At 42.0% G+C, this 72,089-nt stretch overlaps 3 protein-coding genes across 3 annotated transcripts in view; 1 reads left to right on the top strand and 2 right to left on the bottom strand.

Annotated features, from left to right (window-relative positions):
- MCM10 (minichromosome maintenance 10 replication initiation factor) overlaps window positions 1–7,826 on the top strand; it is a 32,299-nt gene extending 24,473 nt beyond the window's left edge. Inside the window, exons 16-20 of the mRNA XM_083183126.1 lie at window positions 2,903–3,021; window positions 4,106–4,219; window positions 4,872–5,017; window positions 5,146–5,188; window positions 7,104–7,826. Of these exons, the coding sequence (XP_083039252.1) occupies window positions 2,903–3,021; window positions 4,106–4,219; window positions 4,872–5,017; window positions 5,146–5,188; window positions 7,104–7,187 (506 nt within the window). The 3' untranslated portion in view covers window positions 7,188–7,826. The remainder of the gene's footprint in view (window positions 1–2,902; window positions 3,022–4,105; window positions 4,220–4,871; window positions 5,018–5,145; window positions 5,189–7,103) is intronic.
- Window positions 7,827–9,271: 1,445 nt separating this feature from the next.
- Window positions 9,272–25,001, bottom strand: UCMA (upper zone of growth plate and cartilage matrix associated). Its single transcript, XM_083179695.1, has 5 exons — window positions 24,715–25,001; window positions 24,139–24,204; window positions 23,730–23,822; window positions 19,971–20,069; window positions 9,272–9,749 (listed from the first exon to the last, which is right to left on the bottom strand). Exons 1-5 carry the CDS (start codon window positions 24,836–24,838, stop codon window positions 9,652–9,654), a joined length of 480 nt encoding a protein of 159 aa, XP_083035821.1. The 5' UTR covers window positions 24,839–25,001; the 3' UTR covers window positions 9,272–9,651.
- Window positions 25,002–43,262: 18,261 nt separating this feature from the next.
- On the bottom strand, window positions 43,263–71,716 carry PHYH (phytanoyl-CoA 2-hydroxylase). The gene is made up of 9 exons (XM_083183122.1): window positions 71,429–71,716; window positions 67,215–67,270; window positions 66,245–66,355; window positions 64,239–64,407; window positions 57,446–57,527; window positions 49,015–49,196; window positions 48,138–48,287; window positions 45,477–45,611; window positions 43,263–43,857 (listed from the first exon to the last, which is right to left on the bottom strand). The coding sequence occupies exons 1-9, from the start codon at window positions 71,699–71,701 to the stop codon at window positions 43,804–43,806; spliced, it is 1,212 nt and encodes a 403-aa protein (XP_083039248.1). The 5' UTR covers window positions 71,702–71,716; the 3' UTR covers window positions 43,263–43,803.
- Window positions 71,717–72,089: the final 373 nt, after the last annotated feature.

Below are 72,089 nucleotides of genomic sequence, written 5' to 3'. Positions count from 1 at the left end.
CCACTTGAAGATGGGTGCAGGCCATCACTTGGCCCTTTCTTCAGCTTTTGAGAATGAACTAGGCAGAAAAGGTTTTTAAAATAAACTAGTTTCATGTAACATGGTGGCTGATTTATACATTAAAATTCTTTGAAAGCTTTTCTTTTTGGTTAGGCACAGAAGACTTCTGTAGTAGCCATGTTTTCATTTATTTTATATATTTCATTTTTGGGTTTTGCTGGCTGGGCTGTGATTGTTGAAGGAGTTACCGAAAGTATTGTATTTTTTATTGTATAGCATTGGTAAATTGGACTTTCCACTCTAAACCTCAACTCTAGCTTTGTTCCCCAGAAAGGACGCAAGAGAAATAATGAATTAATCTAAAGCTGGCCTTGCATCAGAACGACCAGCATCCAATCTTGATCGTGTCAGAATTTCCCTGGGAGCTTCCCAGACACACGATAGATCTTGTGTGTTTTATCACGTAATATCTGCAACTTCCAACATACTAGTCATTGGCAGCATCTTCAGATCATGTGTGCAGCACACATCATCTGAGCATCAACCTCACGTCCTTTGGGACTGACACCTCATGGTGTGCACAAAAAAAAAACACAATGTGTCACACAACCCATCAAAATCGTGTGTTCTGGCCTGAAATCATCCTGATGTATGGCCAGCTTAAGGCAAAGTGGATTTAGTTTTCTAGCTGGAAAACTTTGATAACCTCTAGTTAAGGTAAAACAAATGATTGATGATCTAGGTAGATTAAAGGAATGATCAAGAACATGACAACTACAGTTTAATGCCAAAAAATGCAAAATCATGTACGTGGGTCTCAAAAATCCAAAGACTAAATATAGTATAAATGGCACTATAATGGAAACTACTGAGGAAGAGAGGGATCTAGGTGTCACTATTTCAGGGGATTTAAAGGCAGGTAGGCAATGTAACACAGCAATGAAGAAGGCAAGTCAAATGCTTGGTTGCATAGGGAGAGGTATCAGCAGTAGAAAGAATTAAGTAATAATGCCACTGTATAGGTCATTGGTACGACCTCACCTAGAGTATTGTGTTCAGTTCTGGAGGCCATATCTCCAGAAGGATATAAATAGATTAGAGACTGTACAAAGGAGGGGAACTAAAAAGGTACATGGCACTACATCTCAAACGTACCAGGAAAGACTAAAATATGTAAGTATGTATAGTTTACAGCAGGGAAGGGAAAGGGGGACATGATAGAAACTTTCAAATATGTCAAGGGTTTTAACAAGGTACAGGTGGGAGACATTCTTCACAGGAAGAGGAGCAACAGAACACGAGGACATGCACTGACACTAGAGGGAGGAAGATTCAGGGGAAATTTGAGGAAACATTACTTCATAGAAAGGGTAGTCGATAAGTGGAATGGCCTCCCATCAGAGGAGGTAGAGGCAAATACAGTAGTACAATTTGAATATGCTTAGGATAAGTATATTGATACCCTTACAAAGAAATGAGGATCAAATATGGTTTGAGGTAACATGTTTAAAAAAGGCACAGACTAGATGGATCAAGTGGTTCTTATCTGCTGCCAAATTCTGTTTCTATGTTTAAGAGTAAAATTTCTATCCCGGGTAAACCAGGCTGTATTATAAAGGAAAATGTTAGGATTCAAAAGCATGAAATTGTAATGAACAATTAGTTACTTTTTTTACATTTTTATTTAATTGTTGCATTCTGCTTTTGATTAATGGAAGGGAATATCAGTGTTACCCACAGTAGGGGACAGCAGCTGCGGTTTTGAAGAATAGTGTGAAGAATGAATCATAGGTGGTGATAAATATGAGATATACATGATAGGCACTTCTTGGCATGTGGGTGGTATATTCTTCTATTGCCATTGTAGTGACGTTCTCTTTGATTACTACTTTTAGATAGTAAAGGAAGATAAATGATTTGCATTTGTTTTATGCAAATATCCATATATTGTAGTGTTCACTTAAGGGGCAGTGTCTGGAGCACCAAGCTGGGCACCCTGCGTGCCCCTTCCCCCAGGGTGCTGACCACCGAGCAGGGCACATTCCCGTGACTGGGAGAGGCAGATGCTGGTAAATAATAGAATACACATATAGCCGCTCTCATCTTTGACGCGATACGGCCTTCCTTGACAGTTTGACGCAGAAAATGCGCACCCAAAATAGATGCACGAGCATGGCAAACGAGCAGCACCAATCGCCCTGGATCTTGCTCATGGCAATTGACGCGTCAATGATGAGTGCGGCTACATCTGTGTGACATCCAATAAGAACCAATTGGCCCATCTATACAGCTACACTGCACCCTCTAAAAAGAAATGTGTTCATTTTTTTTATTTGTAATCAGCGCTGCCTCAGCAGGTTCAGGGCCCTGCGGTGTACTTACATGGAGGGAGTCGGAACTTCAATCAGTGCTGCCCTGCCGTGTTCAGGGCCTGTGGTGCACTTATACAGAGAGAGGAAGGAGACAAAGCCACTTCTGAAGATTCCGACAGTGTAGCTGAGCCTGCAGTAGCAGCCCCGGTCGCGCAGATGATCGATGTGGCACTGTATAAGCAAAGTTTCAGCTCAGCGTGCATCAGTCGCACAGCTCCGGTACCACTATACTGTTGGCTCAGTTACACTGCCGGTATCTGCAGAAGCTTCACCTGTGTCATCCCTCCATGGAAGTAAGCTAGTACTGGGCCCTGAATCTGGCATTGCAGTGCTGAGTCCCGACACCTTCCATGTAAGTACAATGCTGGGACCTGAATCCAACATAGCAGTGCCGGGGGCACCTGGAAGAGATGAAAGCTGCTTTAACTTAAACAGCTGTCAGCTCTTCCTGGTGCCCCCACCGTGCTGACATCTTTTACAGCAGTAATCATTCTAGTTTATAATTATTTACATGCAATTGATCTCTACAGCTGCAGATGACTGTGAACCAGCAATGAAGAGACACCGAGAACAACTTGCCTACCTGCAGTCTGAAGAGTTCCAAAAAATTTTAAAGGCCAAATCTAAGCATACTGGTGTCCTCAAGGAGGTATTACTTTTTATCATTCCTTGTGTTAATGAAGTATACTTGCATTTAAAGTGCAAGCACAGGACTGGTATTCCTGAAAAAGTCTGATCCTGATATCCTTCTGTTCGTCAACTCAGGAGTTTCCTCACTTATTATGGTAGGTTTTCTACTGTTAAAAATGTTGGGCTACCAGATTTTTCATCCACATTTTAGATTTGATTCAGAGTTGTACATTTATACATTTTTGGGCTATTAGAGGGTCAGTTACGTGGTTCAGCAGGACCACAGAACGTTCATACTTTGTATGCTTCTATAGAAAGTACACAAAAATTTGTTCTGCCATTCATGTAGAGTGGTCCCGACGTGGCCATACCCCTTCCTTAGTAACTCTAGGACTTAACATATTGAACACCATTACCTAACCTACAATTCTCATCCCATTGAGTTTTTTACTTTTTTTTTTTCCGGTTATGGGCTGCATATAGTTGTACATCCTTATCTGGATAGATGAAAAGGATTTGAGAATTTATACATTTATAAATGATATTCCTTATGCTGTACATACACAAGATTCTGCCCATTCTTTCTAGTTCGAGCAAACATCTGCTAATGCTTGGGAGAAAATGACAAACAAATCAACCATTTGCTCCCAAAATTCAGAAAATAGTCAAAAATGCTTGTTGGGATAAATTAAGTAAATAATGTGAACCAATTTGACTTAAATAAATTTTTATCTGTTTTCCAGTGTTTGCGAACAAATTATCAATTACTATTTGCTTCCATACATAACCAGATTTAGTTTCAACCAGAAAGATTGAATAGATAATTTTATAGTATGTAACCACAGTTCTAATTGCTGACATCTGATAGTATCAGCCACAGCAGGAAAATACTTTAGCCTTCACACTGTTACTGGACTTCCTACTTGAGTGTTAATGTCCTCAACATGAATCCTTGCTGAGCTCGCCATGCTGTGTTTGTTTGTTTGTTGTTTGTTTTTGGAACCATTATCTGATTCCACTGTTTTCATCCTAAACAATGATTTGACAGTAGTGTTGTAACATGTCCTGTGTGTAACAGATTGGTTCATGTGATGTTCTCCTAGGCTGAGGCAGAGATTCAAGAACAATATTTTGAGCCCCTGGTGAAGAAAGAACAACTGGAAGAGAAGATGAGAAATATAAAGGAACAAAAATGTCGTGCAGTGACCTGTAGGACGGTGAGCGAAATGATGACCTATTCTGTTTTGTCTTAATTCTTTTTCGGCATTCAGTGTATCTCATTTACAATATGGTCTAGAGCAGGCATGTCCAACGTTGGCCCTCCAGATGCTGTGAAACTACACATCCCAGCATGCTTTGACACAGTTTTGCGATTAGAGAATGCTAAAACTATTGCAAAGCATGCTGGGATGTGTAGTTTCAAAACATCTGGAGGGCCAACGTTGGACATGCCTAGAGAACAATGACCTTTTTAAATGCACTGCAAATAGGACTTCCTTGTTTTGCTATCCAGAATGTTGGCACATGACAAGGTCAACGTTTTTTTTTTTTGTTTTGTTTTTTTACTTTTTCATACTCTAACATCTACGTGGCCCAAAGCATGTTGAGTGAAGCAGGCCATGCAAAGGGACGCAGTACACTAATTGGTGGTCCACTTACTGATGTCCACATTGACAAAAAATATAGAAAATTCATGTCATCCTCTTTTTTTTTTTTTTTTTTTTTTTTTTTTTTTTTTACACCAGTGTTGACCCTGTGCATGTTGAACAGACATTGTCAACCTAATATAACACATGCTCTTGGTGTTCACAAATGGCTTAGCATATGTGGTGTTCTAAATATAATTTTTTTTAATCCATTTCTCCATAGTGTAAATACACTCACTATAAGCTCCTGGAGACGTGTGTTAGTGGAAGCCATGACTTCCACTGGCATGATGCTGTGAAACGTTTCTTCAAATGTCCGTGTGGTGGCAGAACAGTCTCATTAGACCGACTCCCTAAGAGGCACTGCAGGTATATATCCGTCCCATTGTGTATATGGTTTTGTGTTTATATGTAGACTGCTTTTGTTTTAAACTTTTTTGGCTGACAACAATGAATAAAATATATATTAAAGCCATTTATCCTTAATTTTTTTTTAGCACATGTGGGCTGTTCAAATGGGAAAGAGATGGCATGCTTAAGGTAAGTGTACATGAGGATGGATGACATTGGTTAACAATAGTAATGTTTCATGGTGAGCTACATGTTTTGCTTTGTGTCAGGTTATCATGGGCAAGCAGAGCTAGAGTAGTTATATGGACCAGCAGAATATGAAATGGGTTATTCTAGAATACATCTTCAGGCATAAAGGAGTTCTGCAGTTGTTAAAATTCTATTTGTGCCCATGTGTAGGCATGTTTGAAGTTGGACGGGATCGGGCATGTAGTCCACTTAAGAATAAGTGTGTGTAACTCTGGTCACTGGTACAATGTCTGAAGCATGTTTAATAAGATTTATATAAGCACTTTATACCAATAGCGTCTAACTTAAACTGGCACCTTTTTAAGTGTTATTGGAATATGGACATTTTGAGATGATGATTATTGGGAATTGTGCTCATTTTGTAACTACATATGACATGCTATTATAGGTTGTGTCCCATATACCACATTCTCCAAATCCATATAATGGGGTAGTTTTTGTTTTCAGCAATTGGATTCCACATTTACAAGTTGCAAAGAGATCATTTATCTATTTAGTAAATAGGATTCTGCATTCTATTTCTTGGAGCATCTATTAAGGGACTCTGTGAACACCATTGACTTGTAAGTCCTATCTATCTTGGAGGTCAGGTCAACCACTTCTGCCAAAAGTAGAGTTAGGGATGCCAATCCCGGGGCATTTTTTAAATCCCGTGATTGGGGATTTAAATATGCTCAATCCTGGGACTGGCTTCCCTGATTTAAAAAAAAAAAAAAAAGGTACTTGTTTCCTAGCATGGCGCCCACGATTTTTATCTTATGGCATAGTATGGATCTTATGGATGCGTAAGATCCATAAGATGAGATCCATAAGATGCATCTTATTGCTCTCGTCGTATTTTGGTTGTTTTTATTGTATATGATTCATATAAGAATATGTATATATTCATGGGTACTTAAAAAGTAAAATGAGCCCCCAATAACCATCGTTAACGCCACCGGCACTATCAATGGCAACCCGAAGCGTGGTGAGCGCTGCGAGCCCGCGAGGGGCGGCGGTACGCGACCTCCGACCTTTACATACCCCCACTATCCACGTCGGCGTGGAGTGTGGTGAGCAGACGCGGAATACATGTGAAGTAGTCCGCGTCCTCTCGCGGGGCTCGCTGCGCTTGCCATGCTTCGGGCTCGCTGCACTCGCCACACTATATAAAATCAACTCCACGCCGACGTGGATAGTGGGGGTATGAAACACCGGTTGGTGTTGATAGTGCCGGTGGCGTTAACAATGGCTATTGGGGGCTCACGATTTTTATCTTATGGCATCTTATGGATGCATAAGATCCATAAGATGAGATCCATAAGATGCGATATTGTACATACAATTAAAAAAATTTTCAATTGTATGTGATCACATAAGATTGTATGCCTTAATTAAGGCATACAATCTTATGCGTTGGGCGCCGTGCTAGGAAACAAATACCAAAAAAAAAAAAAAAAAACTGTTATATTGAAAATATCACCACATTTCGCCCAGAAATACCCCAGAAATGTTTGAACCCCCAATAGCACCTTGTATCACAAATTGATATAGATGGGTGTCCACCTTGGGTGAAAATTTTAAGCATTAGGTGCTCTGTGAACTGGCAAAGGTTGTTTGTGTGAGAGACCGGAGTGGGATGGGGCAATGTCTTACAAAAAAAATATATCACTGGTTAACAGGAGTTCAGAGACAGCCAATAGGTATTAACTGGGAGGAGTATGTGTGTATATATGTGTACATGCAAAAATGTCTTCATACTATCAGGTAAGCTTAACATGGCCAATAAAGTTGAAAGTTGATTAAGGTAAAGGAGAAAGTTCTACATCTTTGAGACTTCATATGAAATGGATTTGGATTTTTTTTTTTATTATAGGAAAAAAGTGGGCCAAAAATTGGAGGTGAAACACTGTTGCCAAGAGGCGAAGAACACGGAAAGTTTCTTAATAGCCTAAAATGATGACACCCCATATTGTATCCAGGTCTGGATTCTTTAAGCATGCCATAATGTATTAACTGTAACAGTTAGTATTCAATTAACCAATACTTTCTTTCACATTGACACAACTAGGAAAGACTAAACTGTATAGGACTTTTTAAAATGCAAAACCGGCAATTCTAACTTTTTTTTTTTATACAGATATTCTGTCTTTTTAAACTTTTCTTTTTTTTTTAATCAATTTGTCGAAAAATAAACCCTAGTGTTTTACTTTGGCACAATCACTTCTTTGAATTAAATAGTATGCTGAAGGAAATTTGAGCCCCCGTTTGTATAAGAAAAACCTTCGTATAAGAAAATGTTCTGTTGGCAGCATACCCTTGATATTAGCATTTATGATCTATTTTGGAATATGTATGTTTTTTCTCTTTATACGTGAAATTAAAAATACTTTGGATGCCCTGGTGCTAAACATGTATTTATGTAAAATGTTTTGTATGTAAATAAATTATTTAAAATAATATGTTGTCCCTACAATGATTTACTTGAATGATTATTATTTATGTAGGTATTGTGTTTAGGCTGAACTTGTAATCACATTTTACTTATCTTCTGATTGATTTTTGATTATTCTGTTTAGTCCATACCCCCACCATAAGTTAGATATTTAGGATTTAGTGTTTTTGTAACAATGAAATTGATAGAAGTGCAAATTGCGGTAGGTCACTTGTATTGCATATGTCTCGCTTTTTCTGTTCTAGCTTAAACTGCTACTTTTCCATTTTTTTGTTATTTATTTATTTTCTCGGTCACAAAGTTTTTGCAGAGCTAAATCTCAAAAGTCCAAGGCAGAATAAACGGGGCTAATTTGGTGCAGATTGACTAAAGGTGTATTTATAATTTTCAAAGTGCACTATAATTGAAACATAACTTTAGCTTTATCACGGGGTTTAACTGAAGTGAAACAGGACAAAAAAACAGCCACAACTCTGAAAACCAAAGGACTACTTTGAGTAAGTTCACTCTATCATCACAACAACAACTTGTAATTTGTACTGATAGTTTTGAAAATGCACAGCTACACCTCTAATGACTCCGCCTCTCTTGCACTTCTACTGACAGTAGGTGTCACCTGAGGTTCTGTTCTTGGTCCTCTCCTTTTCTCTCTATAGGTCCTCCCTGGATGAGCTCATCTGACTTCCAATTTCACATCTATGCTGATAATGCTCAAATCTACCGCTGATCTCTCTCCTTACTTATAGCTATCCTTGTCTTGTACTGTAATTCATTTTTTTTTTTTTTTTGCTCATTTATGTATTGTTAGTCGCTGCTGAGCCTTGGTGCCATAAAAATGTAGGCACATCTTTACACAAGCCGAACCAAAAGTGGTAAATGTATGTCTATAAAATGGTTATAGTGGTTTAGTATACTGTATGATGCATGTCTACTTTATCTTCCAGTCAGATTTGTTTGCCCAATGTCCTTGGACATAAGACTGAGTGAGCAGACTGGCTTGTTACATAACTATGGCAAGTTGCTTATTGATGTCTGTGCTGGCTGCCTACAATGGAATATATGGCACAGAAGTGACAAATTAAAAAAAAAGGTACATAATCTTAGATTACTATATTCTTGGTATCAGTAAGCCTCTTACCAGTGCTACAGATACATAATCTTAGATTACTATATTCTTGGTATCAGTAAGCCTCTTACCAGTGCTACAGATAGAGGCACAGGTGTGTTCTGGACATATGAATGAACCCTTAACATCAGGACTCTTAATATACATGTTTGTTTCCTCGATTTTGCCCACCCCAACCCAAAGTTTATGCAGATTTGCAAATTGAGCAATTTTAACATGCAGACTTTCACTGATCCCCCACGTACCTTCTATCATTGATGATCGGCATGTCTCTTTGCATAAACAGATACTTAGTAAATATTCCTGCCATAGTATACTTTGATGAATTGTCCATGTTTGCAGAGAAAATTAAGAATCCTATTTACCTCACATACTTACACATTATTTTAAGGCATTGGCATAAATAAAGTATTTCACAAATCTTACTACTGACATCTTACACTTTGTTTTATAACCATTTTATTTAGGCTTAAAATGAAATCATGTTTGAGGAAAATACCACTTCATACGTTTGTCTGGATTTGTCTTTTCTTAAGCTCCCATCCCCTAATAAAAAAAATGAAAAGAAACAAAAGACTCTAGTATGGAAGGATGGCTATATATTACACATGCAAGCTTGTACGATTTTCTATCAAACATTCTTCTGTAAGAATCGCAACAAATTTTACAACAAAAGAGAGTTTGCATATGAGCAACAATGAGCTACAAATAATACAAGAAACCTGCAGAGAGAATGCAATTCATGTTCCTTGGAAACTGGTTTTACTCTGAATTGTAGGTTTATGTTTTATTATATATTGACGTTGATTGAAAACTGAAGTATGTACACTAATGCTATTGTTCTTAAATGTTTTGACGCTGGTAAAGGTAGGAAGGTGACAGTCCATCATAATGCCACTGGCGCCACTGTTCTACTTGCTCACGGGTACGCTCTTCCTGCTCTGTTGAAAAAGGGGGAAAAAAAGATAAATTTACTGTTTATCCTTCTATCTGCTGAAACAAAACAAATCTATTCCCTGCTGGTCTGATGAATGAAGGTTTGATACATCTCTACATTTACATTACTCTTCAGCTTCGTATTTTGCACACCATAGTCAATGATCATACTGTCACTTGCCCTTTCTGTGATCATCTCATATGGAAATGTACACATTTGCCCATTTAAGTCTTTTGCTAATATTTTGTACATTTTAGTTACCACATTACATAGTATAGGATATACAGTGAATAGCACAAGTGTCGTCCGGTTACTCTGTTTATGTAGGTTGTTATAATCTGAGGTAGATGTGAGACATTGGAAACTGGTTTGTTTTTATTCCCAGGAGAAGTTCCGCTATGATTTCACAGTCTAGTTACATGGCAGTCTAAATCATTGCTATTTATGCCTTTTTTTACTTTTATATATACACCTTGAATAATATTGCCTAAATATTTCCATGGACCAGTGACCTATTCCCAAACTTATGTCAGATTTCTTTCTCCTAGCAAACAACTTTTTTTCTACAGCAGTTTTCTGCGCATATCCTTTGTGGGGTTCTCAAACTCAGAGCACCGCAGATCAATATTCTTCCCTGTGATCAGTACAAATACATGATGCAGCAAATGTTTGTTGCATGCTGTGAATACTGTTTGAGTGAAAATGTTGCATTCCAAGGATTTCAGAAAGTTGTGTTCCCAAACTCTCTGAATCATGGCACCCTACAGTATCAGAATTTTTTTCATGGCACCCCTAGGCCAAAAGTTTTTTTACTGAGAATTTCAGACAAAAATATTTGCGATTACATTTTATCCCAAGGTCCAGTTATATGGTGAGGAACAGGATTCACTTCTGTTTACCCAAATATTTAATTATTGGAAGCCGCAAGCACTGATTTTGCCTATTTTGTTGATCATAAATTTGAATTGGTTCTGGACCACCAACCTGAGGCACCCCTGCAAGTGCTCTGAGGCACCCCAGGGAGCCTAGGCGCACAGTTTGGGAACCACTGTAGTAGTAGTCCCCTTAAGGTGCAAATACAATCATGTTTAAGTAGTATGGTTAAAGTGACTTTCCATTTGGTGTTACTGTCCATTAACACAAAATGTGACCATGTTTTTTCCTTTTGTAAATACCTTTTCAATAAAATGCATTCAGTGTACATAATAGAAGTCTGATGCATTTGGCATCTTAACAATGGGCACTGTTGTCTGTTTTGTGCCGACCATGTTAAAATGTAGTGTATTTTAATGGTGTCTGTAGAATAACTGTAAAACATGTTGCTACACCTAAATCTTTGATATGGTGACATCAAAGCTTTTATAAAAACCAAAACATTTTGAGAGGTTGTCATACATCACAATGATGACCTGGAAGTATTACATTGGATAATGTAAACTAGCAAATACAATGACATACAAAAACCAGAAGGGAACTGCAAAATACAATTTCCAACAGTAAACACATGTACAATATGTAAACCTATGCTGACTGGTGAAGTGCCTAATGATCTTATTACAATGGCATTTGTCAAGCAGTAGGGCATAGTTGGCAGCAAGGGAACAGATTTCTTGAAGTTAAATGAAGAAAAATGGCTAATGGACCCAATACATCAGCAATCACAATTAATGGTTTTCCAGATCCAGGGATTTTTTTGGGCCAGATAAATGGTTTCTACAATCTATTTGACTTGCCCACACATTACAGATTTATTTCAGTGATCGGCAGATTTTTTCATCTAAAGATTGCATCTTCATATCTGGAAAGTGCCCATGCATCAGCTCAATCGATTGTCATTTCAGATGTTACTTCTTTTCATAATGTAAATAGATGAAGAAGACGAATTGGGAATGCCCACACATATAAAAAAAAAAGAATCGCAGATAATACCAGATTATTAAACATGCTTAAAAACCTGATTCAGCAATCGATGGGCCATCTCGATCAATTTTTGATCGGGATCGGTAAAAGGGGGGGCCCACACATTAAAGATTAATTGTGACAATCATCTCCAGATCTGAGGATTGTTACAATTAATTGCTGATGTATGGGGCCCATAAGTCTAAGTATCTTAGCGACAGTTGAGATACAATTTTTGCGGTTTAGATTACTTAGCTAAAGTATTTCCAAACTGGTGGGTCTTGTTGGGTATTCCAAGGAAGACAACCAGGGGCGGGCTGGGCCAGGGGGGGCAGGGTGCCATGTGCCCCCCGGGCCGCTTAGCCAGTCACTGGCTGCGGAAAGCACTGGATAACCATCCACCTCCTTCAGGCAGCCCTCCTGCACTGGCCGCGGCTTCCAGAACACGGCCGCGGCTACATGAAAATGGCTGCCACGCCCGCACTGTGGGGGCATATGTGTATCTGTCACTGTGCGGGAATATGTGTCTCTGGCACTGTGGGAGCATATCTGTCACTGTGGGGGCATATGTGTCTCTGGCACTGTGGGGGCATATGTGTCTCTGTCACTGTGCGGGAATATGTGTCTCTGGCACTGTGGGGGCATATCTGGCACTGTGGGGGCATATGTGTCTCTGGCACTGTGGGAGCATATCTGTCACTGTGGGGGCATATGTGTCTCTGGCACTGTGGGGGCATATGTGTCTCTGGCACTGTGGGGGCATATGTGTCTCTGTCACTGTGGACATCACATTGTGCGGTGTAATGGGCATCATGGTATGGGGCGTAATGAGCATTACGGTGTGGGGAGCATTGGGTAAGTACCATCACAGTATGGCAGACTTTCCCAACCACGGTCCTCATGGCACACCAACAGTGCAGGTTTTAGTGATAGCCAGGCTTCAGCACAGATGGATTAATCAGAATCACTCAGGTACTAATTAAGTCACCTGTGCTCAAGCCTGGATATCTGCAAAACCTGCACTGTTGGTTTGCCTTGAGGACCGTGGTTGTGAAAGCCTGCAGTATGGGGTGCAATGGGCATCAAGGTGTGCGGCATAATGTGTAATTAGCATCACAATGTGCAATGTGCAGGTACTCAATACAATCAAGTTACAGGCCACGTCCCCTTATGATAGGCCACACACCTAATTTTTCAACGCGCCTCTGGTGCGCACAAGCATTCGGTCTTCCAGAGAGATGGGGGTATGGGCCAGTGCTCTGGACTTGCCCCCTAGGCTAAAAGTTGCCAGCCAGCCCCTAAAGACAACTGATGACAGGGGTCATTGGAACCCAAGGCTTATTGAAGCGTTGAGGGAGCAATGGCTAGCCTGTCTTGTCTGATCCCACAGGAGAGCTACTAGTTTAGCACAAAATAGTTATAAAAGGTGTCTGACGAGTTTGCAATGACACAGCAGCTGTAATGCACTGTGTTCAGAGTTTCCAAGGTGATCCTCCTGTCCACTGAAGTAAGTGACTACAATAGACACATGAGTGTTGGCACTGGACCATGAAGCATTGGAAGATGATGGCCTGGTATGATCGAAAATTTAAGTTTACAAAGGGTAATACAGGTACACCACCGATTTTCCGGCAACCTTTTGTCCGGAACATCTTTTAATCCGGACAATTTTGATTTGTCCGGATTAAAAGGAGTTTAGGGACCTCCTTTAATCCGGACAAAGCAAAATTGTAAATTGTCTGGATTAAAAGAGGTTGATGAACTCTTTTAATCCAGGAACACTTTCTGCGCATGGGCGTAACACGCAATAGGCGCGAGTGTCAGTGAGTACAGCTGCTGACACTGCAGGTGACACAGGAAGCATCATGTTGTCTGAGGTCAAAGCAAGTACCACACAACAGTGGAACACACAGCATGAGTAAGTGCCACTGTGTACAGCTTCCAAGGATCCCGCAGGTGACACAGCAGGCAGCAGTGGGGCTGATATGGCGTCCAAGGTCCCAGCAAGACTTTCATTCATACTGCACTTACTGTTAATGTTTGCATACACTACTGTGTTAATTCATTCATTAATATTATGCTGTAGCATATATTTGACTATTTATTGCCTTAGAAATGTACTGAAGGTGCAAAATTAGTAAAAACTAGAAATCCTTCTGTAATCCGGCAAACTCAATAATCCAGCATGGCATTGGAACCAATCATGCCGGAAAAATCGGTGGTGTACCTGTAACCAAGTATTTACTAGACTGGGCTTTAATGAATAAGGACGTCTAGGAAGTCAGGGGGAAATAATTCCACAGGGAGTCATTAACTTGAAGTTTTTGTTTATACCGATATCTAAACATTCTTTATTCTCCAAGGTCCAAACCATAATACGTTCTAGGAAACAGCAAGGCAGAATCAAGAAAGCTAGGTTCTATTTGAGACTTACTAGTTTTCTTGATTTCTCTGCCAATTTGTTGAAGAGCTAATGTTTACCTGGGGAAGTTGACAGAAATGTTCCAGAAGGACCACTGCTTGAATATGGTGTAAGGTGTGAGTAATATAATGTTGCAGCTGAGCTTAGAAGGATTCTACCTTAGGCCAGGACCACAGACCATGTCAGCATGCACCCACAATATAGTGTAACAAGATATAATTGGCTCTGTGAAGCATCTGAATTACATCTCTGCACAATATACAGATACATAGTAAAGTATGATTGGATAGAAGTCTTCTTGAAAAAATTAGATTTCCATTTCTCCACTTAACTAGTAAAAGTAAACTGTAAGAGGATGAGAAAGTGAATAAATGTAAGCCATAGAAAAGTGTACAAAGACACAGCAGAGGACAGGGCTTGCATGCTGCACTGCAATAAGGGCATGTAATACCTTTAGCATATATCTTAGAGCCTATAAAAGTGGAAATGTGATATACATAAATTAGCATCTTATTTTGGAGTTTAGAATATCACCATGTCATGTTAATCAATAAATGAGCACAAAATGGCTACAGCAGTGATTGACAGCTGTGTCCCCTAAAATGTAGCCAATGAACTTAGAAAACATTTGGTAAGTATGAGTTTGATTTAGATCTGTGTATAGGAAAAGGAGGTTGTTTTATTCTTGAAGGAATCAGACTAAGGCCTTAAGGCAGACAACAAAACTCTTATTTATTTTTAGGAGTAGCATATTTTTACCCCCTGATCTAGCTTCACTGAACTCACTCCACTTCTAATCTTGGGCTTTGCTCCCAGCTTTCCCAGCAACTGCAATATGTCTACCATTCAGCTCAGACCGCATTGTGTTCCTCGATGCTTTTTAAAACCAGGTCCAGGGCAGGTTCCAAAAATGAATAGGGGTCCCCCATATTTTAAGAACCAGACCCAGGCCAAACCAGCCAGCAGGGTAATGTCACAGCCGGGGGACACTTATTATATAAGGTCCCGTGGCCAAAACATTGCCCTACTGACAAGTCAGCCTGGCCAGGGGCCCTGGAGGAGTGGGGACCCCCCCTCCAGGACTTACCTGACCAGGCTGAAGCCTGGTGCTGTCCCTGGTGACCCTGGGCTGTGGTCACCGGGCTGATTCTGTGTAAAAGATAAAAATAAACCATTGGGTTTATTTCCCGGCTCCTGATTGCCCGCTAGGCGGCCAATAGAATCATTCGGAGAAGAGGCGCTGAACATGAACCATCAGCGTCTCTCCTGTTTAGTTCGTGACAGGGGACTGCTGGGACTCTTGCGCTTTTTTGTTTTCCAAAGACCTGGACTACTTCAGGAGAGAAGAGGACCAGATCTTCGCCACAGGAGACATCTAAGTATAATTTGTCTTCACAGGTCCCCTATGGATTACTTCGGACCCCGGACGCCGCCGACATGGGCCCGGAGGCTGACATGGACGCCGACCAGGACACCGGACCAAGACCGAGGGCTACCTACGGGTTCAAGATAGGCAAGTATCAGTATGTATGGGCTCTGTGTATCTTACCATTTTATTTTTCTTATGTCAGTGTGTTTTTATTTAACTTGACTTGTGGTTCTCCAAGTCCCAGTATGCGTTCCAGGCTTGCTGGGACTCATAGTTTCACAGCAAAACCCAATGGTTTATTTCTATTATTTACACTGCAATCAGCTCTATGCCCACAGCCCAGGAGCATCAAGGACAGCACCAGGGGGGGTCCCCACTCCTGCAGGACCCCTGGCCAGGCTGACTGGTCGGTAGGGTTAATGCTTTGGCCGCGGGATCTTATATAATAAGTGTCTCCCATCTGTGGCATTACCCTGCTGGCTGGTTTGGCCTGGGGCTGGTTCTTAAAATACAGGGGACCCCTACTCATTTTGTGCCTCGTATTTTGGGACCGGCCCTGGAGCCTGGGGCTGACTTTAAAAAAATCGGGGGAACCGGGTTTCCTGATTTTTTTTTTTCAGCCTGGTGCTGGTTACGGCTGTGGGGGGGACCCCACGCCATTTTGTTTTTTTATTTATTTATTTTTTTTACCATATTTTTTTATACACAAATTCGTATTAGCGGCCGTATATACGGCCACTTATACGAATCATTACGCCATTGGAGGGTTACAAAGGAGTCGTATTTGACTGCTTTGTAAATTCCCCTCCAGAACATGACTTTGCATATGGCTGAAACAGCCGTATGTAGTCGTATTGATTCGTATTAAGAATACGAATACGATTTTTTGTATTCTTATTCTCAGTAAATTTCCCCTTTAATGTCTTGACTCCAGGGATTGCCCACTCTGAGGTTGAGATCACTTTATATACTCTTGTTTTACAAAAGACCACCACCATCTCTAAAAGGCACCTCTGTTTTCTAGTGTCTCTGCATTTAGCCTTGGTACTTTTATATTTTATCTGATTATTTGACAGTTTGTGTTTTTTGCCTTCCACCTATTTTTTTTCTTGTCTTTCTTTTTGAACTTCAGACTTGAATACAGAATATTTAATGTATCCTATTTTGTTTCTGCTTTAAGCCTTACAACCCATTTATTAAAGAAATTAACATGCTGTATAAGAACATAAAGGTCTGCTGGTAGGCTCACCCGGACTGCTATTGTGATGTTCCTTTTGTCCATTGCAAGTAGAGTGCAAAGAGATTGTGGGAGTCACCAGCTCCAAATTAGTTGTAGCAAAACAACTGTTTAAAATGGGTAGTGCCTAGAGCAGATGAATGTGTTTGGCTGCTGAGTGTTATTTGGTCAGCTAAATGTGGAGTCACTCTAGTAACATAGTAATTAAGGCTGAAAAAAAGACATTAAGTCAACCTATCTAACTTGTAACTACTGACTTGAATAAGTCATATCTATAGGATTTCTTTAGTGGACAAAAATGCATCAAGTTTTGATTTAAATTCATTAAAAGTAGTTGCTGTAACCACCCCCACCAGCATTGAGTTCCTGAATTTTATTGCTCTAATGGTGAAGAATCCTCTTCTTAAGTACGGAATTTATTTTCCTCGAGCCTCAGTACATGCCCGCGTGTCCGAATTATAGGGCTGTTAGTGAACAAATCATGTCCCAGTTCCATGTGATTCCCAATTCTGTATTTGAACATACTAATCATATCACCTCTCAACCTCCATTTCTCCAGTGAAAACATATTCAGCCTGGTTAACCTATCTTTGTATTCTAATGATTTGATATCTTTTACTAGCTTAGTAGCCCTTCTCTGTACCTGTTACAATTAATTTATGTCCTTTTTAAGGTTCGGTGCCCAGAACTGAACACAATATTCCAAGTGTGGTCTCACCAATGCCTTGTAAAGAGGCACTATCACATTGGCATCTCTTGAATCTATACCCCTTTTAATGCATGCCAGTGTCCAGTTTGCTTTTGCTGCTGCACTTGAGCAGTGTGCACCATTACCCAATTTTTCATCTGTATTGACCCCCAAGTCCTCCTCTACAGCAGAATTCCCTATACTCGCTTCTTTTAGTCTATATGTAGCTTGCTCATTTTTGTTTTCATAATGAATGACTGTACATTTTGCAACGTTAAACTGCATTTTCCACCTTTCCAGTTTAATTCGGTCACTTTGTAGTGTTTCCACACACTCTCCTGAGTTAATTTCCTTACTCAATTTTGTGTCGTCTGCAAATATTGCAATTTTACTCACTATGTCACTTCCAATATCATTAATGAAAATATTAAACAAGGTGGGTTCCAATATTGAACCTTGCGGGACTCCACTTTGGACCTTACCCCAGCTGGAATGTATGCCATTTACCACCAATCTCTGTCCCCGATTGTACAACCAGTTTTTAACCCAGTTACAAATTTTATCTTCTAACCCTAAATTACTCCCTTTCATTAATAACCTTTTATGAGTCACTGTCAAAAGCTTTAGTGAAATCAAGTCCAGCCCCCTACCGACTTCCTCATAGAAGCTAATTAAATTAGTCTGATATGATCTATTTTTGACTAACCTATGCTGAGCCTTACTTATCACCTTCTCCTGTTCTAAGAAATTTTGGATACTATCTTTTATTATTCCTTCTAATATTTTCCTGACAATGGATGTAAGGCTGACCGGTCTATAATTTTCAGGGTTAGTTTTGCTACTTTTCTTCCATATTGGTACTTCGTTAGCTATGCGACAGTCCCTGGGTACCTTCCCCGAGTTTATTGATTCCTCAAATATCACATATAATGATAGTGCTATGACAGAACTCAATTATTTTAGTATCCTAGGGTGTATTTCATCCGGGCCAGGAGTTTTGTTATTATTTAGGTTCTGTAATCTATTTTTGACTATTTCCTCACTCAAACATAGTTTGGGAGCAATCAAGAGCCGTCTGGTTGGACTTAGCACATGGCAAACAGATTTGGATTCTCCAAACTGGTCCATGGTCACCCATCCAAATGGAAGCTTTCGGGAAATTGTAAATTAGTGACTGGGAAAGGATGCTCAAAGGACAAAGAAGTGGTTGTGTGTGCCCTGTAGTGAACAACTTCTCAGTATTGTCATGCTTGCTGTATGATAATTTGTTTATAATAAAAAGTTTCAGCCACTAATTGTTTAGGTGACCTATTAAACCCACATTAAGATTCTGGGAACCCCATTTAAATAGACCTAAAAATGTGTGGGGTTATGTTCATGTAACATGTACTGTCAGACTGAGGATGTAAGTCTATGTAACGTGTCCTAAATTATACTGTTTACTACCAGTTATTTATATAGCACACACATGATCCGCAGCGCTGTACAGGGAATATTTGCCTATTCACATCAGTACCTGCCCCAATGGAGCTTACAGTCTATATTTCCTACCACATACAAATGCAGAAACATTCACTTTAGGGTTCATTTCTTTTGGACAAAGATATTGGGATAAGTCCACTTTCAGCGCCACTAATGAGGAAAGGTATTATAAAAGGAGGTATACATTCCTTATAGTTAAATACCGTTCCTCTTCTCCGTGTATGTCACTCAAGGATATAGTTGAAATGACAGGCAATTTTTCAAGGTGTCCTTTAGACTGTGTTCCTGTCTCCGGGGTATTTCGTTTTCACCTTGAAAAAGATCGCAGTTAGCGATCGAAACGCGTTGGTGTGCGGGGACTGTGGAGGCACTGAGAGGATCAGAGGCCACGATTACCAGCAGGAGGGACATTATACTGGACTGAATCCGGACAGGACAGAACGCTGTTCCTCCAATCCATGCTTCATTTGAGAATCTCCCCAAAAGGAATTCTCAATTTGATCTGGTAATCACAGACCACCTTTTTTTCTCACAGCTTACCCTCCACTACCCATTTGTATATTGTCCATGTATATGTTAGTTTGTGTTATATTCAAATAAAAAAAAGGGTCATTGCACTATATGCATTTCCTTTGCACATTCTTTTGCATATATATCGGACGAAATACCCCGGAGACAGGAACACAGTCTAAAGGACACCTTGAAAAATTGCCTGTCATTTCAACTATATCCTTGAGTGACATACACGGAGAAGAGGAACGGTATTTAACTATAAGGAATGTATACCTCCTTTTATAATACCTTTCCTCATTAGTGGCGCTGAAAGTGGACTTATCCCAATATCTTTGTCTGTTGTATTCTGTACAGGTGGGAGGGCACCTGAAGGGACAGACCACATTGGCAGCCTAGTGCGCACAAGTAGAGTCACATACACCAGTCTTTCTTCACTTCATTTCTTTTGGAGCCCATTAACCTACCAGTATATTTTCTGGATTGTGAAAGGAAATGCACGCAAGGAGGGGGAGTATATACAAACTCTACACATTTTACATTATTAAGTACAAATTTGTAGCTGATTTTAGAAGAGAGAGAGAGAGAGATGTAAAATGGAAACAATGGAGTTCTTACCATCCTGCTCCTCTTCTACATAGTTCTCAAACTCATTCCTCTGTTCCTCATAGTACTCTCTCCTGCGCTCATCTGCTGATAGTCTCTGTCTGTTCTCAGCTGGAAGATACAAATACAACTTACATTTCTATTTTCATTTTCCATCTATTGAAAAAAAAAAAAAAAAACTACATGTGCAATCAGATTTACTCATTAACTCGGTGTTGTATTATGTATGTTGTACCAGCTACATTTTTTTTCTTCTGGGTCTATGCTTTGCACGAATGTTGGCAATTCCGTCTGTGTATAATAATTGTTAATCCAACAATGCTCACCCTTAAAAAATGAATACATTATGTTTTCCACTTGGCTCTGGTAATAGACATATTAGGGCAGTGGTTCCCAAACTTTTTTGCATCACGGCACCCAAGATTATCAGAATATTAGTCACGGCACCCCTAGGTGCAAAGTTTGCTACCGAGAATTTCAGAAAACAATATTAAATTAAATAAGTTGTGCTTATATTTCATCCTTAGGTCCAGTTATGTGGTGAGGGACAGGATCCACATATTTTAAAACTGGAAGCCACAAGCTCTGGTTTTGCCTATTACATTGACCATAAATAATTCAAATCGGTTCTGGACCACCAAACCGAGGCACCCCTGCAAGTGTTCTGAGGCACCCCAGGAAGCCTAGACGCACAGTTTAGGAACCACTGTATTAGGGTATTCATTTTTCTGCCATAATTATAGGGTTACTGAAATTCACTATAATTTACCTTTTTTCATGGTGGTTTCTGGCATGTTTAGCCGCTTGTTTTTTTACTATTGAAGTATTGGTGACAGAAAAATGTAATGATTTACCCAAGTATCCAATTATGCTTATGAGAGCCTGTGACCATATTTTTGTAGTTACAGGCACACCACCGAACCCATGGTTCTGACACTGTGCCAAATTTTATGCGGTATTGCCCGAACACCCACCCCCGCAAGCAGCACAACTCCCTTCCCGCAGCCTCTAAACCCTCCCAGTCAGGAGCCGGTGATAAAGTACCAGGCACTTTATTACTTATCCTCCCTTAACACTGCTTCATACATCTACCCCTTAGAAATTACACTTATCTGGCCTGAGGCACTCAAACAATCCCCGATGGGGAACTGATCCCTAATCCCATGTGTTTTCTAGTGAACACAGGTCATTAATCACAATATCAGGCAATTTTTATCACATGCAAATGTATTGGGGCACATACTGCCCCAGTAAACTGTACATCTTAGTAAATATGACTTATTTTTATTCATGTATACATATTAAAATTGAGTGTCATCAAATGAGGGTTTATGCCCATTCTGTAAACATAATACAATTAGGCAATGGGGATGGCCATTACTGTTGTGCCTAGGGCCACCCTCTACCCCAATTCCACCTTTGGGTGAAACGCCTTATCATTAACTAGCTCAACACAGATACCAGAAATCATACAGAGGGAAGTGCAGGGACATGAACTGACCAGCACGAATACAGATTGTTCTATGTAAAAGAAGTACATGGGGGTGGAGTTAGGGCCTTCATGCTTCTGTGCAATAAATATGTTCCTGGCTAGACACAAGCTGTGCAGTTGAACACCTGTCCCACATGATGAAATCAATATAAACTGTTCTTATTTCCATGTCTGCAGCAACGGTTTATGTCAGCACTGAAGCATTTACTATGATGGAATAACATGACGTACAAGGTTATGGCTTTGTGCTGCTGTAGAAATGTGTAGCGCTCAGGTACATTGCGCCAATATAGACTAACTTTAGGTACTAGTCTTAGTATGACCTGCATGTATACAGGGCTGCTGAGACATGGTGGGCATGGGTGGCACAGGTGAGATGTTCAAGTCTTGGAGGTGTGGTCATGCCGGGTTGAAAAAAAAAAAAATACTGTGCTGCTGGGGGCTGTTTCTCTTCCTACACCAGTGATGGCTAACATTCATTCCACCTGTTGTTGAACTACAAATCCCAGCATGCCCTGCATCACTTTTAGAATGGCCAAATAGTAAAACTGTAGCAGGGCATGCTGGGATGTGTAGTTCAACAAACAGCTGGAGTGTCAAGGTTAGCCATCACTGTCCTACACTGTTCTGGGCCCAGGTTATTTTTACCTGCTTCCTTGCCATTTCTGCATTTTTTGTATAGGGTCTGGTAAATTCTACTTGTACGCAACCTATTTTAGAACACATCTCATTTGCACTTATACAATATATTGATTAATAAAGCTGCCATTGCAGGCATGGGCAAAGTTGCAACTATTGCAATATGGGTGCGGTCATAATAAGCAAACAATATGTATGCGGATCTGCAAATATGCCCTATAGCAGTGGTAGCCAACCCTAGCCCTCGAGAGCTACCAACAGATCACATTTTCCAGACAACCTAGCTGCTGCACAGCTGCACTCATTAATCACTGACACATTTTAAAAGATCCACAGATGGACCTAATTAGCTCACTTGTGATTCTGTGAGGAGACCTGCAAAACATGCACTGTTGGTAGCTCTCGAGGACTAGGGTTGGTTACCCCAGCCCTATAGCATCATGCCTTGCCACAGTTTTTCTGTTAGGGAATGTTAAAACTATGGCAAGGCATGCTGGGATGTGTAGTTTCACAACAGCTGGAGGGCTACAGTTTGGCCACGCCTGCCCTATAGTATAAGGCCTGCTGTTACAGTAGCAATCTGACCTAAGTTTCAGCAGAAAATAATTGTATCAGACTTGTGCATTGCAAACTCGCATAGGTCTCTGCATCAGTAGAAAAAAAATATATACACGATGGCTCCTTAACTAAAGTCAAGCTGGAATTAATCTACTCATTGCCTATTAAATGAAATCATAGGCTAGATCTGCACACAGACACCTTAGTATTTTCTCCATGCTACCCTGCACCTCCTGCAGACGCTTGGTGCTGTCCAGCACATACCAGACTGCTGCTCTGCCTAGTACACACACTGCATAAGTGAAACAACCCTTCATTGTACAGAGTAATGCAAACACCGCCAGAGGTGGAATACCTCAGATTTTAGGAACAGGGCTTCCGTGGTTATGTCAAAATAATCTGACTACTGTAGAGGTTTCATTATTTTGCTAGTTCTGACAACCGTCATTTCTGTAGACTATGCAAATCGGAATGATGTACTGTAAGGTTATGTCACATGAAACATGTACTTTATGTGTACATCGGAAAATGAAGGGCTCCTTTAGTGGGGTTTTGTGGTAAATGTCATGTTTCTCTGACAAGCATTTTTCACATTCTATAGCTAGGTTGTCAATGTGGAAATCATGTAAATGTAGGCTGGATGGGCTGGTCAAGAGATACTTTTGGTTTCCCACAAACATCTGATCATTATTATTAATCCTATTATAATACTTCATGAATCCCAAACCATTTTAACCAGAATAATTGAGGAACTGTAGAACAATATTGAATTGCACATGTTCTGGATTACTAAAAATCAATCAAGTACAGGGATGTTACATGTTTATGTATCTGCGAAAGGACATGCAAAGCAAAAGGAAACATTATTATTTGTGAACTATGGTATTTTGTATAGAATACATTTACTGGTCAGACTGTTCGGTTCCCATAATAAAATCTCTATTAGAAGCATCTTGGGATCCAAAAGCAACAAATAAATGCAGCCCAGTAATATAACCTTATAGCGACAGCAGGGATTCCAGACAATTTCAAGGAAACTGGGACAGAAAAGAAAACAAATTTCCACAAACCCCCCCCCTCACCATTTATTTCATCCTGGGATTTGGTTGATCTCTTGCCACGTTTCTTGAAAAAGTTTGAAGCCTCAGATTCCTGCATGAAAATCTTCTTCAAACCTGGGGTAAGTTTTTAATAGGTTTAAGAATTGATGTCAATATCTAGAATACAGTAACTTACAAAGTCTACCAATGCCTTGCTGGATTTGCACACTGACTGGGCACACAGAGACTTCAGAATATTATATATATGTGTATGTGTATATATATATATATATATATATATATATATATACACACACATACACACAGTATATATCACATTTGATTTAAATTGTCAACTTGTATTTTGTACATTGAGTTAATGTCTTCAATATCTGAGACTTACACTATTAAATTACAGCTACCATGAACTAATTCAAGATCATTTACTCACTTTGCTTATTCTTCGCAGCCCCGTCATCACTTTTTCTAACCGAAGCACTATCACCCACCTGGAAAACTAGAGAATAAGGAACAGAGAGATGGAAAACAATTGTGCTTGGATATTATTCATCTTTATTGCCACAATAAATGTTCTCATTGCATTTATCAATGAGTTGATGTGTACTTACCAGATGACATAACAGCTAAATATACAGTGCTAGTTTAAAACTATTGTAACAAACAGTTGTCAAATATATAAAGTATTATTCAATTAAAAAAATAAACTTAATTAGGAGTGTATTTACATAGATGGTACATAGATTTAATTGCATTACTACAGACTCATAACATATTAACGGTTTTGTTTTAACAGAATACAGTAACTGCTTCAATTAACTTATTAAATATTCAGTAGTGCATTTTATAATTTCATATATAAAGAGAGTGGGCACAACTGAATTCAAAAGCCAAATGAGCCCTACATTTCTGTATTGTGAATATACATAAGATGATAGCGAGTTCGTAATTTAAGACACGACACACACACAAGGATTCTGTCCCAAAATAAGAAGTAGATTGTTGTTACCTGCTAGGAGAACCACTGCAGCAGCAAGTGACAGAAACACAATTCTTTTCCAGCTCATCTTTGCAGAGATTCTTGTGCTGTGTATGGGCTGCAGGGGACTGAGGAAATTTAGCAAATTCCTCATGTGTCAGATAGGAAGGTGAGGCAGGAGCTGGGACCTATGGGAGAAGGAGGGGCATGACAGTTAATTGACCATGGACACTGTCCTAAGGAGCAAACATGCTATCTACAAATGGAATAGGTTGCTCAAGAAGGAATGCACAAGCTAGTAATAACAAAATTCAATGTTGTCCTTTATTAATACATTTTCAGGATAAAAAAAAATATTATTTAAATTAAATACTATGTTTTTGTATTTTTTCTTAAATATGTATTACAGGTATGTGGACCGTACCAGTTATTTAGGAAGCTGTGTTCATCCAAATCTTGCTTCAGCTGTCCTTGTCTTCTTGAATGGATCTCCCACCATTACCAGCAAGGTGAGCAGGCATATACAGTACTTGCGGTGTTAGCTTAGTTTATTGATCATTCTCATTATTTTATTTTGCACACCATACATACAGTTCTAGTGTTCATTTGTCTTCCCCTATTTCTTTTAACTACGTATAAAGATAACCTTTGTCTACACTATTTTAACTGGATGGCTGGCATGACAATGCTTTGGGGGGGGGGGGTTCACAATATTTCCCCATTGCACTTTCAAGACAGTGAGTTACCATCAACTGCTCCTACCATTAAGCCTAAATGCATACCTTTTTTTTCTGGTTCTCCATCTTCTTTCTTGGATACATTGATTATGGCCTGTTGATAAAATGCATCTTTTGTTTGTTCTGTTCTAATGTACATTACTGTGGTAAAAATTATTGTGAAAAAAAGATAACTATTGGGCTGATTGATTTGCGCGCTGCTGCAACTGCTGTATCGTCTTTTGCTATTGGAGTGTCTGATTTTACGCTCATTCTAGTATAAGGTGTTCCCTTGTACAAGTCACAATGCTATTTGCCAAATAGAGTATGGCCTCCAATGTGAATTTTTAAGGGGCAGATTTATTAAGCTTGGTGAAGTATCTGGTCTTTATCACCGGCCAATCAGCTCCTAACTGTGAAGTTACAGGCTTGGTTTGAAAAATGTCAGGTGGGAGCTGATTGGCCGGTGATAAAGACCACACACTTTATCACTTCACCAAGCTTAATAAATCTAACCCTGATTCGCAAACCAGTTATCCGATACGCCTGCGATTCCCATAGCATGCCCATTACACCATCTCTATGAGTCTTTTGTAGCCACCTCCCAGAAACTCAGATTACATTTCCAGAGTATTTCATAGAGCATCCGTCTCACTTGATACTATGACCCTATTTGTACAATGTGAAACAGGTGCGCTGTGTGACTTTTTAGATGCATACGCAGTTGACTCAGAATCAGGCCCTACAGTATGTGTGAAAGGTATTTAACCGGAAAAAAACAAAAACCAAGAGCACCCCCCCCCCCTCCATATACTAATCCTAAATATAGATTAATCACTGTAATACCTACAGTACTTATCTCTGAAATCGAGTTTACTAGAGACTTCAGTATCTCCTTCCACTCGTATACTTTAATTGTGTCTGTGGTTGAATTAGACAATTACTAATTACAGAAAACCATTTCAGAAATAATCAGTAGCCACATGATAAAACACTTTAGCAATCCCCACCTTTAGGATCTGTGGCCAACTGCAGCTCCCCAGTCCCACTTGGTACACAGTTGTCCATTCCACAGATCAGTCTCCGTGTGGCATGGGGATGGTGAAAGGGAATTTTACTTATTAATGGTTTACACAAAAACTGCATGGGGTCCTCCTTTTCCCAATCAATAATCAGCCCTTGATCTCTGAGCATGATCTGATATTGTTATATAGATGTAAATAAATTGCATAAAGTTCTGAACACTAAACCAGTTGAGGGTGGGTGTGCTAATACCATAGCAGGGGAACACACAGTGAGAGATCCCGCAGCCATCACATTAACCAGCCCCAAACTGGTCAGTCCAAGGATGAAATGCCTTATTAGCAGCAACTTTGGGGTTCATGTTATGTTAAAATTATTCTTTACAGGCAACCTAGATGTAGCCATTTTGAGCTGAGAGTTGAGTATGGTGTGAAGTTGGATGTTGGGATGGTGCTGATTTTGGCAAAACATTTTTTGACATTGTAACTGTAGTCACTTGCTCTGTAAGCTCCCATTATACTGTAAATGTTTAGAGGCCTACCGATAAATATTTTTCTCTATAGGTGCCCATACACAGTACAATTATTGTCTGCAATTTGGACTAGATTGCATCGCATATGTTTTGCAATGCAATGAGATGCAATGCAATCTAATACAAAAAGTATGTGCAGCACATACATTTTGTGCTGTGCGATGTGATGTGCGCAGGAGCGCGCATCGCACCAATTAAATTTTATGGGCACCTTTAGACAATTTAAAATAATAGCAATATAAAATCTATATTAAAGTTACCATTTCATGATTAATATTAATGGCGTGGGGCAAGTGCAGCATTTGGGCTTTAGATTTCCAGCTTAAAACAAAAAAAAAAGAATTGCATAATCTTAGTTTTTTTATGTATAATGCCATTTGGAGATAATGCCGCAGTTATATAATATTACATGATAATAGCCATCTTTGTGCAAATACATGGGGAAACAGAGCACTGTCCTGGTTATCACTAGCAATGATGGATCCCCATCAGTAACATCTCACCTGTATGGAACAAAGAGAGATTTAAAAAAAAAAAAAACATGGCAGATAAGAAAATAATTTCCCTACCTATAGGGCTTACTGCTTCAGTAACTATGTCCAAAGTGTTTAGGTACAGTGTATCTGATCCAGACAATATATTTCCCGAACATAAAGTATACTCACAGCTCACTAATCACTGATATCCTTGTTTTAATCTGTCTGTCATGAAATGTAGTTTATAAAGACTTAAGAATGCAAAGTTCTGCTCTGATGCAGAAAGTGAAGTAATTGAATATAAATGAGCGTATTTGTACAAATAGTCTTAATGCCTCATTTGTGTGTGCGCCTCTCCTCCCAGGCAGGGTTTCAGTGCAGTGAATGTATGGGCTCTGTGTTCCGAGTGTTGGCACAGTTACTGAGTGCAGAATATGAGACTGAGGAGTCACTGATCCATCTGAAAGCAGCCATATCCTCTTAGGACATATCATGTCTGTGTCAGGACCTTCCACTCATTACTGCTAAAAAACATACCATTCATTAGCATCTGACAGAAGCTCCACCAACAAACTTCTCATCAGAGCTTTCCCAATTGAAGAAAATAATGTATTATGTGTTTCAGTCCCCATGTTATTTATTCCGTGAATTATTTTACAATAAACAAATGGCTGCAGAACAAAAATACTTCTAATTCCAAATTGCCGACAGGTGATCAGACATCTTTTACTACAATCATACGTACTAAGCCCCATACACACTAGTTAAATATATCGCTCAGAAGGGCCCTTTGTTAATGGACCCACCCCCAAATACCTGCATGAGGTGTGGAGGTGGGTGACGTCACTGAACGATATCGTTGACAGATATAATTCAGTGTGTATGGGCTATAGTTTGACCAGTGTGCATGGGGCTTTAGTTGAACTTATAATTGTGCCAGATGAGTGGATACACATATGACTTGTCATATACAGTAGTATTCAGAAATAACATAAATCTGAGATCGTGTCCCACTATGCAGAAACAACCTCCGGCTTAATTTTGTCTCCTTTCATTACCTTACATGTCCGTTTTCTGTCAAGTTATGGTCTGGCACCTCTTTTAATCCAATGATTTCCCAGAGCTTCGCAGTTTACTGAGTCTTTCATGCCTAAAGTGGACAATGGGACAGTGGGTGTGGGTGCAGCTATGGCTACAGGTACCAAGGAGATCAATATTCTTTAAATACAGCCCAGGCTCCTCCTCCTCCACGCCCCTACTGGTTCCATTTTTTTTCTTAGTGCATCAAGGCACAGGTATCCAGGGACAGGGCTCCGTGTGCTGTTGCCTATTTTTTTTTTATTGTTTTCATTTTTATTATTTTTAGGAGACAGCCTGCTTCATGCAGTAGCTGCTCCTCTGTGGACTGGTACCAGCGCGCTGGTCAGATCCACTGCCCGCCTCCCCGCACACGGTTGATACTGCTCCCCAGCCACAGGTAAGGGATCCTCCCCTCAGACAGTGCCGTGTGCCTCACTTGGCATAGGTAGGGGGGGGGGGGTTGCCATTCACGGCACGGTTATTTCCGTGTGCCCGCTAGACCACCAGGGAGTTGTACTGTGGAGTGCCATTTTGCCTACAGCCACTACTTCTCTCCGCAATCTGCATCTTTTAGATAATATTGCAAATGGTCCAGCAGCTTGCGAAATTTCAGACTGTCATAGGGACACTTCTGGGACAGTTGGCTACTGTTTTGCCGGTACTTGTGTAATAGCACGGCACCCGGCTACGCTACGTTTTCAGCGTAGCCTAAGCTATGCTGTCAGCGTAGCCCAACGGCTGCACAGTGTAGTTAGCATAGTGACTCCCTGGCAGCCCAATGGCTGCCTAGCTTAGTTAGCGTAGGGACTCCGCGGCAGCCGGCGTAGAGGTGCTCCTGCGTCTCAGTAATTATTGCGGCAGGGTACGGCAACCCTGCCCGTGTCCACTTCAGGGAGACAGGGTTAGGAGGTTCGGTTGCACTTATGTCTCCTGCACAAAGGGGGTATGCGGGTGCAAGTGCGTCTTATGCACAATAAAGGAGGCATTTGCCAGTGCTCCATGTTAATTACTGACAAATGCCTCCTTTTCAAACCCCCACTATCCACGCCAGCCCGAAGCGCGGCAAACGGACGCGTTACGCGTCCTCCCGACTTGTTCATACCCCCACTATCCACGTTGGTGTGGAGTTGATTTTATTTTTTTTCCAAATGTTTTTATTGCGCCTCAATAAAACAAAATAATAATGCAATACATCCAACAATGGATGGTGACATAGGAGTAATGACAATGAGTTTCAAATACCATTTTCAACATTTTCCTTAATAAATTTACTAAATAGATAAGGGAGGGAACTATCTCCCAATACAGTCGAGAAAATATATATATATAGAATTCTATCAATGATTATCGATAAATGGGTATGAGATAATTTCCCTAAACATTAAGCTCAACCTGAATATATATTCAATACAATGATCTAAGTAAGCAGTATAAAATCATGAATCAAAGTACCTGTCCAACAGTCGAGCCGAACCGCCGACCCATCCACGGAGAGATCCAGTCAATATGCGAAGAATGAGGATAGAGAAGACAGATGGTATGGAATAGGAGGAGGGGTAGGGGGATGGAGTGAAAAATGAAGCCTGGATAAAATGATGTTTAGGAACTGAATTATAGAGTGATAGGCGTAGCATTCTGTAAGAGTTGGAGGGAATACCATGATGTATTTTGAAAACATCCTTGGATAGCCTGTTTGGTTCGAGAAGGTAGGGTCTGGATGAATTTATTCCAGCAGGCAAATAACTTAGGGGTTAGAAGTTCTTTATGGAGTGAGGTCTCTATCCAGTCCATTGTGAACAGGAAAAGGAGGCGTGAGGTTGCCATGTCTAATGAAGGGGATGAAGGCTGTATCCATTGCTGTAAAATGGCTGTTTTGCCTACTGCTGAGAGGAGTACAATCAATTTTTTATCATTTTTAGGGATATTAGATTGGTCGGCAATATTTCCAAATACGGTTCAGGAGTTAGTGCAGCTAAATGTCAGTTTAAGTGAGTTTGTAGCGTAGTTATGTAATATATGCCAGAAAGACTGTACCTGAGGGCATTGCCAGAGACAATTATATATATCAGCCTCTGGTGAATGGCATTTAAAGCAATCCGACCTTTCTGCTGTGCCCATCAGATAACAGCGTTTGGGTGAAAGATAATGTGAAAATTTTTATATAACATTTCTTGATATGAACTGGCCGGGATGAGTTTGAGATTTATTAAGAAAGTGTCCAAAATGGCTTCGGAGTCGAGAGAGGAGGACTGCGAAGCCCACTTAGTAAGTGCTGGGAGATCTGTGTCAGGGTCTAGTTCGGGTGTATACGACCATATATAGTGGAAATAGAGTGTGTTTGCGTGCGAATTACCGAGTCTAATGGATTCGTGATGTCCTGAGGTCTTAATTTGGTAAGGATCGATTGTAGGTAGTGGGTAGCTTGGATATAGGAGAATGCATGGCTAGGTAACAGTTTGAACCGTTGCATCGCCTCCTCGAATGTAAGTGGGGTGTTAGAGGTGTTAAGCAAATGTCTTAAACATGAAATTCCAGAGGACCGCCACATCGTGAAAGGTGATCTGGCTTCACCCCTCTGAAAATCCAGGTTTCTGATCAAAGGGAGGGACAGGGAATGAAAATGTTGGAGGCCTAAAGATTTTCTTGCACGTCTCCAAGCATAAATAGTAGAGGATAATAAGGGATTATCAAATTGAGGTGATTTTAATTGTGATGGGTTTGCATGCAGGAGGAAGCTAAGCGAAAGTGTACATCGCCTGAACTAACCCTCGGAAAGGTCCACCAAAGAGCTGCCGAAAGAGCACATTATGAAGATGTGACCAGGAGATTTTATCGAAAGCCTTCTCGGCATCTAAATTAATAAGTATGTTATTATGGAGGTTGTGAAGGCGGGTATGCGTTATTGCTGCAATGGCTGCGCGAACGCCCGTCACCGACTCTCTACCCTTCACAAAGCCTAACTGGGCAGGCGAAATCAGGCGAGGCAAACATTTTTGTAGACAGTAGACAGTTAATTTAGTTAATATTTTAAAGTCTTGGTTTAAGAGAGAGATTGGGCGGTAAGAACTCATTAAGGTAGGGTCTTTGCCTGGTTTCAATAGGACTATGATTCTAGCCTCATTAAATCTAAAGGGCATGTCTCCGGTTGTTATTAGATGATTATATAATAATGTCAGAGTGGGCGCAATGTCTCCTTTCAATAATTTATAAAATTCTGCCCCGAAGCCATCTGGTCCAGGACTTTTGCCGTTGGGCAGGGATTTAATTATGTCTAAGACCTCCTCCTCCTTGACCGGACCATCCAATAGCTCTATCTCCTCCTGAGTCAATGTGGGCAGCTCAGTTGCTGCGAGAAATGCCTCACTCTCACGCGAGTTAGAGGGTTCCAGAGAGTAGAGGGAGCTATAGAAATTAGAAAATTTGCTGCAGATGTCATTAGGATCGGTGAGAAGAGTGCCTGCATGATCAATGGCCTTGACCCATGTGCGGGAGCGAGGTCCCTTTATCAGGTTTGCTAAGAGTTTCCCTGACTTGCTGCCAAATCTATTTAATTTATTACGATAGTAATCATGAGAGGATTGGGCCTGTTCAGTAAGGAAGGTGTCGTTAGCTGTTTTGCAGACAGATATTCCTCTCTATGGGTAGGGGTATCGTTCCTCTTATAGGTGTTATAGGCCAGGGTCAGTGCAGTACTAAGGGTATTCAGCTTGGAGGTAAAAAAAATTCTGTTTGGAGTGGACGTATGACATAATGTGGCCCCTAAGGACCGCTTTTGAGGCATTCCAATATATGGAATGATTGTCAGCTTGAGCTGAATTATTATTGACAAAATTAGACCAAGCATGTTTGAGGTGTAAGAGAAAATCCTCCGAGTGGAATAGATATGCAGGGAATCGCCAGCATTTAGTAAATGTTTGAGGGAGATTTACTTGTGTGGTCAATAGTATAGGTGTGTGATCAGATATTATGATGTTATGTATGGACGTGTGTGTGACCTTGGGAAGGAGATGATCCAAGAGGAAAAGATAGTCGATTCTGGAGTGTGTTGACTGTTGGTGTTAATAAAACGAAAAGTGTTTCTGTAGAGGGTGAAATATGCGCCAGGGATCAGTAAGACCTAATTGAGAGCAGAAAGGGGAGAGGAGATTAGGAAAAGTTTGAGATCTACCAACACTCACCCCGGATCTGTCCATGGATGGGTCCACAACTGTGTTGAGGTCTCCACCTAAGATGAGATTAGTGTGTCCCCAAGACAGTATTTTCTGTAAAAGCATGGCGAAAAAAGAAGAGTCAGGATTAGTTGGAGCATATACATTGAACATGGTATACTTAACGTTATCTATGAGAATAAATCTACCCTCAGGGTCTAAAAACCATCTGGTGACTGAGTACTGGAGGTTTTTATTAAATAATATGGCGACCCCTTTAGTCTTATTAGTGAAGGAGGCCGAAATACAATCCCCCAGCCATGTGGCTTTAAGGGAGGGGTGAGAGCCCTTAACCCAGTGGGTTTCCTGTAGGAAAACAATATGGGGATTCATACGATTAAATTGGGATAGGACCTTTTTACGTTTAACAGAATGATTAAGGCCCTTGACGTTCTATGAGATGACATTAAAAGTCACAAGTGAGGTGTCTTCTCTTACTGATATAGAGGGGGTTAACTGACTGGACATATCAACCAATTCCCGCTGGGGGGATTATGGTATAGCAATATATAATCAAAGAGAGGGTCCCCTCTCTGTCCCAGCGAGCAGGGAGGGGTGAACTCATAGTGGTGGGGGGGGGGGGGAGGAGACCGGCAAGGAAACAGGCAGGTACATAGAGCAATACTGAAATTAACAAATAGAACAATGAAGCCATGAATCTAAGCCTATCAGATACTTAGCGGCTAAGACAATACAACTATTCAGCGAGAAAAACACATGTTGCAGCAAATATTCAGCAATAACCAAATACAAGAGCAAACATTAGCAGGCCTCCTAGCGTCCAGGGATGCCAGACACCACATTCAGGTTTCAGGAATAGAGAAACGAGCCCTGGCTTTTGCGGGGTCATCGAAAAAGAGTGTCTGGCCATCCCCGAACACACGAAGGCACGCTGGGTAAAGCAATGAGAACTCAATTTTAGAATCAATAAGATGCTTGCATATAGGAGCAAAGTCCCTGCGTTTAGAAGCCACCAGATTGGAAAAGTCTTGGAAGATGAGAAGACGGTCGCCCTTGTAAGTAATGCAGTCGGTTCTTCTGTAGTGTTCCAAGACCTTAACCTTGTCAGCGTAGTTGAGAATACGCATGATGACTGGGCGGGGTCTACCAGTAGGGTTAGGTCTGTTAGGGCCAATTCTGTGTGCCCTCTCAATCGCCAGTGGTGATCCTTTGGAGGTCCAACGCCAGCTGTTCTGGTAACCAGGAAGCCAGGAGATCCATGAGTTCATGACCTCGGATTGACTCCAGTATGCCCACCACCCGCAAATTATTACGATGATTACGATTTTCCAAATCGTTTAATTTCTCGGATAGGGCATGGATTTCCTTGGAATGTGATGCCACTGTGGTTTGTGCAGCTTTCAGGTCATCCTCGAGGGAGGAGATTCTCTGTTCTGCGGTGTCCAGGCGTTGGGAGTGCTGGGTGAGCTGGGCAAGGGTAGAATCTATAGAAGACTTGAGACCAGCTAGTTTCTCATCCAGCATTGGACCTATGACTGCGGCAATATCAGCTGGTTTCATTTTGGATGATCTGGGCGTATTTGCTGCCTTTCTTTTGATTTGTGAGGTCAGGCGGGTAACAGAACGATCAGAGTCAGAGGAATAACCACACTGGGAGTCAGTAGGTGGTGCCCGGAAAGGATCCTGTGGAGGACATTGAGTGTGGTACTAAATATTTTTCCATACATCCGTCCCGGCAGATAGAAATGAGAAATATAGGCGGCTGCAGGGATTAGCGGGTAGTAAGCTGCAAGTGTTAATAAGAATTGGTTATAGTTCACATTGCACTGGAAGAAACAATAAAGATGTGCAGCAGGGATCCGCAATAGCATCTGAGGCTAGTTGACCTACAGCCACATTTTACAGCAGTAAGCAATAAAAGTCAGCATTCAGGTGTGCAGTGAGAATATTCATGCTAGGCAGGACTTGTAAGCCCTTGGAAGGGCTTCCCGACTCCGCTGCCCTCCGCGGTTTGTTTCTTGGGGGGTGAGCAGCCCCGGGGGATCTGCTGGGTGTCCGGGATGAAGGCTGGGGTGTCTAGGGACTCGGTGGGAGCAGGTTTGTGCGGGAGCCCAGGGAAGGTGCGTCTGCTCCTGATGGCTGCCTGGCCACGCCCCCGGAGTTGATTCTATAAAGTGGCGAGCGGACGCGGAATACATGTGAAGAAATCCGTGTCCCCTCGCGGTGTTCGCTGCGCTCGCCACGCTTCGGGCTCGGGCACTTTATAAATTCAGATATTCACATAACGCCAACGTGAATAGTAAGGGTATTAACAAGTCAGGAGGACCACGCTTCGCTCACCACGCTTCGGCCTGGCATGGATAGTGGGGGTGTTTCAGGAACACATTCACACCTGCCATATCATACATCTGAGACATTGTTATACATTTTGGAACAACAGGATTGCACTATTGCGTTTTTCATTGAGCCCATCCAGGTCCTGAACAGCTGTTGTCATCATCAGAAACCTGTTACATGCGATTTAAAACATCCTCCATGTGAGTGGCCTGTGAAAATTAAAGCAATCAGCATTGTATTTACACTGTTGCACTATGGTCCTTTTTGTTTGTTCTGAGTCTTTCAGATACTAAGCTGTGACCATCTTGTCTCCAGGACAAGCAATATTTTATCTCGCCAGTGGGTATACCCTAATTGTGTCTTTTCTATGTATTCTAAAAGCTACCTTTGGTGAAAGCTTTTTTCTGGGCTTACCCTGGGCTGAGATTGCGCTGTGGATATCAGATTCTCTTTGTCTGTAACAGTAATGACGACATGTGTTATTTGTTAACTGGATTTTAGTTAATAACAAAGAATAAAAAAATCAACTTAAAGTATAATAATATCAAATCTTAAAGACCAAAGAAAATAATTAAACAGTTGTTCTTCTGATTCTGCATTCACAGAAACTGACAGGGACGCTGACTACACTGGCCGCAGGAACACTATGCCGAATCTGACAGATACACTGACTACACTGGGCATGCGAACACTACGCTGATGCTGACAGCGCCGCTACGCTAACTACGTAATGGGCGCCGTGAAAATACACAAGTACCGTTTTGCCTGCTCAAGATGATGCACAACCAGCTGCTGTAGAACAGTCATGGGGTCACTCTTTCTCACAATACAATTAACATTCTACATTCCTGATGTGGACTGCAGACCATTGCACCCCCTGTCCTAGATTGATTTGATATTGTCATAGTTAACCAACATTCTACATTCCTGATCTGGACTGCAGATCATTGCACCCCCTGTCCTAGATTGATTTGATATTGGAACTGATCATTCTGTACACTGCTTTAGATATCAGAAAAGTGTTTTTGACACATTTAATTTTGCAAGTTAACTATGAAATCTATCTTGCCTCTGTGAAGGGAGGAACTTCATATAATTCTTAATGATACATGTTATCTTGGAATGCCATGGTTGTTTATGTTAGCCACTTTTATTACTTCTCATTGTAGTAGGGATGGGGGTTGGGTGGTAGAATCCAATTAAGAGAGCACAAGCAATGTTCTCAGCATTTAAGGATCATTGCATAGGCTGTGGCCGGTTCAGGCTGTGTGCATGGTATATAGGCTTCATGTAAACATAACTGCAGCATTATACCAGTGTTCTACCGAAGTGAAACAGAAGAAGAAATAGCAACCACAACTCTGAAAACCAAAGGACTGATTTGAGTGAGTTCACTTTATCCTCACACCATACAACTCCTGCCTGCCTTTTCTGGATATTCTTCCATAATAACATCACCTTTTTGAAATCAGCAAAAACATTCACTGTAACCGTTAATGGGGCAGATGTATTAAGCCTTAACAAGAGATAAATGTAAGGGTGATGAGAGATAAACATCCAGCCAATCAGCTCCTTACTGACTTTTTTCAAACACAGGCTGTAACATGGCAGTTAGCAGGTGATTGGCTGGGTGTTTATCTCTCCTTATCACCCTTATGGAGCCCATACACGCACTGATCCCGACGGTGCGATGTGTGCTCCCGCGGCACCTCATCGCACAGTACAAAAAGTATGTGCTGCACATAGTTTTTGTACTTGCTTTTCATCACATTGCATGCAATGCGATGTGATGGATGTTATTTTAGCCCAGAACGCACGCCGGGATCGGAGCATGTATGGGCTCCTTTAGATTTATCTCTTGTTAAAGCCCCAATGCTTGTGTTTGCACTGTCAGTCTTGAAAATGCCCAGCTGTACCTTTAATGCCTCCACCGGTCCTGCACTTCCACTGTCATTAGGTGTCTCCCAAGGTTCTGTTCTTGGTCCTCTTCTTCTCTCTCTTTATATGCCCTCTCTGGGTGAGCTCACTTTTATGCTGAAAATTCTCCACTCTACCTCTCCTCCTCTTTCCTGATCTCTCTCCCTCTATCCTTACTCATTTCCAACTGTGTCTCTGCTATCTATTCTTGGATGATCCAGCGCTTTCTTAAGGTGTGTACACACAGCAGGATATGCCGTGTGATGCGAGTCCCAATACGATCAGATCATATCGGGACTCGCATCGCACGGCATGCATGCAGAGGGACAATTTAGACTATATAGTGCAGATCTGATTTTTTTGTGTACAGAAAGCGGGAATTTTACCAATCTGATTTACTTTTTGTTCTGTAGGATTACAACAAGGGGGATGGCCAGCCATTAAGCAGACCTTGACCAGTGGCTCTGACTATTTGACAGGCATACTCCTTAGCTAATCATACGACCATGACCACTTACATGCTAATTCCACTAGGGCTGGTTCCCTTGGGCTGCTCAGTGTTGCACCTGCACAGAGCAACTTTGTCCTCTGCTCATACGTTCATGACATTTTATGCCTTTTGACAATGTTGTCTACAGATGTGAGTTTTGGACGGAGGATTTTTAGCACAGCTCAGGAGCGCCACCTTCTGTATGGAGAATGCATGTGATGGTCTTCTATCTCCTTCCTATTGTTCTTTACTTTTGGCTTGTGGCATGAGGGGAGAGAGAACCTATGCTTCTGGGTAAAGAGATTAAATGGTTTGGTGCCCAGACTAGCCTCACCACCCATGCCCATCAACTCAGAGAAAATAATTTTACAGATAAGGACGAAAATCACCTTTTTTTTGTTAGTATATCCCGATATATGCAAGAGAAATCCAAAGGACTATAATCACAATGTGTGGTCAGCAAAAACTTTATATTTATATATATATATATATATATATATATATATATATATATTTATTATTTATTTGTAGATGAGATTGCACAACGCTATACACAGATAGCAAAAATTACCGTGCCAGGTCAGCAAACAATGTATCGGTAGATCCCAATGAATAGGGAGACCAGCACCAGTCCAATTTAATATTCAAATCAGTCTCATATTTATATCTAAAAAGAAAATAACTAATGAGACTGATTTAATTATTAAATTGGACTGGTGCTGGTCTCCCTATTCATTGGGATCTACTGATATAGATTTTTAATACTTTGAGAAATCTTTGTAGGCAATGACTGTCTGAAGTCCGGAACCCATGAATGTCGCCAAACGCTGGATTTCCTCCTTTGTTTTGCTTTGCCAGGCAGTTACTGCAGAGGGCTTCAGTTGTTTGTTCATAGGACTTTTAGCCTTTAATATTGTCTTCAGCAAGTAAAATCATTCGGTTAAGATAAAATGATCAGGCCATTGCAGAATATTCTGCTTATTTGCCTTACTGCTTTTGCAGTATGTTTTGGTCATTGTCCATCTATACTGTGAAGCACTGTACAATTAACTTAGCAGAATGCATCTGAATCTAAGCTGACAGTATTTTTATATGATAAGAGGAGGGGTGGGAAGACCCGCACCATAAAAGATTTGTGTTGTGATATATTATTGTTGTGGAAAAATGTGCTTATACTTGCTGGGAATTTTATACAAATACCTTTCCTGGCAGGTTAGGATGCTAATCCCCTGATTAAAAAAATGTACAGTAATTTACGAAGAAAGAAAGGTGAATCAGTTAAGGTGAATCAGTTAGAATGGGATGCACTCCTGTTCCACAATATAAAAAATAACGTAATACCGTAATAATATTTTTATATAACTCCTCCATCATTCTGGTACAGGTTGATTATGAATGGTTTGCACCTTGAGGAGAAACCTCTGCATTTGCTTTTGGGAAGTCTTCTCTTTATGGTAGACTTGGATAACATACCTACCTCCTGGAGAGTGTTCTTCAAATTACAGTAACAAGGATTTTGCTTTCAACCATCACAATTGTCTCCAGGCCTATTTTGTGCTGCCAAGCTCAACAGTACATTTATTTTTTGGGTACTCTTTACCTAGAAGGGCGCCAGCGATTGAAATCGCGGTGATCGGGGGTAAAAATCGCGGTGATCGCGGGCATCGCGGGTAAATCGGGATGGCCGCGATGCCCGCGATCACCGCGATTTTCCCATAGGGAACAATGTTAAAACGGCAGATTGACCGCGATTTTACTGTTAAATGCCTCAATGGACCCGATTTGGGGTCAAATAGCCCAAATTAACCCTTAAATGTCCCCCCACATTTTTAACGCCACCCCACGATCCACGCCAACCCGAAGCGTGGCGAGCGCAGCGAGCCCGCGAGGGGCGGCGGTACGCGTCCTCCGACCTTTTCATGCCCTACTATCCACTAGGGCGTGGTGTGAGAATATAATAGTGTGGCGAGCGCAGCGAGCCACCGAGCCCGAAGCGTGGCGAGCGCAGCGAGCCCCGCGAGGGGACGCGGATACCTTCACAGGTAGACGCGTCCCCTCGCGGGCTTCACAGGTGTCCGCGTCGCCACGGACACCTGTGAAGCCCGCGAGGGGACGCGCATAGCTGTGAAGGTATCCGCGTCCCCTCGCGGGGCTCGCTGCGCTCGCCACACTTCGGGCTCGGTGGCTCGCTGCGCTCGCCACACTATTATATTCTCACACCACGCCCTAGTGGATAGTAGGGCATGAAAAGGTCGGAGGACGCGTACCGCCGCCCCTCGCGGGCTCGCTGCGCTCGCCACGCTTCGGGTTGGCGTGGATCGTGGGGTGGCGTTAAAAATTTGGGGGCACATTTAAGGGTTAATGGGCTCTGTGGCCCATTTAACATTGATTCCTATGGCCAAATCGGGTGGATTGAGCCATTTAACAGTAAAATCGGGTCCATCGCGCCTTTTAACATTGATTCCTATGGGAAATCGTGAGCATCGCGTCGCGGGCATCGCGGGTACATTTATGGCCGGCCGCGACGCGACCGACACGATTTTCATGTTTAACATTGGTTTCAATGGGAAATCGCGGGCATCGCGTCGGTCGCGTCGCGGCCATACATAAATGTACCCGCGATGCCCGCGACGGGCGCCCTTCTAGGTAAAGAGTACCATTTTTTGCACTGTATGCACCAAACCGTTGTCTGTGCCATTCCTAAGGTTCCCACAAGCTCTCTGATGGATTTTTTTGTTTCTCTAGCCAAAAGATGGTCTTTTCCACTTTTATTGAGAACTCCCTTGACTGAATTGTGTGGTTTAAAAGCAACAGCTTCCAAATGCAAATGCCACACTTGGAGTCAACTCTAGTCCGGTTTAATTGATGAGGAATAAGCCAGACCTGTTAATGAAACAAATTTCGATTGAATTTCGATTCAATTCTCCAATTACTTTTGGCCAATTGTGGGGCTACATATTGAAAGATATGTAATTTCTAAGCCCATTTATCCAATTTGGATGTGAAAACCTCAAATTAAGGGATTTAATTATTCCCCAGTGGCACTTCCTAAAGACAGAAATATCCAGAGACGGATGTATAAAGTTTCCGATACATTCACTAATCCAGTTAAGGCCCATACACACTAGACGATTTTCAGCTGAAAATCGTTCATTTTGGCCGTTTTGAGCGATTTTCAGCTGAAAATCGCCCAGTGTGTATGGGCCACCGATGACAGACTAGCGATGATGCGCGCTCCCGCATCATCGCTGTCAAAGTCTCCCATCTGCTGGTTTTACCAGCATGCCAGAGATGATGGCTGGTTTATTCAGCCATCATCTCTGTGTGTGTACGGGCCGCCAGACTGAAAGATTAGCTACTTTCAGCAAGGCAGACCAGCCCACTGCCTCCCCCTGGAGTGTTGCTACCTCCCCCTGCTCAGTATAGCGCCGCACGGAGCAGGGAGGAAAAGCAGACACCATCCACCCGCCCCCCCATCCGCCGCACCTCCTACTCACCTTCACCTGCACGGAGCAGGGAGGAAAAGATGCCGTCGCCGTCCACCCGCCCCCTGTCTGCCGCACCTCCTGCTCACCCCCTGCTCCATAGCATAGAGCAGAAGCCGCCTGCCGTCCACGTCCACCGATCACAGCCGCTCCAGGGTCGGGGTTTGCACGGCAGCCCCCGCTCCCCTTCTCCCTCCCCCTGCTTTATATAATAAAGGTTCAGTTAAAGACATCCACTGCCCGCCCGCAGCAGCTCCAGCTCCCCCGCAGCAAACACAAACTGGCCACCAATGTCTATTCATATTAATATTAGCCAGTAATATATACATTGCTGGCACAAGCCAGCAATGTATATATTACTGGTCCCCCTGCCCACCAATGTATGTAGATTAGCCATTAATATATACATCGCTGGCAGATGCCAGCGATGTATATATTACTGGTCCCACTGCCCACCAATGTACGTAGATTAGCCATTAATATATACATCGCTGGCAGATGCCAGCGATGTATATATTACTGGTACCCCTGCCCACCAATGTATATTGATTAGCCGGTAATATATACATTGCTGGCACATGCCAGCAATGTATATATTACTGGTCCCCCCTGCCCACCAATGTTTATTGATTAGCCGGTAATATATACATTGCTAGCACACGCTAGCAATGTATATTGCTAGCGTGTATATGAGGCGGTAACGTATGGCTAGCACTGTATACGTTACCACCGCCACTGCCCGACAATGTAAATTATGTTATGGGTGTAATGTATACATTGCTGGTCTGCGCCAGCAATATATGCGTTAACGCCGCCACTGCCTAACGCCTGCGATCGCTGGCTATTTGCTGTCTAATCGACAGCAGGTGGATGTTTTGGGGAGTGCCACTCCCATTTTCTGGGAGGTCACCACAAAATGAAGGCATTCCCCAGCCAATTCAGAATTGATCGCTTGGCTGCGTGGTTTGGTTTGAATCCCAAGGGTGGGAGCAGCGGCTATTTTATTCAGTGCATGTCTGCCCTTGGGGCCTGATTCAGAATTGATCGCTACTACTACCCCCCAAGCCCCCCCCCCCCCCCCCCCCAAGGCCTTTGCTGTGCTGAGTAGTCCTGGCGGAGTTTACCTGATTGCTTGGCTCTGAATATATGCAGCCAAGCGATCAATTCTGAATCAGGCCCCAAGGGCAGACATGCACTGAATAAAATGGCCGCTGCTCCCACCCTTGGGATTCAAACCCCGCCCATTATGTAAATAGCCTTGTACATGAAAGATTTTCAGCAAAGTCTTTCGCCTCCTGAAAATCTCTTGCTCTTTGGGGAAAATAGCTCAGTGTGTACGCACTACTTTGGTGACAGATATATCTTTCAAAGATTTTGGCAAAGTCTTTTGAAATGAAAATCTCTAAGTGTGTATGGGCCTTTACATTTCACCCTCAACTGCACGTCTGTCGTCAGGATTCTGCTAGTCACAAAACAGACAGCGGGAGGTTGTAACCTTGAGATTAAAGGCCCCCATACACTAGCCGATTTTGGTCAGATTTCAGCCAGATCAGTCGGATCTGTCCGAAATCGGACCAAAATCGGCTAGTTTTGATGTCCCCTCAGATCCGATGCGCGGTCCCGTGCGCATCGGATCTGCGTCGGGTGGTCGGACCTGCTGCACGTCCGACCACCCGACTTGGGACCTAGTGGGGCGGCGCGGCGGTGGAGGGAGCAGGGGGGGCTGGGGACGCTCTTTGCCGCCTGTGTCCCCCGCAGCGTCCCCAGCCCCCCCTGCTCCCTCTACCGCCTCGCACAGACGCTGTCCCCCGCAGCGTCCCCAGCAGCGGGGGACACAGACGTGTCCCCCGCCCCCCTGCTCCCACCTCTGTAGCCCCCCCCCCCCCCTGCTCCCCGGGTTTTTTACATGTTATAAATCGAGACGATTTATCACATGTAAAAAATGGCACATCAAGTGCCAATCTAATCAAGCTCCCCCGGGGAGCAGCCGGGGAAGCTCAGGGGGAAGTCGGGGGCGACTTGTCCTAAGGACAAGTCGCCCTAGATGGGGGCCTTAAGGTTATGCTGCAGGAGTTGGGAAAGGGGGGGGGGGGGGTGTTAAGCTGAGTGTTTGTTAATGTTTTTGTGTGAATGGGGGAGCTTAGATTGTGGGAGGGGATGGGATGTTAATGTTAGGCATGGGGCAAAGATCTTTAACATGATCTGCAGGGATTTTGTACCCAATCCAATTGCTAATTTTTTTGCTCTTCTAACAGGTTGGAATAATTTTTCCCCACACTACAAAATATTGTTTTCAACAGAGCAGGTGCATAATATTACTAGACCAACACATTTTGATTCTGACAAAAAGGGCTCCATTTAAAAAGTGCTTTATTTGAAATTATGTTATCTTTGAAATCTTAAAATTTCATAATATTATGTACCAAAGAGAAAGGCTTTAAAACTACTCTCACTTTATGGAACATTTGCAAAAATCTGCCATATAAAAGAGTGGTTATGCAGCAAACAGATAAGTAGAGGTCTATGGGGACATTGGTATGCTAGATAAAGGGACAATACTGGAAATGTCCAGGACAGCATGTAGAGGTCATCTGATGTCCGAGCACAGACTGCATGGTCTGCACAGTCCTTCATATCGTCATAGGGAATTCTCCAAATCTCCATATTAATATAATCCAGGTTCAATTATGTAATGTTAATCTTTGATTGATATTCTGCCAGGCCCATGGCATATATTTTATGTCTTGGTTTCAATAGTGTTATTTGTCAGAACATAACTGGTCTCCTTAATTAAATAATGATTTCATACTTTGTCTGAATAGCAATCAGAATGCAGAGGAGATTACTTGTAGATCCTGTATTGTTATTTTTAAGTTCAACTGTAAGAACTGTAGTTAAAGATTTATTCTATCTCCTTGAATAGCACGTCCCTTTGCCATCCATGCGTCCTGTAAAAAAAAAAAAAAAATTGTTATATTGTTCTGCATCATGGTTTTTGCATCTAATTCTCCACATAATAATCTACATTTTTTATACTTAATCTTCACAACTACCAACACAGAGTGGGATGTGGGAAGGATCCCGGGAGTCAGGATCCCAACAGTCAGAAGACTGATGGATCCTATAGGTAAGTAATAGGGTTGAAGTTAGTTGGGGTTAAGTTACAGAAATGGACTGTTAGGGGTAGACTGTGCGGGAGGGGGAGGTTAGGTTTATTGTAAAAATACATACCACAATCCGTCAGGTTTCTGATCCTGTTGTTGGTATTTGGACTCGGGATTTCATACCCAACCCCATTAAGTAAGAGCAACAACCGTTGTGGCGGGGTTTATCAGTTCCCCTATGCATGAAATATATACCCACTTATTTCCTGGACCTGGTGCAAAGTACAAACGTGCATTACAGACTGCACATGGGCTCTACATCTTTGTCAGGAATTACAGCACTGCTCACAATGAGGGCAATAGTCTGTTTCAGACCTACAAATGATGCAGAACATGTCTGCCATCTTCTATTTACCGAAATAAAGGAAAGGTTAGCTGCTCTTTATCTCACATTGGGGCAGATGGATGAATCAGTGATCAGGGAGGATAAGTGAGCCAGAGGAGAAGTTGCCCATGGCAACCAATGAATATTGAAGTAACATCTATAATTTGCAGACTATGAAATTAAACAGAGCAGCTGATTGGTTGCCAAGGGGAACTATCCCTGCTTCATACATCTGCCCCATGGAGACAAGCAGCTTGTTTTTTAGCTACAGCTCTTATCGTGTGACATGAGAAAGGGACTGCAGACTGGGTATCTATTTGCCTTGACTGTAATTCTCAAATGATAAACACGTTATTTGCAAGATGGCAGACTATTCATTAATATGACTGCCAAAATACTACCTAAACAAATGTTTAACTGATCAAAACTTCTAGCATGAATCAATCACCTAACACACTTAAAATGTAACACACCAAAGTTAAAGTGAATCTAGGATTGTTTAGGGTATGTACACATTACTCGATATCACTAATGATTTTGCCCTAGGACTGCGGGAACGTTGGTACCCTCGCCGGTCACAACTGTGAGGACAGACATTCACTTTGGCATCATTTTGTCCACAGCAGTAGTACAGAATCACTACATTTTGGCTGCCTAACATGAAGATCTCAATAACTGGAAATGGTTTTCTAGCAATTACATGTAACTAGTGTTGTGGCTGAAATAGAAGCTTTCCCAGTTTAATGTGGCCTCTTCATAGCCACAGGAAGTGGTAGGCTGTGCCAGTGTACATCAGGACATCTGTAACTGCAGTGGGAAAGGTCAGGCAGCAGACACTTTACTGGGGTAAGTAGATAAATCTTAGTTTCTAATGTCCTGGCTGCATGTGCCCCAGGACAGGTCATTGGATGGCTAAATTTACTTTGTAAATGCCAAGAAAAAATGACATGTGTATGGCCAGATTTATTTATAACTACAGAAACATGTTAAAAAGACAAACTGCAAGATGGATAGATAAAGGTTTGGCTGTTTTAATAATGTACACGAAAATAGAGACATGCAGCAGACAATGCTTCACCTTAAGTGAGATCTCAGTCTCCACTCCATAGCGCTTCAGTGCAATTTCTGCAACCTCCTTCTCAATGTTCTCCTGAGATGTGCCCTTGACATCTATATAGTAGCAATCAGAGCTGGCATAATGGCAGGAAATTGCCTAGAATTGGGAAACTGCGATTTACTGAATTATTTTCCAAAGACAATGCAAATAATACAAACTTGACCATACAAAACAGATTTTAGTGCTAAGAAGAAAGAACATGATTTGTGCTCACTTATACAAAGCAAAATAAGTAACAAGTTACAAGATTGCGTAGACACGGACAAGACAAATTCTTTGAAGGGCATTCTTATTTAAATAATGTGATATTCAAAACATACAAAAGACTGTAAAGCAACATATATCTGCACACATAAATACTGTATTAATGTCAAAGTTAGTGACAGCCCAGTTAAATATTTATATGGCTGTATCTATCACAGGGTATGCAGCCTTAACAACCATACATATAGGCCCTTATTCTGGTTCACTCGCAAATACAAATTCCTTCTCAAATGGACAAAACCATGTGCACTGCAGTTGCGGCAGATGTAACTTCCGCAGAGAGAGTTAGATGGTGAGAAGGAATTTGCTTTTGCAAACCAGAATAATACACAAGAGGAAAAGGTTGTATTTGATAGACACACAAAGATATGTAGTTATCTTTAAAACATCACTTTTAATGCGTTCTATTAAAAAGCCTTTTTCCCTTTATTGTTGGGGGAAAAAAAAGGGGCAAAAAAAACAATGAAAGATAGGAGGTTAAAAAATTTGACACACACACACACACACACACATACACACACACACCAGGAGCAGGAAAGCAACTACTACATAGCATGTTTCTATTGTGCTATACTATAAATACTGTAACTTGTATTTGTTACTTTTTCTACCATCCTGCAGCAGTACATGTAGTAATGTATCAGAACAAGTAGCAATAGGCAGATACAGTGCTTTCCTATTTTACTATATCTGCTATATTTCCTTCCAGCTGTCCAAAAGTTACATTTGTCTTTAACGCCTTCTATTGTCCTGTAGTCATGAGTAAATAAGGCAACAAACATTCATAAAGGCAGACACAATGTTCCAAGTGTCTATTTATAGTGCACTATGTTCAGTGTTAAACTTGGGTATAGAGGGCTCACCGGGGGAATTAAGTGGTATGGGCCCTTGCTTAAGGGTGTGGCCAGCCACCACAGAAGTTTGGTTAACCATTACAGAGTGCATGGTCTGGGTCCCTTGATAAAGATATATACATAAATGTGATCTATATTAAACACTGCTAGTGTATGCATGAAAACATGCATTAATTACAACAATGCAGTGTAGAAAATATACCATAGTTACCTGCAGTATCATTTACCATATATATTGTTTAATTCCAGTGCACTGGTATAGAATGTGGAACCTGATCATGAAAAATGAAGGTGGGCCCGCAGTCAATGCAACCCCCTGGGGGTTTTCCCTATTCCCCTGTGGGCCAGTCCAGCCCTGATGGTGTTTCAATTAAGCATCTCTGATTCCTTAGCTGAATATAGACACAATAGTAAGCCCGCTCAAAGCAGATGCAATGCAACAGTAACAGGGTACTAGGTATTTCTAATTTGAAAGCAGAAGTGTACTATGGGGCTGATTCATCACCGATCGGAGGGGCCAGATTTGGCCCCGTTCCCATGGAAGGAGGTCTGCGCATGTGCAGACCATGGGAGTGAACGGCTTCAGCGAGTTTCACAAATCATTTTTATGGGTGGCGAACTATAGAATGATTTCTCTCCCCTTTTTGACGGATGCGAGGGGATGTGTTCCCGTACATCACCTCGCATGTTACCGAGGGGATTTGTTTGCCTGGGCGGAGTTTCAGGGCTCGCTGAGCAGCGAACAACTGCTACTTTGCGAGCCTTGCTGAATCTGGCTCTATATTCTTTCTGCCATTCGGTGGTGACTGTTGCTCTCTCATTGGGTGTCTTATGCGTTATGTAGGTTACAGCACAGGTCACACCGGAGGCTCTCTCTCACTACAATAGTACAGACTACACTGTTAATTATGCCTTTGTGGCATATGCACATATAAGTGTACAGTCCTGAATGCTTATGGTGTATGTGGGGTCGTACACCATGGTTTAAACTCATGTTGTGTAGACTACTTTCATAGGTTCTGTTACTTTTCAAAGGGTCAGATCCTCTGACATTATCTAAATAACTGTATAATCATTTTAAATACAGAGGGGTAAAATTCTGATTCTCTGATAGCTCACTGACATATACAACGATGAATATATAGATGAGTACAAGATCCAAACCTGAATTAATACACATAAAAGTGCTCCACAGAGAATGGTTGCCTTCTTTGTCTACACATTCTAGTTGTTACTCCTAATTCTGGGAGCACCACCAACCATAAGCAATATCGATGATAGAATGCATGGTACATAAGTTGGTTCAGTTGTTGTCTTTTAATATACCAGTATCCTGTGAAGTCTCTACATCCTAGCTTTACTAGACAAAGCTGGGTATACCAACAAGAAAGACACTCACACAAATGTCTCCAGCCATATTACAATGCTGTTCGATATGTAGTGCAAGGTGAAAGGTTTCCTTCTTGGACAAGTAAAAAAAAATTCTGCTACTGGGATTTGTTACCTTCCTAAACCCAGCTGTCTTGTTCATTCCAGAACCATGGATAAGGATTGGATGAAAGAACACAGTGTCTCCTTTTTCCATGGCCAAGTGCACTCTGGGAATGCTTGGGTCATAATCACGCACCCCATGGTACATTTTATTAACACCACCCTAGGAGGATAAAAAAAAGTCAAAATTATAACTTTATCTTCCTAGCATATGCTCCACAGCAGTCAACCACAAATGAGCTACTGTAACATCTTCAGCAAAGTACACAAAGGTAAAAGAAACAGATCAGATCTATAGTTTGAGTTTTACTTCCTTTCAGAATCTTGGATAAACTTCACAAGCGGACCTACAAAATCAGTGAAGTAACGGGGGCGAGTGGGGCATGTGCTTCAGCTGGCCACTGAATGGCATCTTCGATCTTCACTTGGGGCGGTTGCAGCCTTTATGCTCTTTTGCATGGCTGCCACCCATTCAGGACTTCTATGGTTTAGATCTTCATCGCCCCTTCACTGCCAGACTTCCCCTTTTTGCCATGCACTGACTAATATTAGCTGGTACAAGCGGGCAATTTAATCACAGAGCCCGATCAAGAAAACTAGTAAAAAAATTTGAAATGGGGGTAATTGGATACTCCCATTCACAGAATGTGATAGCAGACAAGAAGCCCTTGGCCCACCTAGTCAGACACCCCCTCCCCCCCCAAAAAAAAAAAAAACCATGTCCATGCACAAACTTGCATAAGAGAGTTCAGTATTATGTTTTTGTTGCCGATGCAATGTTCTTATCAACTAAAGTAAAGATTATGGCTGTTTTTTATTTTGTTGTTGTTGTTTTTTTTGGTTTAGCCAAAGCAAGTATAAAAGCAGTAGAAGTAAGAATGCCTCCTTACCTCCCACTCTGGGTAATCGTGCTGCTTGAGTTCTCCTTTGTGTGTTCCGGGAACAACAACCAGACATCCATTGCTTCGGTCAATTCTCTCCATGGCTGTCCAAGCACAGACAATTTGATCTGCAGGTCTGAATGGAAAGTAATGGAGATCCTGATGCATTGGATGCCGAGAGGTCTTTTTACCTTTGAGGGAAATAGAACTTTTATCTTTACAAAAACTGCAGATACTTCAAAAATCAGTGGTTCTCAAATTCTATTTCTCATATATACGCTAGCCAGGTTCACCTTAATTCAAACAATCCTCTGCCTTATGAAATGTTGCAGCCAGCCACAGTACACAAAATAGTATTTTGGTCCCACAGAAACAAATGGAATAATCACATTTGTGAGCGTGTGGTCAGGTGTAATGAGGATTATGGGTTATGGTGCCCATACATATGGGGTGAAATTTAATAGGATGAGATATTAAGAAAGTGAGAGATTTGGTATGAAATCTTCAGGTTTTTTTTTTAAAAGCAGCAATCATTTACACTGCAATATCGAACTGGTTTTGCAGTGTAAATGATTGCCGCTTTAAAAAAACCCTCTAGATTTCTTACCAAATCTCTCACTTTCTGAATCTCTTATCCTATTAAATTTCACCCAGTATGTATTGGGGCAATCCTCCAATCCTATGATTCTCACATCGGGGGATATTAACCCCTTCCCCACATTTGACGTATATATACGTCATGGCCGGGATGTACTTCCCGACACATGACGTATATATACGTCATGACTTCAAAGTGCCACTGCGTCTCGAGACGCAGTGACAGAGGGAGGATGTCTGCTGTCCCCCCGTCGGCGATCGCTGTGATTGGCTGTTCAATGTGAACAGCCATTCGCAGCGTTTTCCTGTGTTACCGGCGAATCAGACGCTCGGTAACACAGGTGTCAATCACCGCCGGGTGTGAGGGGGCATGAGGGGGTCATCGGTGACGACGACACCTCACCCCACCTGCCCCCAAGGCTGTGATTGGTCCGTCGGACCGACGGACCAATCACAGCCAAGGCGCGCCATTTAAACTAACGGTGACTGCACTGCAGACGCCATTCCGGTCTGAAATTGCGTGCAGAGCGGTCACCGGCCACTCTCTCGTGATATACATACCTGAACCTTGCCTGATACTTACCTGATCACCGCTGATCACCGCTGGTAGCGTGCTGCCAGCAGTTGGATGCTTCCTGGATCTTGTGACTTCCTGTGTCCTGCTGCTGCAGTGTCATAGAGTCACAGATCGTGAGAGATAGTGACAGAGAGTGACAGAGAGTGCTATATTTTGTGTCTGCTGCACCCCTTTTGTGCTGATCAGTATATCTGTGCTGATCAGCAACTTTTTTTTTTTTTTTTATATATATACCTGTCAGTTGCACCAAAGGTTGTGCTGCCTGTGCAACTGACTGCTGCCCCCCCTTTTGTGCTGATCAGTTTAAATTAATTAACTGATCAGCAACTTTTTGGGGGTCCAGGGTTTTTTTTTTTATATATACCCTGTCAGGTTGCACCCACAGTTATCTGCCTGCAGCCCCTCACTGCTAATCAGTGTCGCATCACTGCATCACTGATCTGCAGGTTTTTTTTTGGGGGGGGGGATTGCAGTGGGGTTTTGTTTTTACACCCACGTTGCTTTTGTGGGTGCTTTTGTGGGTGTCCTGTGGCCGCTGATCAGTGACATACATCACTGAACAGCATTTTTGGCACAGGGTTGATATCATTTTTTTTCTGCAGTTTTTTTAAATTGTTTTTTTTTTGGAGAGTGCTGTGGTATTTTTTTTTTTAAATTGTTTTTACACCTGTTGCCTTTGAGCGCTGTTCAGTGACGGACGTTACTGACTACCATCTGTGCTCAATTTTTGGCGCAGGACCTTTTTTTTTTTAACCCCTTCAATTTTTTTTTTTTTTATTGGGATCAAATTCCTGTATAAAGTATTTTTTTTTCTGCACTACATACACACTACACACTACATACCCCCCGTGTTGAAATAAAGTTTGTACCCCCCCAACACTATACACGTGTTGAAACATTACACTTACAGAAACACAAAAATAAAAATGGCATCCCAAATGTCATCCCAAATGTCATCCCAGTCATCCAGAAGAATGTATTCAGCGGAGGAGGCATATGCCATGCTTGCCTCTGACTCTGACACAGCCAGTGATGCAAGCGGGGAATTTGAAGGATTCGTCTTAAGCTCCTCTTCCTCCTCTAGTGATGAGGGACCCCCTCAAAGACGCCCCCGTAGAGCAGCTGAGACCCCCCCCAAATGATTGATCCCGTATGGACCCCACCACCAGACAATTTTGAGCCCCAGGTTCCTGAGTTTTTGGCCATCCCAGGAATCCAATTTGTTTCAACAGGTCTCAGAGAAATCGACTTTTTCAAATTATTTTTCTCTGATGATTTTATAAATTTAATGGTGGACCACAGTAATTTATATGCCCAGCAGGTTATTGCTCAAAACCCCACGTCATCATTTGCTAGGTGGACCCCTGTAGATACAGTAGAGATGATGACGTTTTGGGGTCTGGTGTTACATATGGGCATAGTAAAAAAGCCAGAAATTAGGCAATTTTGGAGTACAGATGTTCTGTACAGCACCCCACTTTACCGTATGGCCATGACTCGGACTCGTTTTGCGATAATCCTTAAATTTTTACATTACACCGATAATGCACAGTGCCCACCCAGAGATGATCCCACCTTTGACCGGCTATTCAAAGTCAGGCCGGTCATTGATCATTTCAGTGCCAAATTTGCAGAGATGTACATCCCTGAAAAATTTATTTGTATCGACGAGTCCCTTATACATTTTAAAGGAAGGGTTAAATTCCGCCAGTACCTTCCCAGTAAGAGGGCAAGGTATGGCATAAAAATGTATAAACTGTGTGAAAGCACCTCAGGGTACACCCACAGGTTTAGGGTATATGAAGGGAAGGATTCAAGAATTGAACCGCCAGAATGCCCCCCCTCCCTCGTAGGTGTTAGTGGAAAAATTGTCTGGGATTTAGTGCACCCCTTCCTGGATAAAGGTTATCACCTCTATGTGGATAACTTTTACACTAGCATCCCCCTGTTTAAGGCCCTTGGTTCAAGAGGTACAGCAGCTTGCGGTACTGTGCGCAAGAACCAAAGAGGCCTCCCAAAAACGCACATTGCCCAAGTACTGAGAAGGGGTGAAAGCAGGGCACAATCCACCGAAAATATGTTGTTGGTCAAATATAAGGACAAGAGGGATGTCCTTATACTGACAACAATTCATGGAGACAGTACCACCTCCATCCCTGTACGAGGTACCAGTACCCACACCTCAAAACCTAATTGTATCCTAGATTACAATAAGTACATGGGCGGAGTGGATCTTTCAGATCAGGTACTGAAGCCGTACAGTCCCCTGCGGAAAACAAAAATCTGGTACAAGAAGCTGGCCGTGTATATCATCCAGATGGCACTGTATAACGCTTACGTGCTATTCCATTCTACCAGCCAGAGGGGGACATAAAGGGGGACATAAAGGGCCTAATATTTGGGAACCAGCAGGCAGAGGGCCCCAGTACTTCTAGTACTGGCCCCCGTATTGTACCAGGGCAGCATTTTCCTAACGAAATCCCCTCCACTGCAAGAAGGGACAGGACACAAAAAAGGTGCAAAGTTTGCTATAAAAAGGGAATAAGAAAGGATACTATTTTCCACTGTGAAACTTGCCCCGACAAACCCGGCCTATATATAAAGGAGTGTTTTAAAATATACCACACATCTATGGATTATTAGGTTCATCATTTCACCGTGCTTCGGGGGTCTTGCTAATGCCACATAGCACCCACCATTCATTCCACCAGAATCTGAGCTGCAAAATCCAAAAATCACTCCTTCCCTTCTGAGTCCTGCCATGCACCCAACTGGTATTTTTTGGTCACATATGAGGCATTGCCATACTCGGGAGAAATTGGGGCACAGATTTTGGGGTGCTTTGTCTCCTTCATTCCTTGTGAAAATGAAAAATTTGGAGCCAGAACTGCATTTTTGTGTAAAAAAATGTAATTTTTCATTTGCACAGCCCAGTTGTATCAAAATTGGTGAAACCCCTGGGGGTTTGAAATGTACACTATACCCCTAGATGAATTCCCTGAGGGGTGTAGTTTGCAAAATGGGGTCACTTGTGGGGGGGTTCCACTGTATTGGTGCTTCGGGGGTCTTGCTAATGCGACATAGCACCCACCAACATTCCACCAGAATCTGTGCTGCAAAATCCAAATATCACTCCTTCCCTTCTGAGTCCTGTCATTTTTTGGTCACACATGAGGCATTGTCGTACTCGGGAGAAATTGGGGCACAGATTTTGGGGTGCTTTGTCTCCTTCATTCCTTGTGAAAATGAAAAATTTTGAGCCAGAACTGCATTTTTGTGTAAAAAATGTAATTTTTCATTTGCACAGCCCAGTTGTATCAAAATTGGTGAAACCCCTGGGGGTTTGAAATGTACACTATACCCCTAGATGAATTCCCTGAGGGGTGTAGTTTGCAAAATGGGGTCACTTGTGGGGGGGTTCCACTGTATTGGTGCTTCGGGGGTCTTGCTAATGCGACATAGCACCCACCAACATTCCACCAGAATCTGAGCTGCAGAATCCAAAAATCACTCCTTCCCTTCTGAGTCCTGCCATGCACCCAACTGGTATTTTTTGGTCACATGTGAGGCATTGCCGTACTCGGGAGAAATTGGGGCACAGATTTTGGGGTGCTTTGTCTCCTTCATTCCTTGTGAAAATGAAAAATTTGGAGCCAGAACTGCATTTTTGTGTAAAAAATGTAATTTTTCATTTGCACAGCCCAGTTGTATCAAAATTGGTGAAACCCCTGGGGGTTTGAAATGTACACTATACCCCTAGATGAATTCCCTGAGGGGTGTAGTTAGCAAAATGGGGTCACTTGTGGGGGGGTTCCACTGTATTGGTGCTTGGGGGGTCTTGCTAATGCGACATAGCACCCACCAACATTCCACCAGAATCTGAGCTGCAAAATCCAAAAATCACTCCTTCCCTTCTGAGTCCTGCCATGCACCCAAATGGTATTTTTTGGTCACATGTGAGGCATTGCCGTACTCGGGAGAAATTGGGACACAGATTTTGGGGTGCTTTGTCTCCTTCGTTCCTTGTGAAAATGACAAATTTGGAGCCAGAACTGCATTTTTGTGTAAAAAATGTAATTTTTCATTTGCACAGCCCAGTTGTATCAAAATTGGTGAAACCCCTGGGGGTTTGAAATGTACACTATACCCCTAGATGAATTCCCTGAGGGGTGTAGTTTGCAAAATGGGGTCACTTGTGGGGGGGTTCCACTGTATTGGTGCTTCGGGGGTCTTGCTAATGCGACATAGCACCCACCAACATTCCACCAGAATCTGAGCTGCAAAATCCAAAAATCACTCCTTCCCTTCTGAGTCCTGCCATGCACCCAAATGGTATTTTTTGGTCACATGTGAGGCATTGTCGTACCCGGGAGAAATTGGGGCACAGATTTTGGGGTGCTTTGTCTCCTTCATTCCTTGTGAAAATGAAAAATTTGGAGCCAGAACTGCATTTTTGTGTAAAAAAATTAATTTTTCATTTTCACTGCCCAGTTGTACCACAATTGGTGAAACCCCTGGGGGTTTGAAATGTACACTATACCCCTAGATGAATTCCCTGAGGGGTGTAGTTTGCAAAATGGGGTCACTTGTGGGGGGGGGGTTCCTAACTTTTAGCATCTTATGGTGCCTAGAAACCTACATGGTGCCTAAAAAATAATCTCATAAAAAGGAGGCTCCAAAATCAAGTAGGTGCTCCTTCTATTATGAAGCCTGTGGTTTGGTCAACGTGCACACTAGGGCCACATATAGGATATTTATGAAAACAAAAGAATTGGGGGAATCAATTTTTAGTCACATTTCTCTAGTAAAATCTACTGTGTTCCTTAGAAAAATGTATTAAAATTGCAAATCTGCAAAAAAAATGAAATTTTGAAATTTCACCTACACTTTGTTTTAATTCCTGTGAAACACCTAAAGGGTTAACAAACTTCCAAAATGCTGTTTTGAATACTGTGAGGGGTGCAGTTTTTGAAATGGCATCATTTATGGGGGTGTCTCACATACAAGTCCCTCAAAGTCACATCAGAACTGAACTGGTCCCTAAAAAAATCAGTGTTTGAAATTTTCTTAAAAATTGGAGAATTTGCTATTCATATTTTAAGCCTCCTAGTGTCCAAAAAAAATTAAAAGGATGTTGAAATAATGATGGAAACATAAAGTAGACATATGGTCTATGTTAGTTATTAACTATTTTGAGTGGTATGATTATTTGTCTCACAAGCAGAAAATTTAACATTTTGAAAATTGCTAAATTTTCCATTTTTTTACGACATTTTGGTATTTTTCACAAAAAAACACAGACTGTATCGACCCAAATTTACCACTAACTTGAAGTACAATGTGTCACGAGAAAACAATCTCAAAATCACTGGGATAAGTAAAAGCAAAAAAAAGTTATCCCCACTTAAGTGATACCTGTCAGATTTGAAAAAAAGGGCTCTGTCAGGAAGGCAAAAACAGGCTGCGGCGGGAAGGGGTTAAACATGTATAAAAATCCCATTCTTCAGTTCCGGTGGGGATTGTGGAAAATGTCATTTTTTTTACATGCTTAGGGTTGTATGCAATCTGGGATCACGGCTGTCGATCCCCGCCGACAACCGTGATCCTGGCCCGTTTGCGGTCAGATCGATCGCATAACGACAGACGGGATTCAATGTCCCGCCAGCCGATGGTCGCGTGGCCATGAAAACGGCCGTGGATTGTCAATCTACGGCCTGGATAATGACAATCCACGGCCATTATTGGCAGAACGGGCCCGACAGCTTCTGAAGTCGGGCCCGTTCTGCCGTGATCCAGCATCAATGCGGTCGTTAATGACAGCATTGAATAGGGAGCCGCCGCTATTTCCCACGTCGGAAATAGTGGCGGCACATTGCATACCCCCCTTAATCTCCCCGATGCTTCTGGCTGGCAGAACGGGAGATCATGCCCACAGATGTACAGTATGGGCACCTTTACTATAGAGACTCTAATCCATGCTCAGGGAAGACAGATGAGGATCTTTATAAATTGCAAAATCAACTCTGCATAGGGTTAGGCTCCTGATTTGCCTACATTTCAGCAGCATAGATAGTTTGGGTATAGAGTAATTATACTGTTATTTGTAAGCGCTCCTCAAGAAGAAAGAGAAAAGCGGATTCAATAAATGTAGTTCAGAAAAATAAGCTGGACTAGAGACATTTATACAGCGACACAGGGTGCCTCTGGAGATATTTCCATCTCCCCTCAAGTTCTACTTTGCCCTGTAAGGATGATCCAAGTGACAGCACAAGACTCATGATACATACTAAATGCAAGAAAACATCAATTATACATATGTGGTGGTTTATAAATAATGCTTTGTGCCTTGTCTATGCTGTATTACTTATATCTTCTGTATTATGTGCATTGTTTTGATGTTTGTAAAGCACCTTGCATTCTGTTGGAGAAAGAGCATTATATAAATAAAACATGTTTGCACTAATACCCCATTCACACCACAAATGCAGAGACAAACCCGGGAATTAAATTCCCGTGACAAGCAGGGACATTCCCGAATTTGGACCCATTCACACATGCTTTTGGAGCAGGGACAACCCGGTCGGTACCTTTCGCACTGAACCCGGGTTTACCCTGCATTTCTATCAGCATGTTATTGCAAATGGACTTTGTTGTGGTATATCTGGGCATCCTTGACAGTGCCTGTAATCTGGTGCCGGATCTCCTCTTCCCCTCTAATGCATAATAGCTCCCTCACCTCATCATTTGTCCAAGACATTGCAGGCTTTCAGGCTTGCAGGGGTTAAAATGCACTTCTGGGGTCTGTAGTGCCACAGGACATGCACACTGTCTCCCTGCAAGCTGTATGCTGCCTCTGGGCGTGTCTGTGAGCGTCCACCAAAACAGGAAGTTGCCCTGATAGCAAATCAGCATTAGCTGACATCAGGCAACATGGGAAGCAAGTATATGTCCCTGCACCTTTCACACCAGCCAGTAGTCCGGGAAGGACCCGGGAGCTGAATTGCCAGCAAATTAACCCAGGAATTTGTCCCTGGAACCTTTCACACTAGCGCTAGTCCCGGGTTGTTCTCGGACCCAACCCAGATATTTAGGCTGGTGTGAAAGAGGTATAAAAGAACAATCCAGAATGTAATTGTTCTGGATTGTTCTTAGTGCAAACATGTTTTATTTATATAGGTAATTGTTACTCTGAAATGCATGTACTTTCAGGATATTGCCGATACATTTTATGCTCTTATTTTCATTAGTATCTGAAACACTACTTACCTGCATCAGGTGGCTTGTTTATCAGCATGGTGTGCATAGACATGATGTTTGGGCCTGTGAAACACTCCACATACTTCAGAATCTAGGAAACAGCAGCATATTTCCAGTTATAAAGTGAGCAAAATAAGACTTTTATGGAGCAATTCCATTGCGTGATGTGCAGCAGAGACACATCTTTGATCATTTTCTCTGGCACCACATAGAGAAATAAGCAGAGATTACTTACTATAATAGGCGATAAAATGTATAGCCAGAAATTGCAGTGATGTTCAGCAGCATATCACAAAGAATTGAATCCCACCAACCACGTGGAACTAAAATCACTGTGACAAGCTCTAGTCGCCAGCGTAAAAAGCCATTTTGAGTACAGAATTCTTTGTAATTAGTATAACAAACATTGATGTCAGGCTCTAAATCACTGAGCCAAGTTAAAAGGGTGCTACATATAAATTCAGTAAATATTTAATCCTCAACAGGAAAAAAAAAATGAATGAAACACTAACAGCTTGGAGAACTTCTCCTAGCATTATGCATTTTCTTGAACATGTTATCTGTCTATGCTATAATTTCTCCTGCTTTACAGTATATGTGCTCAGTTGACCTTGCATTCCACTGATTATATCCTGGGCCTGCAATTTGTGCTAGACATGGTGTAAATACTGTATACCAGTGTAGAGTCTATGGCTTCTAGGCTTTTGCTGTGCATCGTTGTTAACTTTTCTTTCACCCACTGCTTTAAGTTTGCTGGTATGTTAGTATACAGTACCTTGGTTGGTGCAGGGAATGGGTGTGGAGGGTGCAATAACTTCTGTACATAATTTATGTATGTTTATTACCATATCACCTACCATAAAACATGGGTTTAGAAAAGTGCACAGTTTTCACTTTCTGCTGGTGCTGCCTCATAGTGACACGTGTGACTGGGGTGGGGGCTGGCAAGTCAGTTGTGGGAGGTTCATTCTACTATATTTCACCTCTTATTGTTCATTTTTAGGTTAAAAAGAAATAAAAAAAACTATACTTTTAATGTGGTCTGTTTGATGGGAACACACCTGGAGGGAGGAATACTCATAAGTTTCCATAGCTGGATTGGGTTTATTATGATATTCGTTTTACCAACACCAGGGGTCTCGGCCTTGATCAGTAAAAAATCTCTACCGTGTGCTTGATACAGTGAAAATCTGGTGGTGTAGAGATACTGTATCTTTCTTGAAGCTACAATAAATTTTGTCCTGGACTTAATATTGATTGTTTCTATCCCTCTTCCTTATCACGATTATGTATTCCTGAGGTATAGTAAAGTTATGGCCCTATCATCAGACACACCTTTATGGGAGAGATGTACTAAGCCTTGAAATACGATAAACCACCAACCAATCAGCTCCTACCTGTCATTTTTGAAACACAGCATGTCATGTGGCAGTTAGCAGCCGATTGGCTGGTGGTTTATCACTCTCCATTTCAGGCGTTTTAAGCTTAGTACATCTGGCCCAATGTGTATATCGGATTTTATCTCTCCAACTGTACCTCTTGCTCTGCAACTGCCTATCCAATCTGTTAGGTAACTGGACATTATAGTGTAATGTTACGCCTCATTTGTAATTATTTTAGAATACCCCAACAGATTATCTCTATTGTTTGCACTGAAATATTAATTGTCTAATTGGGTGATTAGGAATGAAAGCATTGCAATAGGGATAAGGTATCTTTTATAATAGCTTGCCTATGCATTTGATGGGTTGTTAACAACTGAAATGTTTGCTATCTCCTGGCTTTTGGAAGAGGGCATGACTCTTAGCTAATTTATAGTTTGCATCTTGATTTGCTGGTTTGGTTAAAAAGTTTTATTACCAAGCTATTGCTGGAGGAGGGTCTCACTGGGTCCTAGGTGTAATCAGTGTAGACACTTGTTAGAAGTCCATTATTTAATGAGCAGCAGGGAGGCCTGAGCCGACAGAGGCCTGTAGGTCCATCTCGTCTAAGGACAGCTCTTCAAAGGATAGCATTAATTTAAACAAGAATTTTGATGTTATACCGATGTTAAACAGAAGGCAAACAATCTATCCATACAATAGATCACTGAAGACATTTTACGCAACAAAGGAAAATTTGCCTTCTCAACATGCATCTCCTGACTGTGTAACCTGGATCCTCAGCACTAGATCTGATCCATCAGTAACTTTCCAAGTGTCCTGCAATTGTTGGTATTTATTCTGTACAAACCTTTCATTGCCCAAAATACCCGCAAGTCATTTTGCTGTAGACAACATTAAGGAAAGGTAAAGAACTAATATTACTTTTTGTCTTCTGATATTTACTTTAGCTTTATAACTGACAGCATGCTCACCAAACTACTCTTTCTCATATCAGGTCATGGAATTCTTTTCCAAATCTACTCATCCTGCACTACCTCTACAACTATCCCCTCTGTGCTCATTTCTGCTTCCATTATTCACTCCACTCTTCTTAACACTCATGAGCTTTTTACTTATTTCTCTACATGCACTTTATCATCTAAAACTTGCCACTACACCAAATATTCACAAATCTCCACTAACATTTATTTAGCTCTGCTGCTTTTATTAGCTGGTGATATATCCACAAATCCAGGGCCTATTCACCTGCCACACTCACATTCATCTGAGGCAAAACAATATAGAAATCTAGCCAACCTCATAAATGTCGCATGTATCCCTTCACCCTCCAAGTCACTAAAATGTGCCTTACTAAATGCACGCTCTGTTTGCAATAAACGAACATTGGTACTTGTGTAGTTTCACTGTGGCAGGAAATCGCAGCGTATACGATGGTACTTTTGTAGTTTCAAGTTCCCCCTGCCCGCAGATCACATGTGCGTTCGTGTTACATGCGATGCGATGCAATTAAGCACATTTAGCACAACCCCACTATCCACACCACCCCAAAGCATGGCGAGGGGACGCGGTACGCGTCCTCCCGACTTGTTCATATCCCCACTATCCACGTCGGCGCTGAGTTTATTTTTATAAAGTGTGGCGAGCCACCAAGCCCGAAGCGTGGCGAGCGGCCACGGATTATTTGACTCGCGGGGTTCGCCATGCTTCGGGCTCGCCACACTTTATAGAATCAACTCAGCGCCAACGTGGATAGTGGGGGTAGGAACAAGTCCGGAGGATGCGTACCGTGTCCCCTCGCGGGGCTCGCCATGCTTTGGGGTGACGTGGATGGTGGGGGTGTGGTAAATGTGCTTAATCTCATCTCATCGCATGCAACATGAACGCATATGCGATCCGATGCGATGGGATCCGCAGGCAGGGGAAACTTGAAACTACAAAAGTACCATCGCATGCGATGCGATTTCCTGCCGCAGTCAAACTACACAAGTACCCTAACATCTGTCCATGACCTCTTCATCTCTGGCAACTTCAACCTTCTGGCCATTACAGAAACCTGGCTCACACAATCAGACACGGCTTACCCTGCAGCACTGTCACATGGTGGTTTCCACTTCACACACACTTCCAGGCCTGGTAACATTAAAGGAGGTGGGGATATTACTGTCCCAGCTGTGCACATACACACAGTCCTACCACTGTTCTACCCCAGTTCTAGATCTTTCTGCTGCGTTTGACATTGTTGATCATACTCTTCTCATACAAACACTGGGCACTCCCTAGGTCTTAATGATACAGCCCTTTCCTGGTTCTCATCTTACCTATCTGATCGCTCTTTCAGTGTTCGCTTCTCTAACTCTACCTCCTCTACCTACCTCTGTCAGTCAGAGTTCCGCAATGCTCAGTTTTTGGTCCTCTACTTTTCTCAATATATACCTCATCTCTTGGCAAACTAATCAGCTCTTTCGGATTTCAGTATCACTTGTATGCGGACAATACTCAAATCTGTCTATCAACCACAGAGTTGTTACCAGTGGTTTTGGGCCGAATCTCTGAATGCCTCTCTATCATCTCATCTTACATGTCTTCTTGCCACCTCAAACTCAATATTTCCAAAACGGAATTAATTATATTCCCACCAGCCAAGAACAGCTACCATCTTGATATCTCCATAACTGTTGACAACTCGCCAATCTAACCTACCCAACAAGTTTGTTGCCTAGGGTTCATTCTTGCCTCTGAACTGTTCTTTGTTCCCCACATTCAATCATGTTACATGCATATAAAAACATATCCAAAATACAATCCTATCTTACACAAGACACTACTAAATCTCTTTCCCATGCACTCATTATATCCCACAATGACTACTGCAATAGTCTCCTACAGTAACTGGTCTTCCCAAGAACAAACTCTTATTGCCTGCTGATCCGCTCTACCAGTCTCTCCATTGGTTACCTGTATTTAATATAAAATACTTCTACTCACATATAAACCATACTACACTAGCATATATCTCTTAACTTCTCAAAATATCTCCCAACTTAACCACTCCACTCTCCACAAGATCTGCTTCTCTCTTCTGCACGGATCACCAGCTCCCATTCACTATGACTTTCATCGGGCTGCTCCCATCCTATGGAATGCCCTTCCACGCACAAGAAGACTCTCCACTAGCCTCCAAACTTATAAAAGTGTTCCCTGAAAACTCACCTCTTCAGGCAAGCCTATCATAATTAAGTTTTACACGCATTAGCCTCTGAGGCACTTATATAGCTTCCCTTCTGGACCTTGGAACTTGCTGGGACTGCTATGCTATTATTGGTGCCTGTCCTTGTGCTTCCCTCCTATGTTCCTATAGACTGTAAGCTTGCAGCAGGGCTCTCCTACCTCCAAATCTGTCTGTTACCCAGTTTGTTTTATCACTGTGTACAATTGTAAAGCGCAACTGAATCTGCTGCAGAGAAGATGCCAGCAGTCCCGCCAAACGAGTGAGGAGAGGACACAGCCGCCAATAACAGCACCCTGCAGGGAGACAGCACAGCCCAGAGTATCCCCCCAGCAGGCCCCATCGGAGAGAGTGCCAGGCCACAGGTGCAGAACGGCTGTAGACTTAGCCGGGTCACTGCTAGAGGTATGGTGGATATTCCCCAGCTTTTAGTGCCTGTTGCAGGGGATAGAGTAGCTCGCAAAGGATAATTGTTTAGGATTTCGGTGGGAGAGCCAGCACAAGCGTTCTACTCCTAACTGGTCAGTCAGGCCACTCCCCATGAGCATGTGCCTATTTTACATGAGCTCCCAATTGAAACATAAAAAATGCTGGATTATTCTTTATTCCCAAATTGTTGGGAGACATTTAAGGATTTGTTTTGTTGAGCCAAGCCTCCTAATTATATGTCCCAGCTTTCAGTTCTGCTCCATAAATCTGGGAAAGTTCCTCTATACAGTAGTTCAGTTCTTACCATACATTGAACTGAAAGTTTGCATTATTTTCCCTAATAGGGCCAGCTATAATATTGTCTCATAAGCATGTATTATTCCAGAAAATAATAATAGAAAAGTGCATTTCTACCTAGTAATATAACAATTAAAATTCGTTACATTGGATCATGCATTAATACAAAATACAATGTCCTTTCAGTTTCCTAATTCCATGTTAAATGAGGCATAACCAATTAGGTGAATTACAAATTGTTTTGGTGACACAAATGTGCTTGAATTCAAACTATTATTTTCATTCCAATAAACTCTGTGCTTGACCCTCCTATAATTACTGTGTAATTCAGAAAAGTTAGAGAACAATGGGGCTGCTTTTCTCTAATACCCCTTTTACACCAAAATCCCTGGTCGGACCCTGGTCTTTGAACATGGGAGTTTCCAGGGTTGGACCCAGCTTCATACCCCATTTACACAGCATTGTGACCCAGGTCGGACCCAGGTCTGCACCGTTTACACTGAACCTGGGTCAGCACTGCTTTTCCCTATGGATGACATTAAAAATGTCCATTTTAGGATAAACTGCCATCCAACCTTCCCTCAATGATTTAAAATAAAAATTAAAAGACATGACAAGTTAGCTTTGAAAAATGTTGGTTTGTTTATTTAGTAAATTATTTTTCAAAAAGTTTTATTCATTGCTCAAGCATACATAGCGGTATAAAAGTGCAGCATCTCCCATGTGCTCTCCCCAGCCTCTTCCCCTGCAGCCGCAGACTGAATCTCCCATGTGCTCCCCCCCCCCCTCAAAAAAAATAATAAAAAAATAATAATATAAATGATACTGCATCCAATTATCCAATTATGATTTCTGTGTGCACTGCCCGTATCCTTCCTGACTGCTGTCTTTTGCCACTGCAGCACACTGTGGAAAGGCGTCCAGCACTTCTGGTATCCTTTCAGCACTACCCAGATGTCCCAACCTGGGTTGGGACCATTTACACCGCCCACGACCCAGGTCCAACCAGTGTTCAACCCTGGTCAGGACCTGGGTAGGAGACCAGTGTTACTGGACCTGGGTTGACCCCTTTTACACCAACGCTGACCTGGGTCCGACCTGGGTTATTCCTTGGTGTAAAAGGGGTATAAGGTGCCAGGCTTTTGAAGGTGTTAAAAATAATTGTTTACTAGGAAATTAAGTTTAATTCAAGGAAGGTGGCCACAAAGTGGCAGTAGGGTTGACCAACTCATACTCTTTCCATGTGCACGTTACAGTCCTATAAATACTAAAGAAAAACAGAAATGCTGGTGCATTTCTTGCAATAGACAATGCTTACTCCATGATTGTAGTTGGGTGGCAGTAGTATTGCGTCCACAAGTACAATAACTTTCATAAGCATATACAAAACAGTGCACGTCTGTTGTTTTTATTACAACCAAAGTTTTGCATATTTGCTAGGCTTAGTAAATTTAAAGCATGTTACCTCAGGTAAGCTACAGTATCTGAATAGACCAGGAAGCTCCTGGAAGTCCTGAACCTTCGTTATAGCCTTCTGGTCTGGAACATATTCTGACTTCGCAATAGCCACATCTCGCATTACCAGCATTCCAGGTGCCGTCAGCTCTTTCTTGCAGACTTTCTCAAAGACCTCCCTGAAAAGTAGTCAATACCATTCACTCATGAAGACTTCAAAACCATAATAATAAAAAAATTATTAATTAGGTAAAAAAAAAATATATATATATATATATATATATATATATATATATCCATAAAATTAAACAAAGAAATAAGGACTAGATAGATAGATAAAGAAATATAAAAGCACCTATTAGTGTGTGTTAAAAAATACATCCCAACCTATAAAATTTCATGCGGGTGGGGGGGGTTTGCTTTTCCTGGGCATAACCATGAAAAAAATGCTGGGTGCGCCCATGCGAACGGGGGAGAGGCAGCTTACGTCACCGGATATGACAAAAACAACTTTACACAACTACCTTGTGTATTTTTGCTGTTCTTGCCATGGTATATGACCCGTGGCATTAAGCGTCTTCCATAACTTCACTTTTGTAGCAGAGTTTGGATGTTGCTCACCCAGATTTACACAGCTCTTTCAGAATGTGTGAAGCTACTGTATATATGGAAATAATGATCATTATCACCTGTTTGGTATGATTGGTTAGTCATACACCGGACTATAAAATCACCTAGTTTTTGCAAGTGTACCTAGAATAATGAATGATGTTTTGAAGGCAACGGGTGGACAATTTTTTTTTTTTTATCAATAATTTTTATTGAAAATGTAATTTTCAGCATTTTGTAGGGGGGGGGGGGGGGGGGGGTGTTACAGAACTAGAATCATGGGATACAAACACATATGGAATGCATAAATCAATTATACATATACAGTAATCAGATAGGTAGAAGAAAATGTAGTACAACAAATACAACCAAACAAGCGTAGGTCTAGCAGTAGAACACATTAGTAGATATTCAATGTAATCGAACATTTGGCTCCTACCAGGCATGGAATAGGAGAGGGAGGGAGAAGCTGGCTATGGGGGGGGAAGCGGCATTTGCACCAACTGTCATATACTCATGTCATGGCATCCATTTCTCCCATGGGGAGGAGGTTGCGGGTGGATGTAACATACACTCAGTTTCCAATTGAATCTTGTTGGTAACTAGGGTAATAGGAGGGGGAGCAGGCTGTTTCCAATTCTGCGCAATAGCGGCTCTGGCAGCTATGCAAATATTGCCCAACAGATATCTATGATGAGGTAACACATCCGCAGGAAGTATACGTAGCAAGGCTAAGGCCACAGAAGGGGACAGGGACAGGTTTAGCACTACATTAATCAACTTGAATATATCAGACCAGAAGGCCCGTATATGGGGACAAAACCAAAAAATATGAAAAATATCTCCCACTTCTCCACAGTTACGCCAGCAGAATTTTGAACAGCATTGCAAAAACGTGTGTAATCTGTCAGGGGTTAGGTATAATCTGTTTAACAGTTTGATATGCATCTCCGTGTGATTCAAACACCTAGACATTCGGTAAGATGATGTTAGTATTTGTTCCCATTGGGTGTCAGACATAGGTAGTCCTAAGTCTTCCTCTTATTCAACAGTGCATTAGATTTGGAGATAGGGATCAAGTGTAAAAAAGGGTCCTATACCAAAAAAGATATATCTTTTTTGAGTTGCATTGAGAAAGACGCACAGATATAACCTGAGGAATTGGGCTAGAAGTACCCACAGTTCTGGGTAAACTTTTGTACCAGTGCTTGACCAGGTGGTCAAATTTTAAATACTGACTTATTTATTTTTCCCTTCTGTTCATTTAGTCTGTATTTTGTTAAGTGATAGAAAATAAAGTATTAACTTTTATATTTTTCCATACCTGCCTAAAACTTTTGCACAGTATTGTACAAAGTACATACATGCATACACACATTTAAATGCACTGTTCATAATGGTTTGTACCTGAAATCATCTATGTCTTTGTGTGACACCAAGTTTTTCACAACCAGAAATCCATTTTCCTCATAAAACAGTCTCTGTTCTAGGGACAGGAGGCCATTATCCAGAGTGTAGCTGTTGGGAGTGAGCAAAGTGCAAAAAATCAACCTCAACATTTTTTGTGTATTTTTCAAACAGCACATGGAAATGTAATTATAAATGTATCCCGAAGGTGTAATGAATGGTGGGCAGCAGAGTGCAGACGAGATGGCCCTGTACAGGTTGTTATGATGATGGGCAAGATGTCAACACAGCCAATATGTTGATAGGAAAATGTCAACACAGTTTAAGGTTTGTATCTTCTCCACTCTCCAGAAATATCCTGGTAAGTATCACCCGAATAAAGTACCCTGGTGTTTTTATAAGGGAATTGCTTAAAAATGGGGTGAAAATTGCCCTGTGTGTATGCCCCTTTATAAAACTGCTATTATATGGATTGTTTAGGTCTCCTTGTATTTAAGAACAAAATGCGCAATCAAAAAAGTCATTATTAGCACCAAGTATGTCCACTAGTTCTCATGCACACTGAGGAGATTATTCTGGTTGATTCACTTGGATGTGAATTCGCATCCTTGCGAGTCAACCAGATTCCGGCTTGTGAATGGTGGTACACCATCCCACCATACACAAAGGCGATTCGCAGGGCCTGCAAATGGATGTTACACAGTAACGCCGAAACCGGACCACTTGCGAGCGAACAGACCTGAATAAGATCCTGAGTTTCATTCCCTTGCACTGCCTTGTATCTTGACCCACTAACTTTAAGTATTTCCTGCTATATACCACAAACAGTAAATATAGATTATGCTCAACATTCCATCTGACCATTCAACCTGTAACTCCTTATATACTCATTAGGATAGAAAATTAAACAGATGCATTTATATTAAAAGACAATGTATAGTTATAGAAGTATAAACTGAAACAAACTTACCGTAAGTTTGGGGAGTGACTAGCAACAGAAACCTGGCCTGACACAGGGACTGCTGTCTGAGACTTCATGTAAGGTAAATATAATGCATGTGCTCAGTTTAAAGCATGATGGACAGATGTGTTTGGAGTCGCTATAACTAAAAGTAATAGTTTTACCCAGGGCCGGTGCTAGGGTGTCCGGCGCCCTCCTGTAAACCATATATTTTGCGCCCTTTAACATTGCCATTGCAACAAGCTGCAGCCCGATTGTGGGAGCGTATGCAACATGCGATCCTATGGAGGATCTCGGGTGCATGTACATGTATGCATACACCATCTCTGTGCTGTGTCCGCAAAATGTTGCAGGCACTAAAGGTGCCCATACACGCTGCGAGAATAGCATACGTTATGGGCTAGATCCCATCGCACGGCATGCATGCAATGTGTGTGCGATGCGATTTGAAAGCAGTACAAAAAGTATGTGCAGCACATACTTTTTGTACTATGCGATGCCCGCAGGAGCGCACATCGCATCGCACACTGCTATTGCAGCGTGTATGGCCATCTTTAGGCACATAACCCAGACCATTATTTAAATAATGTCTAAATTAATATAAAAAAAAAAAAAAATCTACAATTATTAAAAAAATTGTTATAAACATGTATAATAAAGTACTCACTGTTCTTTTGCTGTTTAACTCTTGTGTAGTCCCTCCTCTTCTATCTGCGTAGGCATGACGCTGGGGACGCCATTACACCCCTCTCGTGACTGAGGGGGAAAGGAGGGGAGAGGAGGAGATGGAAGAAGAGGGGAGGAGATAGAGGAGGCGGAGTGTTGAGGACTGGCAGTTGCACTGGCACAGCACACTGAGAAGAGGGAAGGAAGGGTGGCGCTGCTGCCTGTTCGTCATTTGTTTGACAGCTGACAGACGCAGTGGGAATGGGTAGGGGGGCAGATCCGGAACTTTACATGTCATCCAGGCATTTACAGACAGTGCTTCATGCCTCAGCGCAAGTGTCCGTGAGGAAGAGGGGGGAAGGCAACCCGCCCGCTGTTAGACAGGTGCTGCGGGTGGCATGCAGGAGGCAGTGACAGTGAGGACTGAGGCAGCTTTAGCAGAGCAGGGAGGGAGACAGCGCCTTTTCAGCATGACGCCTCCCTGCTTTGCAGGAGCTGCTGAGTGGGTAGCACCGGCCCTGGACTTTTACTCATGCAATGTGAATTGGATGGAGACTTTTTTGGTCAGATATTCCAGATGCATACATAGAGTATCTTTGCTTCCTATATCAACACAAATATTGCTGACCCAATATTTCGCTTTCATCTTGTGGTACTTAAGGAGACAAGAAGATAATGACACACCCATCCTAAAGGGTTACTCTTTAGTTCACACAGAACCCTCTTCCTTGAGTCTTGAATATTGATACCAATAATAATGTTGTAACCTTGTTACCGTCATTGTAAAATCTGTCTTTATATTGAATTGTGTAATTGACTTTGCTTCAGAATCAATAAAAACAAGTTTTAAAACAGAAACCCAGAACCATTAGTGCAATTTCGTTATGTTATAGAATTAAAAAAATATATAATTTCAGCTGATCTCAGGCAGAAAAGTGAAAATACTTCTACTTAGAAGCCAAATAATTTGTTTTAGAAAATGAACACCATGTCACAGTTCCCTGAGATTAGGCGATACAGTACAGAGCAGATACAAGCCTACATGTGACAAATCATGCCTGAACTTTTATCATCATATAAATCAAGCACTGGAGAAAACAAACACTGACCTTTGCTATTCACAGTGCAAATGTATATTCAGCGACTAAAGTTCATATTGTTCACCGATAGTAACCCAAAACTGAAATATGATTAACCCCTTTCAAACAAATTATCCTGATCAACCCAGGTCACCCCATGTACACTGCACGTATTTGCAGTGTTATCTGTTCTGCTGGCTTGGGGAGATGACATCATATTCAAGCACAGAGGACCTAGGTCATCTGTTTACACCAGTGGTAGCCAACCCTAGCCCTCGAGAGCTACCAACTGTTCACATTTTCCAGACAACCTAGCTGCTGCACAGCTGCACTCATTAATCACTAACACATTTTAAGGTTTACACTATCTCATTGCCATGAAACCCTTTTCTTTTCAAAAAAATTTTTATTAAGCACTTTTGAGTAATACTTATGCGCAGTTGCAACACGTTCAAATCAGAATTAACCAGAAAAATGTGTAGGTATTGATACAACATATGGTCGATAAGGTTGTTTAAAAAAAAAACAACAACTCAGATTAGGAGTTAAAGTTTGCTGACCTTATCCATGTTCACCATTTGGGTACTTGTTTCCTAGCACGGCCACAACGATTAGGATCTCTGGCATCGCAGGTAAAAAAAATTGCGTTGGTCGCATCGCATGCGGCCAAAAAAAATCGCATGCGATGCGACCGACGCGATGCCCGCGATTTCCCATAAGGAACAATGGAAAATGCCTCAATTTACCCAAATCAACATAGGGAACAATGTTAAATGGCCCAGAGACCCCAAAAAAAACCCTGAACAGTGAAATGGCCCCCAAAAAATAGTTAACGCCACCCCACGATCAACGTGAACCCGAAGCGTGGCGAGCGCAGCCGGTACACGTCCTCCGACCTTTTCATACCCCCACTATCCACGTCGGCGTGGAGTTGAGAATAGAAAGTGTGGTGAGCGCAGCGAGCCACCGAGCCCGAAGGGTGGCGAGCCCCGCGAGGGGACGCGGATACCTCGCGGGCTTCACAGGTATCCGCTGCGCTCGCCACACTTTCTATTCTCAACTCCACGCCGACGTGGATAGTGGGGGTATGAAAAGGTCGGAGGACGCATACCGCCGCCGCTCGCCACGCTTCGGGTTCACGTTGATCGTGGGGTGGCGTTAACAATTTTTTGGGGGGCCATTTCACTGTTCAGGGGGGTATTTTGGGGTCTCTGGGCCATTTAACATTGTTCCCTATGTTGATTTGGGTAAATTGAGGCATTTTACATTGTTCCCTATGGGAAATCGCGGGCATCGCGTCGGTACCATCGCATGCTTTTTTTGGCCGCATGCGATGCGACCGACGCGATTTTGACTTTTTCAATGGGAAATCGCGGGCATCGCGTCGGTCGCATCGCAGACCATTATAAATGACCCGCGATGCCCGCGATTGTGGCCGTGCTAGGAAACAAGTACCACCATTTGTGTTGACCTGTTAACCCTTTAACCATTTCTGTACTACCAATCCCATCAAGAATGTGGCTATAATGTCATACCTTACATTTTAAATGATTCTTTCCAATAAATATTTTCTTGATTTATTTACAGCCATCACAATATTACCATATTATGTAAACTGCTTTCAGCAAATAAAAAAGCAACTTTACTTTCCACTACTTTCATTCAGACAAGCAGCTAAATCCTTAAAACCAGGAATGATCTATAGAAACTAAAGCTGGGTACACATTGTGCGATGTAATGGACAGTACTGATATCATTAACAATATATAGTGCAAATCGTTCAGTGTATACCCACTACATCGTTAATGATGCACGTTCCCATACATCATTAACAACATTTTCGTCTGTACATGCAGCTCAATCTGACAATACCATCAGAGACTGTGTCGGTCAGTGTGTGTGTGAACTCTATCGCTCTCCCAAGGCACAGTAAATATTGTTCACAATATCAGCGGCGGCGAGGATAGCTTAAGGTAGGTAATTAGAAAACTCTCAGAGATAAAATTGTGAACGATAAAGTACTGCAAATAGCCAATCAGCTTCTTCCTCTAAATTTGTAGGCTGTATTTGAAAAATGTCAACAAAGAGCTGATTGGAGGTTTTACAAATACCCACCTTAGAGTTCATAACTAGATACCAATTCCTTTATATAAACACTAAGGATAAGAAAAAAAAAAGAAAAATCACAATACAGGGAAAGTTGGATTTGATCAATTCTAAAGTGAGGTTATTTCCAGGGGAGACTGTACATTTAATACCTTGGGAACAATCCATGGAGATTCTGGACACTTAGTAACTGGTGAGTGACATGACCCTTAACATAGAACCGTGTCGTAATCATTGTGCATTATGTAACACATAAGTAATCCTTAGTTTTCCTCAGTTATCATATTATTGTAGGAAAGCAAAAACTGCTCGGGTTTATCAGTATATACAGCTTCTACGCTGAATCTACAGCCTACAGTACACAAAGGATACAAGGTGCCGCTGGAGGACAGAGAGACGGCCACTTCCTGCAGGGACGATGCTGGGGCTCCAGGCCTGCATGTTGCTAGTGGTGAGATCCGGGCTTCCTTCTCGCACACCCGCTCTCAGCTGGAGCTCGCAGAGGCAGAGGAAACAGGTCCTCCCGTACAGTGCCCGCCTGCTAGTCACAGTGACAGGATTACTGCTGCTGCCACTGTGTGTATGCACCACCCCGGAGAGGGCCGGGCGCTTATATGACGGCATCAGCTGGCAGGGAACACCCATCGTCAGAGACGATATGAAATTTATACATGCACATATGTGGACACGGTACCTGTGTACTAGTCCACAGGTCACCCATGGACTTTAGAAATGTGACGGTGATACACAGAGCTTCTGCCGGGTGACCTGTGTGAGGTCCTGAGTAAGGACCTCGTTTGGGAACCATTTTCCTAGCCTAGTGTATATAAAATAGTTCTCTTCTCTGCAACAATACGTGTTTACAGAATAAAGGTGTGTACACAAAGTGTGATTTAGGCCAATGATTTTGACTATATAGCAAGTTAGTCAAAATTGCACCGTGTTTGGCCATACCCAGGGCCGGCGCCACCACTAGGCAGCCTAAGGCATTTGCCTAGGGCGCCAGCCGCTGGAGGGCAGCAGTTTGGAGCTG

The sequence above is a fragment of the Crinia signifera genome, chromosome 4, assembly GCF_055691185.1.
Source record: "Crinia signifera chromosome 4, ASM5569118v1, whole genome shotgun sequence".
Taxonomy (NCBI): domain Eukaryota; kingdom Metazoa; phylum Chordata; class Amphibia; order Anura; family Myobatrachidae; genus Crinia; species Crinia signifera.
The sequence above is the reverse complement of the archived record's forward strand: the minus strand, read 5'-3'. Positions and strand labels throughout refer to the sequence as shown.

Coding starts and splice junctions, on each gene's coding strand:
- UCMA (XM_083179695.1), bottom strand. CDS start 24,838: ATGAGGAATTTGCTAAATTTCCTCAGTCCCCTGCAGCCCATACACAGC. Junction 24,205..24,714: donor TGCAGTGGTTCTCCTAGCAG/GTAACAACAATC, acceptor CTTATTCTCTAG/TTTTCCAGGTGGGTGATAGT. Junction 9,750..19,970: donor TGTAGAAGAGGAGCAGGATG/GTAAGAACTCCA, acceptor CTTTTTCAACAG/AGCAGGAAGAGCGTACCCGT.
- PHYH (XM_083183122.1), bottom strand. CDS start 71,701: ATGGGTGTTCCCTGCCAGCTGATGCCGTCATATAAGCGCCCGGCCCTC. Junction 57,528..64,238: donor GATACTGTAGCTTACCTGAG/GTAACATGCTTT, acceptor GCTGTTTCCTAG/ATTCTGAAGTATGTGGAGTG. Junction 43,858..45,476: donor AGACTGAGATCTCACTTAAG/GTGAAGCATTGT, acceptor TTTTTTTTACAG/GACGCATGGATGGCAAAGGG.